At 43.2% G+C, this 72,089-nt stretch overlaps 2 protein-coding genes across 2 annotated transcripts; both read left to right on the top strand.

The window, feature by feature from the left end:
* Positions 1–42,018: 42,018 nt before the first annotated feature.
* LOC109876315 (uncharacterized) lies at positions 42,019–45,179 on the top strand. Its single transcript, XM_020468748.2, has 3 exons — positions 42,019–42,516; positions 43,351–43,653; positions 44,010–45,179. The coding sequence occupies exons 1-3, from the start codon at positions 42,385–42,387 to the stop codon at positions 44,148–44,150; spliced, it is 576 nt and encodes a 191-aa protein (XP_020324337.1). The 5' UTR covers positions 42,019–42,384; the 3' UTR covers positions 44,151–45,179.
* Positions 45,180–45,395: 216 nt separating this feature from the next.
* LOC109876314 (uncharacterized) lies at positions 45,396–70,954 on the top strand. The gene is made up of 8 exons (XM_020468747.2): positions 45,396–45,512; positions 51,429–51,547; positions 58,851–58,935; positions 59,219–59,414; positions 59,735–60,762; positions 61,303–62,132; positions 67,449–67,682; positions 68,177–70,954. The coding sequence occupies exons 1-8, from the start codon at positions 45,418–45,420 to the stop codon at positions 68,422–68,424; spliced, it is 2,835 nt and encodes a 944-aa protein (XP_020324336.1). The 5' UTR covers positions 45,396–45,417; the 3' UTR covers positions 68,425–70,954.
* The last annotated feature ends 1,135 nt before the right edge of the window (positions 70,955–72,089 follow it).

Genomic DNA, 72,089 nt, shown 5'->3' with positions numbered 1-72,089 from the left:
GTCCTTCACAAGCAGACGCAGCTCAGTCACAAACTGTTCAAATGACTTGTTAGCTCCCTGTATTTTCTCATGGAATTTGTACCTAGCGAAAATCGTATTGGTCTTTAGCACAACATACGCTTTAAAATGATCATAGTATGTTTTCAGTACTTTTGATTCAGCCACGGTAAGTGTCCATGTGTTGTAAATGTCTCTCCCTTTTTCACTGATCCACAGATGCAGGTAGCTGCGCTTTTCCTCTTCTCCTCTTTTCTTCAGAGGACCCGTGAACATTAGCTCCACATGTTTGAACTTACACCACGCATCGGGTAAGTTTGTAAACTCCCAGTCCATTTGAGGTGAAGGAACTTCAGCAAAATCCATATTTTAGTCTTTTTACTCTGACACCATGTCTTGTTTTACATGCTTTGCACAAAATAAGAAAATGCAGTACGACAGGATCTTTATAAAAACGTAGCTCTTTATTAGCTAGCTATAATTGGTTTGTTCATGTGTCTCCGGCAGTGATCAACTGAAAATTACATCATGACCTGGGTGGTATTAACCAATCATAATGCGGTATGATATGGTGGTAGAATGGAACCAATTACAATTCACTATGTTGACACATTAATTTTACATTCTCAAATTTAATGATGATGACAATGGTACAACTGAAAAGTTAAACAGAATGAGGGAGAGCTTGGTTTGTTTTTGTTTTGAAAAGTTTGTTGTTTTGAAAGTGTATTGGAAATGTTTTGTAGCTAGCTAACTCTTTTGTTTGGATCCCGCGACGCAGTTTGGCATAAGTTGCTGAGATAGACCACCTCTAGATAGACCACACTACCACCTCTAGATAGACCACCTCTAGATAGACCACCTCTAGATAAACCACCTCTAGATAAATCACCTCTAGATAAACCACCTCTAGATAGACCACCTCTAGATAGACCACACTAACAGACATTTGTTCAGACTGATCTCTCTCCTCTGTTCTCTTGTCTTTCTCCCTCCCTCCTTTACAGTGTGTGGACATGTGGAAGCAGAGCAACTGCCAGCTAGTCTCTACCCAGTGAACATGAGGACCTATTTGGAGTAGCATTTAGCCTAGCTGCAAACTTGCTGCCTTTCAAGCTAGCTGGGATTTCTTGAGGGCTTGAATGCAGCCTGTGACACAGTTAGCCACTGTGGCTGGGACCGCAGATTGTCCCGGGTTTGTGGCTGTCTAGATCCCTGTTGTTCGTTGTTTTCAATCTTTCAATCTTCCCTGTGACCTGCCCTGTCTGGAACTGCAAGGAGTAACAGCGTAACCTACTTTGCTAGCTACCGTTACAAACACCAAAGCCGGTGGGAGTACCATTGAGGACAGTGGAGTCTCTCTATCACATGTGAAGGATCTTTTAAATGAACAGAAATAGTTCAGTTGTTTCAACAACAACAAAAAATCGTTTCAAGTGTTTTGTCCAAATATTGGTGGATTGAACGAATAAAAAAATGGACGACCTGACCAGAGAGGTCCAAAACCTGAAGAACGGTTTGCAATTCTCCCAGGGTCAGCTCAACGAGTTGAAACGGGAGAACGGCAAGATCTGTAATCTGTAAGTCATTGAGAGAGGACATCAGTTCTGTGTGTGAATCCATGATAACAATGACAAATAAATCTCGAGGGATAATCAAGGCGGAACAACATGGTTGTGGACGGAATTGCAGAATCTCCACCGTCCCTAACCTGGACGGAGGCTGAGGAAAAAGTGAGGGAAATGATCTCAGAGAAATTGAAGATGGGCCACAGGAAGATTGAGATGGAGCGCGCCCACAGGACTGGAAAAAACACCACCAGTCCAAGTGACAGGCCCAGACCGATAGTGGTCAAGTTCCTGAGGTTCAAGGATGAGGTAGCTGTTCTTTAAAGAGCCAAGAACCTGAGAGGAACTTATATCTGCCTCAACAAGGACCATCCTGAAGCTGTGCGCCAGAAGAGGAAAGAACTTATCCCAGCCATGAAAGCTGCCAGAGCACATGTGGACATTGCTTACATCTGCTATGACAGGCTCATTGTACACCCTCCTTCCTGGAAGCCTGGAAGGGATGAGAGAGCCAAGCCTATGGGTTTGTAGGTTCAACCCCGCAGCACACACACGCACCAATTAATGAATGGACTGTTGAATGCAGATTTTTTTCCTCTCTAGCTTTGTTTGCTCTCTTCAGTATTATGTCTATCTCTGATAAGCTATCCAGGAAAGGGCTGAAATAGCCCATCTTAATATATATAGCCTTAAAAAGAATGTTCATGATATCACTAACATCAGATAACATCCATATATTAGCTTTTTCTGAGACTCACTTAGATAATTAATTTGATGATACAGCAGTAGCAATACAAGGATGTAACATCAATAGAAGAGACAGAAATGCTTATGGGGGAGGTGTTGCTGTATATATTCAGAGCCATATCCCTGTAATGCTTTGCGAAGATCTGAGGTCAAGTGTTATTGAAGTGTTGTGGTTGCAGTTTCACTTGGTACATCTAAAGCATTTTCTTTTGAGGTGTTGCTGTAAACCGCTAACTGTGAACAATCAGTATCTAAATCATATGTGTGAAATGCTTGATAGTGTATGTGATGTAAATCGAAAGGTCTCCTTTCTTGAGGACCTGAATATTGACTGGTTTTCATTAAGCTGTCCACTCAATAAAAAGCTTCCCACTGTAACTACTGCCTGTAGCCTGGTTCAGGTTATTAATCAACCTACCAGGGTGTTTACAAACACTACAGGGACAAGATCATCCACATGTATTGATCACATGTTTACTAATACTGTAGAACTTTGTTCTGAAGCTGTATCCGTACCCATTGGATACAATGACCATAATATAGTGGCTATATGCAGGAAAGCCAAAGTTGCAACAGCTGTGCCTAAAATAGTGTATAAGAGATCATACAAATGATTTAGCTGTGAATGATGTTAAAAATATTTGTTGGTCTGATGTGATTAATAAGGAATATCCAGACACTGTACTTTATGAATTTGTTATTGATTAACATGCACCTGTTAAAGAAACTGACTGTTAGAACTGCTCAGGCTCCATGGATTGATGAGGAATTGAAAAATTGTATGGTTGAAAGGGATGGGGCAAAAGGAGTGGCTAATAAGTCTGGCTGCACATCTGACTGGCTGACTTAATGTGACTAAACTCAACAAAAGAAGAAGAAACTGAATTATGAAGCCAAGAGCAATGAAGCCAAGAGCAATTATGAAGCCAAGATATAAAGAATGATGGAAAAAAAACATTGGAGTACTTTAAATGAAATTCCGGGCAGAAAGTCAAATTCAACTCCATCTTTCATCGAATCAGATTGCTTATTCATCACAAAACCATTTGATGTTGGCAATTATTTTAATGATGACTTCATTGGCAAAGTGGGCAAATTTAGGCAGGAAATGCCAACAACGAACAGTGAGCCATCGTATTCATGCATAAAAAAAACAAATAATGAAAGAAAAGCAATGCAGGTTTGAATTTTGTAAAGTTAGTGTTGGAGAGGTGGAATAATTATTGTTATCGATCAATAATGACAAACCTCCTGGCATTGACAACTTAGATGGAAAGCGACTGTAGACTCTACAGCCACTCCTATCTGTCATATCTTTAATCTGAGCCTAGAGGAATGTTTCTGTCCTCAGGCCTGGAGGGAAGCAAGAGTAATTCCTCCACCCAAGAGTGGTAAAGCAGCCAATACTGGTTCCAACAGCATACCTAAAATATTTCTGCCAGCTGATAGCAAACTATTGGAAAACATTATTTAACCAAACACATCAAATCAAATCAGATTGTATTCATCACATGCGCCGAATATGCTTACTTACAAGCCCGTAACCAACAATGCAGTTTTAAGAAAAATAGAAATACTGATGTGCAATAGAGCAGAAAAGTAAATAAAAACAATATGGAGATGAGGTAGGTAGATTGGATGGGCTATTTACAGATGGGCTATGTACAGCTGCAGCAATCGGTTAGCTGGTCAGATATCTGCTGTTTAAAGTTAGTGAGGGAAATATACGTCTCCAGCTTCAGCGATTTTTGCAATTCGTTCCAGTTATTGGCAGCAGAGAACTGGAAGGAAAGGCGGCCAAAGGAGGTGTTGGCTTTGGGGACGACCAGTGAGAAATACCTGCTGGAGGGCGTGCTATGGGTGGGTGTTGCTATCGTGACCAGTGAGCTGAGATAAGACGGAGCTTTACCTAGCATAGATTTATAGATGACCTGGAGACAGTGGGTCTGGCGATGAATATGTAGCGAGGGCCAGCCTACTAGGGCATACAGGTCGCAGTGGTGTGTGGTATAAGGGGCTTTGGTGACAAAACGGATGGCACTGTGATAGACTGCATGCAGTTTGCTGAGTATTGGAAGCTATTTTGTAAATGACATCGCCGAAGTCGAGGATCGGTAGGATAGTCAGTTTTACGAGGGTATGTTTGGCGGCGTGAGTGAAGGAGGCTTTGTTGTGAAATAGGAAGCTGATTCTAGATTTAAAACCTTTCTAGGGCAGGCGTTCCACTAGCGGAACCGCTCAACAACATTCTGCTGAAAAGGCAGCTTGCGAACTTCAAAAATATTTTGGGGAAATATGTAACTTTCACACATTAACAAGTCCAATACAGCAAATGAAAGATAAACATCTTGTTAATCTACCCATCGTGTCCGATTTCAAAAATGCTTTACATGTCACGCCCTGGTCTTAGTATTTTGTGTTTATATATTTATTTGGTCAGGCCAGGGTGTGACATGGGGTTATTTTGTGTTGTGTTGTGGTATTGGGGGTTTTAGTAGGTATTGGGATTGTGGCTGAGTAGGGGTGTCTAGCATAGTCTATGGCTGCCTGAGGTTCTCAATCAGAGTCAGGTGATTCTCGTTGTCTCTGATTGGGAACCATATTTAGGTAGCCTGGGTTTGTGGGTTTGTGGGTGATTGTTCCTGTCTCTGTGTTAGTTGTCACCAGACAGGCTGTATAGGTTTTCACATTCCGTTTGTTGTTTTGTATTGTTCGTTTTCATCGTTATTAAAGATGTCTCGATTTAACCACGCTGCATTTTGGTCCGACTCTCCTTCGACGGAAGAAAGCCGTAACATTACAGCGAAAGCACAGCATATGATTATGGTTTCTCTCTTTGTTTACTATGGTGCTATCCTCAGATAATAGCATCGTTAGTTTTTGCCGAAAAGCCTTTTTGAAATCTGGCATGTTGGCTGGATGCACAAGAAGTGTAGCTTTAATTTGCTACCTTGCATGTGTGATTTAATGAAATTTGGATTTTTATAGTAATTCATTTGAATTTCTGCATTTTCCCTGGCTTTTGGCCATATCCCAGAGGTTAACTACACGCAAGTGATCATTGGGTCCAGTGAACAGCAATAGATGGAACAGGGATTTGTATACATGGTTGTGTCTGTTGCCAAATTCCCAGTTGCTGAATTCATTTATGTGTTTTTAGGGACTATCATATCCAACAATTGGGGTGAAAGGAATCCTTCTCTTGTTGTCTGTGTGATAAACGTTGATGACAGTGTTTTGTTTGACTAAGAGATATTTACTGTAACTACCAATGTGGTTTTTTTTTTGCCAAATTGACTGATTTATTTATAGTCATGTTTGCTCCACGTTCTGCTGTATCAGACACATTTGTGTGGGCAGGAGCAGTGACAGGGTTAGAGATTAATGTTGTGTAATGGATACTAAATGCCGGGAAAGTTGCCAACAGCAGCGCTCAGTGTTGTCATTCTACCACCCACTGTCAGTGGCTTGTTTGCCTGTGTAGTGTCTGAGGCATTTACAAGCATTGACACCTCAGTTTTTTTTGTTGTTGTCCAGGCTAAAGGCTTTAGCATATTTTCGTCAGAACTGGGTGTGGGAACCCGAGTTATTGTGGATTTGTGGGCATCTGTAGTTGCCACTGCACAAATCAATCTTTGACTTGGGTGGAGATGGATGCTACCCATAAGATATTGGAAAAGTGGGGTTATGAGAGCTTCTGGTATTGGTGGTAGAGGAGGAGGATGCAGGATGAGTAACATCTTTGGTCTAGTAGTAGTAGTAGTAGTAGTAGTGGTGGTGGTGGTGGTGGTGGAAGAGGATACAGGATGAGTAAAAATTTTAGACACTGTTTCTGAAGTACCGGATGGATGAAATTGGAATATGAGAATCTGTTGTAATGTGAGATGGTTGAATCCTTGTCATAGTGTCGGTCAAGGATTGTGTTTGCATGACATCTGAGAGAAAAGGTGAAAGGGATCATGTGACTAAATACACTGCCTAGGAGTAGAACGTTGTATCAATTCAAAAGGGGAATCACCACCAATGTAACCATAGCAACCTACGATACCCCCTCCATTTTAAAGTAAGGAAATACATTGCCACAGTGTATTGGACCTACTTTGTCTTAATTAAATCACTTCTATGTTGTTTATTACACACAGATGTGCTACGAATAACCTGTTGTAGGTTTCAGGTAAAGCTTTATGACAATATTGGCACACATATTGGGGGACGCAGGTAGCCTCGTGGTTAGATTGTAACCAGTAACTGAAAGATTGCTAGATCAAATCCTGGAGCTGACAAGCTAAACATCTTTCATTCTGCCAATGAACAAGGCTGTTAACCCACTATTCCTAGGCTGTAATTATAAATATGAATATGTTCTTTGAATGACTTGCCAAGTTAAATGAATTGAATAAGAATGGATGACTGACATTAAATCACTGATGAAGGTTGAGAGAGGTTACCTCCCTCCAGTCACTAAAGTGAATTCTACAAATTCTGTGAAAGGTGACTCACCAGCCAAGACAATGAAAATGACAACTGCATATGTCATGGTGGCTTTTCCTGTGGCTTTTGGGGAAGAGACATTTTATATCTCCTTAAAAAATGAGGGGGAAATGTAGTTCATTACTCAGGGCGCTTCTGGCATCATTTAATTTAATTTATAATGAAGATCCACAAATAGGCAAGTGAGATAAACACTTAACACAGCTAATCAGATAAATATTTGTGAGATTAGGGCTGTTAACACCCAAAATATAATACAAAATTATTACTGTAGTAGACATATGACTATGTAAATATATTGTGTATTACTACCTAGAGTGCATTCAGAGAGTATTCAGAACCCTTCACTTTTTCCACATTTTGTTGCGTTAGACTTATTCTAAAATTGATTCAATAATGTTTTCTCCTCATCAATCTACACAAAATACCCCATAATGACAAATAGAAAAAAACATTGTTGTATTTTTAAATCAAAAACTGAAATATCTTATTTACGTAAGTACTCAGACCCTTTGCTATGTAACTCGAAATTGAGCTCATTCTATTGGTCCCTTCCTTGTGTTTGGCATGGAAGGGTAAGGCTCTTCTTTCTAACGTGTGCCCCCCCCCCCCCCCCCCAAAGGTCATTGTGTTATCGTCCACCATAGAAAGGGTGCTGAGGGTGCCGCTAATATGATTCTTAGTACCCCCACCCTAAAAAAAATCCCACGGCTATGTATATACCTTTATTATAATAATCCAGTATTCCATTTACAAATACTAGACAACATCATATCACTACATTGTCAGTGGTATCATGATATTGGCATGTCATATGCCTCATGTTTGAATTAATGTATTATATTCCAAAAATAAAAAAAGTTTATTTGAATGGCTATAGTATTATAGACAGTCTGACTTGCCTGCTCCTAAGGGTGCTGCAATATTGAATAAATATACAGTATTACATTTTTCAAACCTGATAATTATATGACATTAAATCTTGTGAAGCAATGTGTCATTCCTTGTGAAGCAATGTGTCATTCCACCAAGTATAGTCAGGAATGCTGTTAAGGGATTTTTGTCATGTTTAGTTGATGTTCTCCTCCTCTTTAGTCCAACTTGATCTCATACACTTGAATATGCTAAACCTATATATAAATAAAGAATATACCTAAACAAAAACTAAATGCCTTTTCATCAACTGCTTCCTGTAGTTGGTGATCAGTCCACCTTTAGCTGCAATGACTCCAACCAACCGCTTCCTGTAGTTGGTGATCAGTCCACCTTTAGCTGCAATGACTCCAACCAACCGCTTCCTGTAGTTAGTGATCAGTCCACCTTTAGCTGCAATGACTCCAACCAACCACTTCCTGTAGTTGGTGATCAGTCCACCTTTAGCTGCAATGACTCCAACCAACCGCTTCCTGTAGTTAGTGATCAGTCCACCTTTAGCTGCAATGACTCCAACCAACCGCTTCCTGTAGTTAGTGATCAGGCCACCTTCAGCTGCAATGACTCCAACCAACCGCTTCCTGTAGTTAGTGATCAGTCCACCTTTAGCTGCAATGACTCCAACCAACCGCTTCCTGTAGTTAGTGATCAGTCCACCTTTAGCTGCAATGACTCCAACCAACCGCTTCCTGTAGTTAGTGATCAGTCCACCTTTAGCTGCAATGACAAAAACTAAATGCAACCTTTTCATCAACTGCTTAATGTAAATATAAGTCAGTCTTTTTCCTTGAATTTTGTGCTTGTGCTATTTTTATTTGAACAAACATCAGTCTCAGAGAGTGAGTATGAGAGTATAAATAACATACTTCAAAAACACGTTTCAATTACATACCAATCTAAAATAGCACAAACATACACTCTTATGAACACACACAGAGTGACGTGAAGAAGTATTTTCCCCCATTCATCAGTAACTGGTTGTTCCACCTTCAGCTGCAATGACTCCAACCAACCGCTTCCTGTAGTTGGTGATCAGTCCACCTTTAGCTGCAATGACTCCAACCAACCGCTTCCTGTAGTTGGTGATCAGTCCACCTTTAGCTGCAATGACTCCAACCAACCGCTTCCTGTAGTTAGTGATCAGTCCACCTTTAGCTGCAATGACTCCAACCAACCGCTTCCTGTAGTTGGTGATCAGTCCACCTTTAGCTGCAATGACTCCAACCAACCGCTTCCTGTAGTTGGTGATCAGTCCACCTTTAGCTGCAATGACTCCAACCAACCGCTTCCTGTAGTTAGTGATCAGTCCACCTTTAGCTGCAATGACTCCAACCAACCGCTTCCTGTAGTTAGTGATCAGTCCACCTTTAGCTGCAATGACTCCAACCAACCGCTTCCTGTAGTTAGTGATCAGTCCACCTTCAGCTGCAATGACAAAAACTAAATGCAACCTTTTCATCAACTGCTTAATGTAAATATAAGTCAGTCTTTTTCCTTGAATTTTGTGCTTGTGCTATTTTTATTTGAACAAACATCAGTCTCAGAGAGTGAGTATGAGAGTATAAATAACATACTTCAAAAACACGTTTCAATTACATACCAATCTAAAATAGCACAAACATACACTCTTATGAACACACACAGAGTGACGTGAAGAAGTATTTTCCCCCATTCATCAGTAACTGGTTGTTCCACCTTCAGCTGCAATGACTCCAACCAACCGCTTCCTGTAGTTAGTGATCAGTCCACCTTTAGCTGCAATGACTCCAACCAACCGCTTCCTGTAGTTAGTGATCAGTCCACCTTTAGCTGCAATGACTCCAACCAACCGCTTCCTGTAGTTGGTGATCAGTCCACCTTCAGCTGCAATGACTCCAACCAACCGCTTCCTGTAGTTAGTGATCAGTCCACCTTTAGCTGCAATGACTCCAACCAACCGCTTCCTGTAGTTGGTGATCAGTCCACCTTCAGCTGCAATGACTCCAACCAACCGCTTCCTGTAGTTAGTGATCAGTCCACCTTCAGCTGCAATGACTCCAACCAACCGCTTCCTGTAGTTAGTGATCAGTCCACCTTTAGCTGCAATGACTCCAACCAACCGCTTCCTGTAGTTAGTGATCAGTCCACCTTTAGCTGCAATGACTCCAACCAACCGCTTCCTGTAGTTTGTGATCAGTCCACCTTCAGCTGCAATGACTCCAACCAACCGCTTCCTGTAGTTGGTGATCAGTCCACCTTTAGCTGCAATGACTCCAACCAACCGCTTCCTGTAGTTTGTGATCAGTCCACCTTTAGCTGCAATGACTCCAACCAACCACTTCCTGTAGTTGGTGATCAGTCCACCTTTAGCTGCAATGACTCCAACCAACCGCTTCCTGTAGTTAGTGATCAATCCACCTTCAGCTGCAATGACTCCAACCAACCGCTTCCTGTAGTTGGTGATCAGTCCACCTTTAGCTGCAATGACTCCAACCAACCGCTTCCTGTAGTTAGTGATCAGTCCACCTTTAGCTGCAATGACTCCAACCAACCGCTTCCTGTAGTTGGTGATCAGTCCACCTTTAGCTGCAATGACTCCAACCAACCGCTTCCTGTAGTTAGGGATCAGTCCACCTTTAGCTGCAATGACTCCAACCAACCGCTTCCTGTAGTTAGTGATCAGTCGCCCTTTAGCTGCAATGACTCCAACCAACCGCTTCCTGTAGTTGGTGATCAGTCCACCTTTAGCTGCAATGACTCCAACCAACTGCTTCCTGTAGTTGGTGATCAGTCCACCTTTAGCTGCAATGACTCCAACCAACCGCTTCCTGTAGTTGGTGATCAGTCCACCTTTAGCTGCAATGACTCCAACCAACCGCTTCCTGTAGTTGGTGATCAGTCCGCCTTTAGCTGCAATGACTCCAACCAACTGCTTCCTGTAGTTAGTGATCAGTCCACCTTTAGCTGCAATGACTCCAACCAACCGCTTCCTGTAGTTGGTGATCAGTCCACCTTTAGCTGCAATGACTCCAACCAACCACTTCCTGTAGTTGGTGATCAGTCCACCTTTAGCTGCAATGACTCCAACCAACCGCTTCCTGTAGTTAGTGATCAGTCCACCTTTAGCTGCAATGACTGCAACTAGAAGGCATTTTGGCACACTTGTGGATGCAGAGCTGCTTTAAGTCAAGGTGGGTTAAAGGGTTTTGTGGGTTTTCAAGCATGAACTGGTCGTTCAAACATAATCCCAATTGAGATGTTGTGTCAGGACTTGAAATGAGAAGTTCATGTTTGAAAACCAACAAATGTCGCTGAGTTAAAGTAGTTCTGCATGCAAGAGTGGGACAGAATTCCTCCACAGTGATGTCAGACTGAGAAACAACTACAGGAAGCATTTGGTTACGGTAATTGCAGCTAAAGGTGACACAACCAGTTATTGAGTGTAAGGCGGTAAATGCCTTTTCACACAGGGGAATTGGGTGTTGCATAACTGTCTATAAGTGTCACGACCGTGTGTCGAGAAGGACCAAGGCGCAGCGGAGGTTGAGTTCCACATCTTTATTTCTAAGTGAAACTTAAGCAAAACAATAAAGAAAGAACGAAACGTGACTAAGTGGTGCACATGCACCAACACAAAACAACATCCCACAAACACAGGTGGGAAAAACAGCTACTTAAATAGAGACAACGATTACCAGCTGCCTCAAATTGGGAATCATACAAATCACCAACATAGAAAATATACTTAGAACACCACATAGAAATAAATAAACTAGATCACCCCCAGTCACACCCTGACCTACTTCACCATAGAAAAACAATGACAGTGACAGTACCCCCCCCAAAGGTGCGGACTCCGGCCGAAAAACCTGAAACCAAATAGGGAGGGTAAGGGGGGGTGATTAGTGTCGGTGGCGGCTCTGTTGTGGGACAAAATACAATTTGATTTGATTTTGATTTGATATGATCCACTAATATTAGCATCCCTCAGGAACAACTACACAGGCGTGACAGAGAAAAGAAAGCTAAACAGAATGAAAACGATGCAAAATGTAGTCTACAAATTGAAGGAAACTAACATTAGTGACAGTTATGAATGTATTTGTGGGAGTCGAGAAGGTGGTAAGTTAAATATAACAAAGAACATGGAATGCAACATATGAGTAGCGTATTGACATGGAACACAGAAACAATACTGCCTGGGGAAAGAACCTAAGGGAGTGCCAGATAAAGGGGGATTAATGAGTAAGGTAATGGAGTGTCTGCCAGTGTGTTCTGGAGTTTCAGCTGACCTTGGCTCCATGGACTCTGGTTCCGGCACCTCCCAATTTGTGTATGCAGTGCTTTATTATAAAGGTGATTATTTTTTTCTCATGCTTTCCGGTACTTCAGAGCTCCCAAGGTCACTACCCTCTTGCACTCATTTTTTGTTCCGGCACCTCCCAATTTACTAATTAAGCACTGCTCCTATGTGAGAATGCTGTTCATTGACTACAGCTCAGCGTTCAACACCATAGTGCCCTCTAAGATCATCACTAAGCTAAGGACCCTGGGACTGAACCCCTCCCTCTGCAAATGGATCTTGGACTTCCTGACTGAGCGGCCCCAGGTGTTCAGCCTAGGCAACAACACATCCGCCATGCTGACCTTTGAACACAGGGGCCCCTCCTGTACTCCCTGTTCACCCAGGACTGTGGGGCCAAGCACAACTGCAACACCATTATTAAGTTTGCAGACGACATGAATGAAGATGAGACCTCCTATAGAGACGAGACCAGTGACCTGGCAGTGTGGTGCCAGGACAACAACCCCTCCCTCAAAGTCAGCAAGACAAAGGAGCTGATCATGGACTACAGGAAAGGGAGCGCTGTAGTGGAGTGGGACGAGAGCATCAATTATAGCTATTCCCATTCTAATACCCAGAAATCTCAGGAGGTTGAGAATATCGTCAAGAAAAAAATAACACAACCTAATAGTTGAGGCAGTAGCTTCAAGGTTTGTAACCCGGAAAGTAAATTAGGGCTGATGGGAAACATGTGTTGGTAGTGATCTGACAGGGCTGATGAGAAACATGTGGAGGTAGTGATCTGACAGGGCTGATGAGAAACATTTGTTGGTAGTGATCTGGCAGGGCTGATGAGAAACATGTGGAGGTAGTGATCTGACAGGGCTGATGAGAAACATGTGTTGGTAGTGATCTGGCAGGGCTGATGAGAAACATGTGGACATAGTGATCTGACAGGGCTGATGAGAAACATGTGGAGGTAGTGATCTAACAGGGCTGATGAGAAACATGTGGAGGTAGTGCTCTGACAGGGCTGATGACAAACATGTGTTGGTAGTGATCTGGCAGGGCTGATGAGAATCATGTGGAGGTAGTGATCTGACAGGGCTGATGAGAAACATGTGGAGGTAGTGATCTGACAGGGCTGATGAGAAACATGTGGAAGTAGTGATCTGACAGGGCTGATGAGAAACATGTGGAGGTAGTGATCTGACAGGGCTGATGAGAAACATGTGGAGGTAGTGATCTGACAGGGCTGATGAGAAACATGTGGAGGTAGTGATCTGACAGGGCTGATGGGAAATATGTGTTGGTAGTGATCTGGCAGGGCTGATGAGAAACATGTGGAGTTAGTGATCTGGCAGGGCTGATGAGAAACATGTGGAGGTAGTGATCTGACAGGGCTAATGAGAAACATGTGGAGGTAGTGATCTGACAGGGCTGATGAGAAACAAGTGGAGGTAGTGATCTGACAGGGTTGATGAGAAACATGTTGGTAGTGATCTGACAGGGCTGATGAGAAACATGTGGAGGTAGAGATCTGACAGGGCTGATGGGAAATATGTGTTGGTAGTGATCTGGCAGGGCTGATGAGAAACATGTGGAGGTAGTGATCTGGCAGGGCTGATGAGAAACATGTGGAGGTAGTGATCTGACAGGGCTGATGAGAAACATGTGGAGGTAGTGATCTGACAGGGCTGATGAGAAACAAGTGGAGGTAGTGATCTGACAGGGTTGATGAGAAAGATGTTGGTAGTGATCTGACAGGGCTGATGAGAAACATGTGGAGGTAGAGATCTGACAGGGCCGATGAGAAACGTGTTGGTAGTAATCTGAAAATCAGAGGATTGCTGACATCAATATAAGATGAGAGAATGAAGAATTGGAGTGGTCCAGGTTCAAAAGGCATGTAATGAATATGGACAAACTTGCACTCACCGGAATAGTCTTTAATTCTCAATGCATCTTAAGCAGCAGCAGAGGTCAATACAAACAGACGTGTTTCAGCAACAGCCTTCATCAGCGTTTGGAGAACCATAGGCATGCACCCACATGTACAGATGATGTCACATAGTAATTGTCACGCCCTGGCTATAGAGAGGCTTTTATTCTCTATTTTGGTTAGGCCAGGGTGTGACTAGGGTGGGCATTCTATGTTCATTTTCTATGTTTTGTATTTCATTGTTGTTTGGCCGGTGTGGTTCTCAATCAGAGGCAGCTGTCTATCGTTGTCTCTGATTGAGAATCATACTTAGGTAGCTTTTTCCCACATGATTTTTGTGGGTAGTTGTTTTCGGTTTTTGTGTCTGCACCAGACAGAACTGTTTCTGTTTCGGTCGTTCTCTTTGTTGTTTTTGTTATTCAGTGTTCAGTTCAAATAATAAAGATGAACACGTACAATGCTGCACTTTGGTCTACTCCTTCCAACAGCCATTACAGTAATATTGCTTCTTTTCAAATCAAATGTATTTATATAGCCCTTCTTACATCAGCCGATGTCACAAAGTGCTCTACAGAAACCCAGCCTAAAACCCCAAACAGCAAGCAATGCAGGCGTAGAAGCAATGTGTCTAGGAAAATCTCCCTAGAAAGGCCAAAACCTAGGAAGAAACCTATAGAGGAACCAGGCTATGAGGGGTGGCCAGTCCTCTTCTGGCTACCTCGTTGTCAAGAGACTGGACATTGGCGAGTAGTATACTCGGGAGCGGTGGGCGATGTGCACATCTACGGAGCCTGACCAGAAGACCGCTCCGTCTGCCCCTTCTGGGGCACCGTTGTTTTGGGTCGGCTTCTGGGATTAGGTCCATTGACCTGGGTGGTGGTCCAAACAGGGGATCCGTTTCGGGAAAGTCATATTTCTGGTAAGTTGACATCGCTCTTATATCCAATAGTTCTTCCTGGCTGTATGTAATAAGACTTAAGATTTCCTTCAAATACAGCATAGTTTCCTAAGAACATGAAGCGAGGCGACCGTCTCTGTCGGTGTCATCTTCATTTTCACATTCATGAATAACGTTCATTTTCACATTCATTAATAACATTCATTTTCACATTCATTAATCACATTCATTTTCATATTCCTTAATCACATGAATAACTATTTTCTACAGGACCACAATTATTGACAGCAAAAATAAAATAAAAGTGCACCTGTTGCTCACAGGAAGCAACTTAACAGTAGTTCTTCGTTAAGACCTGTGTACACATTGTACACTCTAGTCCCTGGAACCTCAGCTGGTACACATCGTGTCCCAAACTCTAGTCCCTGGAACCTCAGCTGGTACACATCATGTCCCAAACTCTAGTCCCTGGAACCTCAGCTGGTACACATCGTGTCCCAAACTCTAGTTCCTGGAACCTCAGCTGGTACACATCGTGTCCCACCACAAGTGTTTGGCTACATGCGACTTCTCATCACCAGTTCTAATATTGCTCTGTTATATAAACGTCCAATTCTCTCTTTGACTTGCCGATACAACAGTAGCCACACAGACACTTCAGTAAAATACTTCATATTCTACCCCTGACGTACTTGCCTGTACGAGGATGAAGAAAGAAATCCCCCTTAATCATTGCATTACAGTTTTCATAAATATGTGAAGGGTAAATAGGAAACCCTGTGGAGGTACCTGCTTTCCAAGGATGACATCTACATACACTGCACCCTTGAGCAAGGCACTTAACCCCCATACTCCTCCAAGGGTGCAACTATGCGCCTGACCCTGTGGTGCTCTCTGCATGTCATGTTCAAACGGGGTGCGTCTGGTTGGGTATTTCTGACCTGAGAAATAGTAATATCCGTGGAAATGGATAAAGATCTAGCTTAGTGACTTCTGCATTCTTTGACTAAAAGAAGCCAGACCAGACGGATAGCACAAATAAAGTTCATTCTTAGTCTTAATCGTACCTTTGTCAACTTTAATGATCAGATCTGCAACAACTCCTCCCTGCTTTGTGCTTTCCTCTAAATCTCTCTGCTGTCTGGCATAAGGTATCATCCATATGGCATCATCCATATACTGTAGTATCATCCATACAGTATCATTCACACTGTATCATTCACACAATACATCCATACAGTATCATCCATGCGGTATCATCCATATACTGTAGTATCATTCACACGTTATCATCCAGATTCTGTAGTATCATCCACACACTATCATCCTTACAGTATCATCCATATACTGTAGTATCATCCATACAGTATCATCCACACTGTATCATTCACACAATACATCCATACAGTATCATCCATGCGGTATCATCCATATACTGTAGTATCATCCACACGGTATCATCCATATACTGTAGTATCATTCACACGTTATCATCCCGATTCTGTAGTATCATCCACACGGTTTCATCCTTACAGTATCATCCATATACTGTAGTATCATCCATACTGTATCATCCATACTGTATCATCCACACTGTATCATTCACATAATACATCCATACAGTATCATCCATGCGGTATCATCCATATACTGTAGTATCATCCACACGGTATCATCCATATACTGTAGTATCATTCACACGTTATCATCCCGATTCTGTAGTATCATCCACACGGTATCATCCTTACAGTATCATCCATATACTGTAGTATCATCCATACAGTATCATCCACACAGTATCATCCATACGGTATCATCCATACAGTATCATCCATGCAGTATCATCCATATACTGTAGTATCATCCATATACTGTAGTATCATCCACACAGTATCATCCATACGGTATCATCCATACAGTATCATCCATGCGGTATCATCCATATACTGTAGTATCATCCATACAGTATCATCCACACAGTATCATCCATACGGTATCATCCATACAGTACATTCCATACTGTATCATCCATACAGTATCATCCACACAGTATCATCCATACGGTATCATCCATACAGTATCATCCACACAGTATCATCCATACGGTATCATCCATACAGTACATTCCATACAGTATCATCCATACAGTATCATCCACACAGTATCATCCACACAGTATCATCCATACAGTATCATCCACACAGTATCATCCATATACTGTAGTATCATCCATACAGTATCATCCACACAGTATCATCCATACGGTATCATCCACACAGTATCATCCATACGGTATCATCCATACAGTATCATCCACACAGTATCATCCATACGGTATCATCCATACAGTACATTCCATACAGTATCATCCATACAGTATCATCCACACAGTATCATCCATACGGTATCATCCATACAGTACATTCCATACGGTATCATCCATACAGTATCATCCACACAGTATCATCCACAGAGTATCATCCATACAGTATCATCCACACAGTATCATCCATATACTGTAGTATCATCCATACAGTATCATCCATACAGTATCATCCATACGGTATCATCCATACGGTATCATCCATACAAATCAAATGGAATCACATTTTATTTGTCACGTGTGCGGACTACAACAGGTGAAATACTTACCAACAATGCAGTTAAGAAAAATGAGTTATATTATAAAATATTTACTAAATAAACTAAAGATTTAATAAAACAAACCGGTAATAACAATAGCGAGGCTATATACTGAAGGTACTGGTACTGAGTCAATGTGAGGGGTACAGCTTAGTCGAGGTAATGGAGGTCACATGTACATGTAGGTAGGTGTAAAAGTGACTAGGCATAGATAATAAACAGCTAGTAGCAGCAGTGTAAAAATAAATAAAGGGGTGGGGGGGTCAATGCAAGTAGTCTGGGTAGCCATTTCACTTACTGATCAGCAGACTTATGGCTCGGGGATAGAAGCTGTTAAGAAGCCATTTGGGACCTAGACTTGGCGCTCCGCTACCGCTTGCTGTGCAATAGCATAGAGAACAGTCTATGACTTGGTTGGCTGGAGTCTGACAATGTGTAGGGCCTTCCTCTGACATACTGCACCAAATCCCCTAGTTATCCTTACACCACTGAAGATTCTAGCCAGTTCCATGCCAGTCGGAAGAACTAGTCTTCTACCTCGGAACACTCCAAAGCAGGGGTTTATTCATTGCGCCAAGTCTATTGCAAAATGTTTCGGGCACCCCCAAACGGAAAGCATTGTGGAACGCTTTAATTGGACACATTAAAGACTTTTGGATATGTCTTTACATGGTAATACCACTGCCATTTCATTCTGCATCTTATTATTTATTATAAGAATCTCCATCGCATTTTTTTTTTGTGGGGGGGGGGGGGGCATTTAGTTAAACACTCATCAAGAGCCACTCCAATTGAGACATGTGTTTTTCTGTTGTTCATTAGAAAAACAAGATGTTAGTCTTTGGAAGTGTGTTTCCTGACCGATTCTGCGTTTGGTTAATGATGTTTGTCCCCCATGATACACTGTAGACGCGAAAGACTATTTCACTTCGTCAAAATCCCCAGAATTAATCTAAGATAACTCAAGAAATCTGTAATTCATTTTGACATTTTTACCAAGGATGTTTCAGTTGAGCAATTTTACATCTAACTAAGGTGTTTGGTGCAGTATTTCTCAAGTTAAAGTCTCACTGTCTATGCAATTGGATAGAGAGCAATCGCCGCAGTTGTTCGCCCCATGTTAATGAGCAGATGGACATTATCAAATCAAAACACAACCTTCATTTACCCATTGTGATGCATGAATGTTCTGATTTTATGACCAAAATGATCCTATTCACACTTTGCAGTCAATGTTGACAGTAGAATAATAGTTTCTGACTCGAATCGATGCCATATAATCAGTTTTCAAAAGGATTCGTTAATTTTTGAAAGCAGTTGCTCTTTAACACATGTTAAATCAAGTCCTGGACTAATAAGGACTTTAAATGCTTTTTTGTCAAAGACTTAATTTAGAAAAAGTAAGGCAATACCTGGGTCAGATTTGGATATAACCTACGAAATCCAATAGTATATCTAAATATAATATTCTTGACAATGTTGTTGGCAGTTAAGGGGGCGAGGGTTGTGTCACGTGAAAACCGGAGGAACCTCGCAGGGGTCAAATGACTCTCCCTCCAGCACAGCGGGTGCAGGTCGTGTTTTGCCGGACAGTGCCTCTCGGGGTCCTGCGGCCAGGAAACAGATCAGAAAAGAGGCAAAAGATCAGAATCAAACTACAGGGTAAAATCGCCGGAGAAAACCAGAAATCCCTCGCTGTAGGAAAGGGACAATCGAAAGGCAACCCCATCCTAAAGACACTGATATCCGTGGCCAGGCACGGGATTAAGTTTTAGCCTAGCTTCCAGTTTATCTAGCTAGCTAGATAGGGACATGATCATAAGGATTTACAAGAAGTGCTAATGTCAGTTTGTGTTATGTTTGCTAGGTTTTAAGCCTGCTTAACAATCACCTATGATAATAAAGGTTACGTATGTAACCACGGGTATGTGAGCTATATGGATCACTCCAATATATTGCTATCACTCCGCGGCGTCGGGATACATCCGAGGTGAGGATTTACAGATTTACTCCCGTAAATCACCCCTATATATAGACCCCATGGCCACCATACCCGTTCTCTACATCATTTTTGAGGTGCCTCTAGCACCGTAGAGGATTGGAGTGATTCATATAGCTCACATAACCATGGTTACATACATAACCTTTGTTATGTTTCACTATATTGGATCACTCCAATATATTGGTATACCCGTACCAGATTAGTCGGTGCTAGAGGGACCTGGCCAGCCAGTGGCAATGTCCCAGCTCTGGACCAAGACGCAGGGGCCATCAATGTGGAAGGGAGGTCCCGGCACAGTTCCTGGAAGGGAAGGCATCGCCCATGACAGCTGAACCAACCGCAGAGGGAGGTGCCACATTTACCTGATAGTTCCTAGTAAAGGTGCAAGAAGAGGCCCAGCTGGCCGCAGCACAGATATCAGTGAGATGCACTGATCTCAGTAGTGCCCAGGATGCAGCCACACCTCGTGTTGAATGTGCCACTACAGATCCCAGCACTTGCCTCTCAGCCAGGCTGTTGTAGTCATGTCCACGATCCAGTGAGAGAGCCTCTGCTTTTATAACCCAGTCCCCAGGACTCTCTCACCATAGTAGACAAAGAGATGGTTGTTCTCACTGACATTGTCCACTCCACATAGGCAGCCAGTGCCCGCACAGGGCACTGGCCAGCTCCCAGCTGCACATCCTCAGCATCTCAACCTCACCTGAAAGAAAGGAGCAGCCTCACAATGCCCTGAGGCACTGTGCGGTCACCCGCAGCTGGTGATGACGATGACGCTTCGGGTACAGCCGGTGGGAGTTGAACCACCACTGAACAGTCCAGAGACGTTGCAGGCCAAGGGGAATCAGCAACAAGGCCGCAGTCAGCAAGCCCAACAGGCATTGGCAAGTCAGGGGCGGATACCACCCGCCCCTGCCGAAAGTGGTCAATGCAAGACAAAATTGCCTGAACCCTTCTGGTGGGCAGAAAGGTGTGCTCTCATGAGGACTGAGTCTAGTTAGGCTACCCTCTGGGTGGGCATCACATGACTCTTCTTGTCGTTTACAGTAATGCCCACCCTGTCAATGTAGCCAATCATCCAGGTAATTGAGGATCAACAATCCTCGGGACGTGAAAGGCAGGACAGCGTCCATGCACTTTGTGAAAGTGCGGCGTGCCAAGGAGAGGCCGAAGGGAAAAACCATGAATTTGTAAGCCGTCCTTTCGAAAGCAAATCGGAGGTACTGCAAATGAGCTGGGTGAACAGGAACATGGAAGCACGCATCCCTCAGACCCAGCGGCACAAACCACTGGTCCCTGGACATGGCCTGCAACACACAGGCTGGGGACAGCATGTGGAACCTCAGTACCTTCAAGTACTCATTGAGGTTGCAGAGGTCCAGAATCGGTCGAAACCCTTCGTCTCTTTTTGGGACCACAAAATAAGTGAGTAGAACCCACCTAGCTGTTCTGATGTCTCGATCCTGCAGATGGACCCCTTGTCCAGAAGTGAGGAGATCTCCAACTGCAGGGTTTTCTTCAGGGGGTCGGCCTCCGTGGTGACACAAAGGCCCCTGAAGGACGGTGGCCGGCACCGGAATTGGAGTCAGTACCCCTCGAGCACTGTGGACAACACCCAGGGGGACTCCACACCCTTCTCCCTTTGAGACCAGGAGAAGCGGCCGGGGAAGGGTGTGTTATGGGTCCTGCCGGAGCCCGCCTCTCCTCTGGCGCCCCAAGCGCCTGGGTCCCCCAGGCACGTCCCTATGGCGGTGATGGTACTAACGGATACACATGGAGTCGTAGTGTAACGCTAACGGAACTCAAGTACGACAATCCACGAGCGGAAGATAAGATACAGATCATGGGAATTGATGGGAAATGATGTAAATATATCACTAGCCACTTTAAACAATGCTACCTTATATAATGTTACTTACCCTACATTATTCATCTCATATGCATACGTAGATACTGTACTCTATATCATCGACTGCATCCTTATGTAATACATGTATCACTAGCCACTTTAACTACGCCACTTGGTTTACATACTCATCTCATATGTATATACTGTACTCGATATCATCTACTGTATCTTGCCTATGCTGCTCTGTACCATCACTCATTCATATATCCTTATGTACATATTCTTTATCCCCTTACACTGTGTATAAGACAGTAGTTTTTTTGGAATTGTTAGTTAGATTACTTGTTCGTTATTACTGCATTGTCGGAACTAGAAGCACAAGCATTTCGCTACACTCGCATTAACATCTGCTAACCATGTGTATGTGACAAATAAAATTTGATTTGATTTGATTTGAGATCAACCGTGGTGCGCAGCAAGTGGAGCTCTCAAGAGGAGGGGCAGCCTTGTTGTGGCCAGCTGCTCCAGGCTGCAAACAGCCAGTGAGTATACTTTCACGCAAGATATTACACTTACCAGTGACTTACCAAGCTAACGTCAGAACGTTTGTACCTCAAACACAATACGGTGGGATGTCAGCCGAGAAAATTAAATAGAACGTGTGTCGCGGCCATGGGGTCTACATATCGCTCATCCATGTACTTATACAGTATGTACTCATTCCCCCCTTTAGATTTGTGTGTATTAGCTAGTTGTTGGGGAATTGTTAGATTACTTGTTAGATATTACTGCACTGTTGGAACTAGAAGCACAAGCATTTCGCTGCACTCGCATTAACACCTGCTAACCATGTATATGTGACCAATACAATTTGATTTGATTTAATATAGTGGCAGACCACAGCCGTGACACAGGTGTACACGGGAATAAGTCTGTAAATCCTCACCTCGGATGTATCTCTCCGCTGCAGACTGATGCCAATATCTTGGAGTGATCCAATATAGTGAAACATAATCGCTGTTGCTGTGAGGTGCCCGTATGGCTGCTTCCACTGATATCCATCCGTGCATGCTGATTATATTAGACAGTGCCAGAGCATTTTTAGCTACATATCTGTCAATGGGGAGCCTGTTTCGTAAATGATTGTCTAAAGACAAGTGTCTTATAGGCCTCTGTAAGGATAACATTTGTTTATAAAAAAAACTTTAAATAATTAGCTGGGAAAATATTTCACTACCCAAAATTGTGTGCGCCCCTGTTGTGAAGACAAAAACAGTAGGTTGTCACTTAGGTATATTTTGGGTAAAATTAGGGTTTTGCACAAAATGACTAGTCCTGTCCCTATAAACACTTTTATAGATGCATAGTCACTTTACCCCTATCTACTTGTACATATTACCTCAATTGCCTTGACTAACGTGTACCCCAGCATTTTGACTCGGTACCGGTACCCCCTGTATATAGCCTCGTTATTTTAATTTTATTTTTACTCTTAAACATTTTTACTTTAGTTAACTTAGTAAATATTTTGGTTAAGACCTTGTAAGTAAGCCTTTCACAATTCTTTTTTTTTTTAGATAACAGGACATGATTTATAGAGAGTATTTACAGGTGACATATTTTCTCACCCTCAGCACTGAAGATATTCAAACTCCATCTAATCAAGGTAATTGTGAACTCTTGCCAGTGGATGCTAGTTGTTGCATGAAATGAATGAATGGTCGCATGAATAACCCAATTCTTCAAGGGAAATTGACACCCATACACTCAACACCATATGTATTTGGACAGTGAAGCTAAAATGTTGTCTACACTCCAGCATTTTTTATTTGAGATCAAAAGTTTCAAATGAGGCAACAATGCCACCTTTTTATTTGAAGGTATTTTCATACATACAGTATCTGTTTTACCATTTAGAAATGAAAGCACTTTATGTATCTAGTCCCCCCATTTGAAGAAATCATAAGTATTTGCTATTTTGAGAAATTTACATGTAGTGTATTGGAGTAGGGCAGGTTTCCACGGTAATGGAATTACGTTGAGACTTTAAAATGTATGCGAAACAAAAACCATTCATTTCAAAGTTTAACAAACCATACAACTATACCCAAAAGGACTAGGCTACTTTGAACAATTTCCACAGACAATTTTACAAAAACACATTAAAAATGGAAGAACTACAGACTACAGGCAGAATTACGTTTAAATCTCCCTACAGTTTTTTTTGTGGCCAAGTTTTCCTAAAACCCTGTTACATATCTGCTCCGTAATTAAGATTCAACAATGTCTGCAGAAAGAATGGGAATGACACCTTGAGTTTGAAAACATATCTTTGAACTAATATCTTGAACTACATGAAATGACGTGGATTTACTCCCTGATCTGTACTATACAGAAAAGGATATTAATGCCATTTTCTTCACGGTGAAATAGCCTGAGTAGGTTAACAAAGGTAGAAATATGTAATTCATGTTTTCATCAAGCTTATAATGTCTTATTTTAGTGACTTGTATGGAAATAAACTTTGAAAAGGGTAATTGAGAACTCAAAAATGTCTCCTATTTTTCTTCATTACAAGAAAACATTTTGTTTTACACTTTGTGCACAAAAACGAACTAACTAATCGATCTAGGACAGGGGGCAGTAGCAGGTTGTAACACTCATCTGAAGAAGAGGACCAAAGCGCACCGTGGTACGTGTTCATGATTATTTATTCAAACTGAAACACTGAAACAAAATAACAACGTGGAGCAAAAGAAACAGTCTGGTGTCTGGTGCAGAAACACAAAATAGAAAACAACTACCCACAAAACACAGGTGGGAAAAAGCTGCCTTAAGTATGATTCTCATAGACAGTTGCTTCTGATTGAGAACCACACCCGGGCAAACACAAAGAAATAGAATACATAGAAATAAAGAAACTAGAATGCCCACCCTAGTCACACCCTGGCCTAACCAAAATAGAGAATAAAAGCCTCTCTATGGCCAGGGCGTGACACAGGTGCCCCAACTGAGGTTGGGACAACTGTTGTAGACCAGCAGAGTAGATTAAAGTAGATATGTGCAGTTATAGCGTACAATATACAGTACTCTAGTGTGCTCTACTGTACTTTGCTGTACTGTTCTCTACTGTACTGTCCAAACTTGTGAAACATAGACATTTGTTCTATTCACTGCTTTAGCACACTCTGCCAACCCGGATGTTCTAGCTGTGTCTGAATCCTGGCTTAGGAAGACCACCAAAAACTCAGACATTTTAATTCCAAACTACAACATTTTCAGACAAGATAGAACTGCCAAAGGGGGCGGTGTTGCAATCTACTGCAAAGATAGCCTACAGAGTTCTGTCCTACTATCCAGGTCTGTACCCAAACAATTTGAACTTCTACTTTTAAAAATCCACCTCTCTAAAAACAAGTCTCTCACCGTTGCCGCCTGCTATAGACCACCCTCTGCCCCCAGCTGTGCTCTGGACACCATATGTGAACTGATTGCCCCCCATCTATCTTCAGAGTTCGTGCTGCTAGGCGACCTAAACTGGAACATGCTTAACACCCCAGCCATCCTACAATCTAAACTTGATGCCCTCAATCTCACACAAATTATCAATGAACCTACCAGGTACCTCCCCAAAACCTTAAACACGGGCACCCTCATAGATATCATCCTAACCAACTTCCCCTCTAAATACACCTCTGCTGTCTTCAACCAAGATCTCAGCGATCACTGCCTCATTGCCTGCATCCGTAATGGGTCAGCGGTCAAACGACCGCCACTCATCACTGTAAAACGCTCCCTGAAACACTTCTGCGAGCAGGCCTTTCTAATCGACCTGGCCGGGGTATCCTGGAAGGATATTGATCTCATCCCGTCAGTAGAGGATGCCTGGATATTTTTTTTAAATGCCTTCCTAACCATCCTAAATAAACATGCCCCATTCAAGAAATTTAGAACCAGGAACAGATATAGCCCTTGGTTCTCCCCAGACCTGACTGCCCTTAACCAACACAAAAACATCCTATGGCGTTCTGCATTAGCATCGAACAGCCCCCGTGATATGCAGCTGTTCAGGGAAGCTAGAAATCATTATACACAGGCAGTTAGAAAAGCCAAGGCTAGCTTTTTCAAGCAGAAATTTGCTTCCTGCAACACTAACTCAAAAAAGTTCTGGGACACTGTAAAGTCCATGGAGAATAAGAACACCTCCTCCCAGCTGCCCACTGCACTGAAGATAGGAAACACTGTCACCACTGATAAATCCACCATAATTGAGAATTTCAATAAGCATTTTTCTACGGCTGGCCATGCTTTCCATCTGGCTACTCCTACCCCGGACAACAGCACTGCACCCCCAACAGCAACTCGCCCAAGCCTTCCCCATTTCTCCTTCTCCCAAATCCATTCAGCTGATGTTCTGAAAGAGCTGCAAAATCTGGACCCCTACAAATCAGCCGGGCTAGACAATCTGGACCCTTTCTTTCTAATATTATCTGCCGAAATTGTTGCCACCCCTATTACTAGCCTGTTCAACCTCTCTTTCGTGTCGTCTGAGATTCCCAAAGATTGGAAAGCAGCTGCGGTCATCCCCCTCTTCAAAGGGGGGGACACTCTTGACCCAAACTGCTACAGACCTATATCTATCCTACCGTGCCTTTCTAAGGTCTTCGAAAGCCAAGTCAACAAACAGATTACCGACCATTTCGAATCTCACCATACCTTCTCTGCTATGCAATCTGGTTTCAGAGCTGGTCATGGGTGCACCTCAGCCACGCTCAAGGTCCTAAACGATATCTTAACCGCCATCGATAAGAAACATTACTGTGCAGCCGTATTCATTGATCTGGCCAAGGCTTTCGACTCTGTCAATCACCATATCCTCATCGGCAGACTCGACAGCCTTGGTTTCTCAAATGATTGCCTCGCCTGGTTCACCAACTACTTCTCTGATAGAGTTCAGTGTGTCAAATCGGAGGGTCTGCTGTCCGGACCTCTGGCAGTCTCTATGGGGGTGCCACAGGTTACAATTCTTGGACCGACTCTCTTCTCTGTATACATCAATGAGGTCGCTCTTGCTGCTGGTGAGTATCTGATCCACCTCTACGCAGACGACACCATTCTGTATACTTCCGGCCCTTCTTTGGACACTGTGTTAACAACCCTCCAGGCAAGCTTCAATGCCATACAACTCTCCTTCCGTGGCCTCCAATTGCTCTTAAATACAAGTAAAACTAAATGCATGCTCTTCAACCGATCGCTACCTGCACCTACCCGCCTGTCCAACATCACTACTCTGGATGGCTCTGACTTAGAATACGTGGACAACTACAAATACTTAGGTGTCTGGTTAGACTGTAAACTCTCCTTCCAGACCCATATCAAACATCTCCAATCCAAAGTTAAATCTAGAATTGGCTTCCTATTTCGCAACAAAGCATCCTTCACTCATGCTGCCAAACATACCCTTGTAAAACTGACCATCCTACCAATCCTCGACTTTGGCGATGTCATTTACAAAATAGCCTCCAATACCCTACTCAACAAATTGGATGCAGTCTATCACAGTGCAATCCGTTTTGTCACCAAAGCCCCATATACTACCCACCATTGCGACCTGTACGCTCTCGTTGGCTGGCCCTCGCTTCATACTCGTCGCCAAACCCACTGGCTCCATGTCATCTACAAGACCCTGCTAGGTAAAGTCCCCCCTTATCTCAGCTCGCTGGTCACCATAGCATCTCCCACCTGTAGCACACGCTCCAGCAGGTATATCTCTCTAGTCACCCCCAAAACCAATTCTTTCTTTGGCCGCCTCTCCTTCCAGTTCTCTGCTGCCAATGACTGGAACGAACTACAAAAATCTCTGAAACTGGAAACACTTATCTCCCTCACTAGCTTTAAGCACCAACTGTCAGAGCAGCTCACAGATTACTGCACCTGTACATAGCCCACCTATAATTTAGCCCAAACAACTACCTCTTTCCCAACTGTATTTAATTTTAATTTATTTATTTATTTTGCTCCTTTGCACCCCATTATTTTTTATTTGTACTTTGCACATTCTTCCATTGCAAAACTACCATTCCAGTATTTTACTTGCTATATTGTATTTACTTTGCCATCTTGGCCTTTTTTGCCTTTACCTCCCTTCTCACCTCATTTGCTCACATTGTATATAGACTTGTTTATACTGCATTATTGACTGTATGTTTGTTTTTACTCCATGTGTAACTCTGTGTCGTTTTATCTGTCGAACTGCTTTGCTTTATCTTGGCCAGGTCGCAATTGTAAATGAGAACTTGTTCTCAACTTGCCTACCTGGTTAAATAAAGGTAAAATAAAATAAAATAAATAAAAGACAGCTATGATTAGTTTAAATTTGGTCCGGACCAGACCAAATCTGAACCAATTATAGACATCTATGTTTGTGGCAAATCAAGGCCGGACCGGACCAAAAATCTACTTCTGTGGATGTTGAAATCAAGCTTGTTCCGGGCCGGGCCAAATAACGACATCTGTGGATGTTGAAATCAAGGCCAGAGCCAACTGCCAAAATTGAAACTACTTTTCAATGTCAATGGACTTTCGGTGTCAGTCAGTGCTCAACGCTAGAGTAGGTGTTAAGCGTGTTTCCAGTCACTGTTGTAGAAGGCCGCACTCTTTCTGAATGGGGGGGCGATTTGGTTTCATGTCCATGGTACTTAATGACTATCGACTCTTTTGAGAGACACGTTTTGCTAGCTTAACAAAAGGCTGGGTCCTTAGCCTAAGTAGATAACACAACTTCCATTTTATAAGAACAATCTCAGTAACCATAGGGACAATGAACACAAATGAAGACAAGATGAACACACATCCGACTTGCAGCCAGACATCTCCAAACTCATATTCACATAAGTGACAATCTGTGGTCAAAGCAATATAGCCTAAATGCACCTTAAGACACCTGTATTGCATATACTGTGGTCCGCCAGGCTACAAGTCCACCAGGCTAGAGATACACTAGGCTAGAGGTACACCAGGCTAGAGGTACACCAGGCTGGAGGTACACCAGGCTGGAGGTACACCAGGCTAGAGGTACACCAGGCTAGAGGTACACCAGGCTAGAGGTACACCAGGCTAGAGGTACACCAGACTAGAGGTACACCAGACTAGAGGTACACCAGGCTAGAGATACACCAGGCTAGAGGTACACCAGGCTAGAGTCTAGATGAGTCTGGTGACATACACCAGGCTAAAGGCTAATGGTCCCCAGGCTAGCAGCTAGGTTTCCCCCAGGCTAGTGGTCTCCTAGGCTAGAGGCTAGTGGTCCACCAGGCTAGAGGCTAGATGTCCTACAAGGCTAGGTGTCCCCAGGCTAGAGGTCCACCAGGCTAGAGGCTAGTGGTCCACCAGGTTAGCAGCTAGATGTCCCCCAGGCTAGTGGTCCCCTAGGCTAGAGGCTAGTGGTCCACCAGGCTAGAAGCTAGGTGTCCCTCAGGCTAGACGTTCCCCAAGCTAGAGGCTAGATGTCCCACAGGCTAGGTGTCCCCAGGCTAGAGACTAGGTGTCCCGCTGGCTAGAGGCGAGAGTTCCACCAGGCTAGAGGCTAGATGTCCCACAGGCTAGGTGTCCCCAGGCTATAGTCTAAGGGGTCCCGCAGGCTAGAGGCTAGAGTTCCACCAGGCTAGAGGCTAGATGTCCTACAAGGCTAGGTGTCCCCAGGGTAGAGGCTAGGTGTCCCGCAGGCTAGAGGCTAGTGGTCCACCAGGCTACAGGCTAGACTTCCCCCAGGCTGGAGGCTAGACATCCCCCAGGCTAGTTGTCCGCCAGGCTAGGTGTCCCCCAGGCTAGAGACTAGACATCCCCAAGGTTAGATGTCCCTCAGGCTATAGTCTAAACGTCCGCCGGGCTAGAGGCTAGACGTCCCCTAGGCTAGACGTTCCCCCAGGCTAGAGGCTGGACTTCCCCCATGCTAGAGGCTAGATGTCCCCGAGGCTAGACGTTCTCCAGGCTAGAGGCTAGACATCCCCCAGGCTAGAGGTCCCCCTATATAAAAGTAGAACATCATTTTTTGCCCTGGACTGGGCTTAATCTGTGTCCAGGAAACTGGCCCTTAGAATGAGACTATATGTAAGCCATCCTGCTCAATTTTCTCAAAAAATGTCCTATCTTTCCCCCTCACTAGCCTCAAGGCCCTCCATACCTAAACCCCCTCTAGACCCAACGCGGACCCTCAGCCAGAGCTGGTGATGTCGAGGACCTTCCTTTCAGAGATGACCCTAATGACCTCCACTACAAACCTGTTGCAAAGAGGAAGTCAGTTAAATGCCTGTCCAAATTAATGGTGTATGTAATAGTTAATACCAGTACATTAATATGAATTACTACTCTGCAGGTAATATCTACATACTGTTTATATAAGTAACTCAGTGAAAGATCCACTTAAAGGAAATGTATTTTATTTACCTCCATCTCACGTCTACAGAGAGCCTTAGAAAACAAGCCAACGTCCTACGAAGCTAAGGACTATTCTTATGTACGACGGGACGCGGAGTGCCTGAATTACAGCCCTTAGCCGTGGTATATCGGCCATATACCTCTCACAAATACAAGTAGTGATGAAGTCAATCTCTCCTCCACTTTGAGTCAGGTGAGATTGACATGCATATCATTAATGTTGAGACTCTGTGTACATCGAAGGGCCTGCCGTGCTGTCCTGTTCTGAGCCAATTGCAATTTTACTAACTCCCTCTTTGTGCCACCTGACCACACGATTGAACATTAGTCCAGGTGGGACAAAACTAGAGCCTGTAGGACCTGTCTTGTTGATAGGTGCTGTTAAACGACTAGCACACAGCGCAGACAACCATGCATACCCTACAAGACATGTCAGGAGAGGTCTCGTCACTGTCCCCAAGTCCAGAACAGACTATAGGAGGCATACAGTCCTACATAGAGCCATGACAACATGGAGCTCTATTCCACATCAGGTAACGTACAGTGTCTTTACTATCATTAAATGTGAAGACTGTTATTTTATCAAATCAATTCTCTGTGTGTAATTATTATTACGTGACTAATCATTTAAACTTAATTAACTAGAAAGTCAGGGGCACCACGGAAAATGTTGAGATTACAAAGTTATAATTTTACCGAATATAACTCTTCAGATATTTTAATATCTGATCAATTAGTCTTCTATTAATGAGTTATTACCTCATCAGTTCTCATTCCAAATATCGTAAAATTATTGGTTATCTGCACGGACCCTAGTTTAAATTATGAATCAGCGATATGCAAATTGGCTTAATTATATATTTAATAACTAATCATATCACAGAAATACATAATATATATATATACACATGATAGATCATACATCGATTACTAATCATGTCAGGAAAAGTCCCTGGTGGATTATGTGGGCGATCTCTGCTGGAGATGACAACTCGTTACACAAAGGAAGGGGGTTGGGTTTGAATGAAAGAGCGGGAAAACTGAGGGACAAAGGGATTGGGTCTCTATCGGACCTTGAGAAGCTATGCTACCGTAAATACAGAATCATATGCATTCTAATGACCGCCCATTCGGGAAAAGGAAAATGCAAGATATACATTTACACAAAGGAAGGGGGTTGGGTTTGAATGAAAGAGCGGGAAGACTGAGGGACAAAGGGATTGGGTCTCTATCGGACCTTGAGAAGCTATGCTACCGTAAATACAGAATCATATGCATTCTAATGACCGCCCATTCGGGAAAAGGAAAATGCAAGATATACATTTACTCTGAGCTGCGCTTCAATAGATGGGTCGAAGATGGAAGACTGGTTTGTCCAGCAGAGATCGCCCTTGTCCTTTGAATAATCTTTCTAGTCACGTTGAAGTACCTTGTCAATCTGAAGAGATTGTCTCTCCTTTCCTATGTTTACAGCTGCAGCGGATAACACAACGTCTAGGATGTATCACTTCTTCTTTAGTGAATAATAGCTCAAATGTCAAACCATTTTGCCATAATCAGCTCGCACAGCTCACAGGGACTTTTGTACTGGAGAAGAGAAGGGGATTGGTGCATCATTTCCAACCAATGTCTGTGCTCCCGTGGATTACTGATTGAACATAAGTTTACTATAAAACCAATTCTCTCATTTACAAGACTAAAATCACATTTCATCTTCTCACAAATAGTTTCATTTTCAACCATATAAATGTTGCACCATTTATATGTAAATCTGATAACTAGGATGTGTAGACTTTCCAGTATACAATTTACGTTGTCCTGTCATCCGTAATAATGTCCCAAACAACAAATGATCTGACATCATATTCTTTCAGTACCAATGGACACTTTCAACTGGTTGGATTACAGAAATATCGTTCCATTCCCCAACCTTTTGATGTTACGGTATTGCAAAGTCTATCTCTGTGGTAAAGAAAGGATTTTCAAAGTTCATTCTATAGAGTGGATAGAGAGAGATTCGGTATTTATGGAGGGGGTCATAAACCGGTGGGGGAGAAGAGAGAGAGAAAGGGTGTTTTATGACCTCACCCAACAGGCCAAGTCATGACAAACTGACGCAAGCAGTAGAATCTTTTTTTTTTTTTTACTGATAAAAATACACCTTATGGAACAGCAGGATTTTGAAGCAACACAAGCATAGGCACAGACACATGCATAGACACACATGATAACATAGACACAAGTACACATGGATTTTGTGTTGTAGATATGTGGTAGTGGAGTAGGGTCCTGAGGGCACACATTTATTGTGTTGTGAAATATGTTGTGAATATAACTTCCATGAAATTGTAATACCATTTGATGGGAGTTAAGTCACCTGTACTGTAAAAAAAAACCCATGTCAATTAAATTAAAGGCATTTTTTTCTGAAATGTGTAAAACAAGTGTAAATCAATTTAATTCTGAATCCAATATGGCTAACAAGATGACACTAAGACACCTTCACCTGCTTATAAATTGCCCTTATTTATTTGTATTGTGTTATTGTGTCTTTAAAGGTCCAATGCAGCCGTTTTTATCTCAATATCAAATCATACGGCAGCCATATTGGATTTGAGGCAAAACCAGGGTGGTCCCAAAGATAATCTGTGGTGCCCCCCCTGATTAATTAAAAGATGTCATGTTGATGTCTGAGCCCACTTGCTTTCCTTACAATAGTCACAACATTAAAATACATGTGTAACTATATGGATTATTGTCATGCATGACCATACAGCACTGAATGAGAGCAACATTACTTGTAAAATGTCTACTAATCAGTTACAAAAAAGTACGCTTATATTCATCATAAATACTCAGTTGATATCTCTGTGTTTATTGAATCGTCTGCTGCATCTCTATGTTTACAGGTCTATGTTTACAGGTCTATGTTTATAGGTCTATGTTTACAGTTCTATGTTTACAGGTCTATGTTTACAGGTCTATGTTTACAGGTCTATGTTTACAGTTCTATGTTTACAGGTCTATGTTTATAGGTCTATGTTTACAGGTCTATGTTTACAGTTCTATGTTTACAGGTCTATGTTTACAGGTCTATGTTTACAGGTCTATGTTTACAGTTCTATGTTTACAGGTCTATGTTTACAGGTCTATGTTTACAGTTCTATGTTTACAGGTCTATGTTTACAGGTCTATGTTTACAGTTCTATGTTTACAGGTCTATGTTTACAGGTCTATGTTTACAGTTCTATGTTTACAGTTCTATGTTTACAGGTCTATGTTTACAGGTCTATGTTTACAGGTCTATGTTTACAGTTCTATGTTTACAGGTCTATGTTTACAGGTCTATGTTTACAGTTCTATGTTTACAGGTCTATGTTTACAGGTCTATGTTTACAGTTCTATGTTTACAGTTCTATGTTTACAGGTCTATGTTTACAGTTCTATGTTTACAGTTCTATGTTTACAGGTCTAAGTTTACAGGTCTATGTTTACAGGTCTAAGTTTACAGGTCTATGTTTACAGGTCTAAGTTTACAGGTCTAAGTTTACAGGTCTATGTTTACAGTTCTATGTTTACAGGTCTAAGTTTACAGGTCTATGTTTACAGTTCTATGTTTACAGTTCTATGTTTACAGGTCTATGTTTACAGGTCTATGTTTACAGTTCTATGTTTACAGGTCTAAGTTTACAGGTCTATGTTTACAGTTCTATGTTTACAGTTCTATGTTTACAGGTCTAAGTTTACAGGTCTAAGTTTACAGTTCTATGTTTACAGGTCTATGTTTACAGGTCTAAGTTTACAGGTCTAAGTTTACAGGTCTATGTTTACAGTTCTATGTTTACAGGTCTATGTTTACAGGTCTAAGTTTACAGTTCTATGTTTACAGTTCTATGTTTACAGGTCTAAGTTTACAGTTCTATGTTTACAGGTCTATGCTTACAGGTCTAAGTTTACAGGTCTAAGTTTACAGGTCTATGTTTACAGTTCTATGTTTACAGGTCTATGTTTACAGGTCTATGTTTACAGGTCTAAGTTTACAGGTCTAAGTTTACAGGTCTATGTTTACAGGTCTATGTTTACAGTTCTATGTTTACAGGTCTAAGTTTACAGTTCTATGTTTACAGGTCTAAGTTTACAGTTCTATGTTTACAGGTCTAAGTTTACAGTTCTATGTTTACAGGGCTCCATTCACAGCTATATTTACATATGTATTTATTTATTTCTCTATTCCCTAAATGTATTAAGTTCCCCTAATGCTGTTTGTTAGTGTATGTTGGGAAAACAATTGACAGATTTGAACAATATCAGAGCTAAAAATATTTGGTTATGGAAATGCATATAATTGGTACCATTGGAAGGAAAACATCTTTGACGTTTGTAGAAATGTTAAAATAATGTTGGAGAATATAACACAATAGATATGGTAGGAGAAAATCCAAAGAAATACCAAACATCTTTTTTTTTGAGAGACCATCCTCTTAGAAAAGCAAGTAAAAGGTCATATCCAAAATTAGCTCCCTGGATGCAATTCCTATGGCTTCCACAGTGTGTCAGCAGTCAATGTCAAAAACGAATAAGAAATATTAGTTTTAGTACAGAGACACAGTCTTGGAAATTCGTGGCACCATGAAGACAGTACGCACCTGCTAAAATCGGTTTCCTATTGAACATACTTCTTCTGTAAGAAATATTACAGTTTGACTACATTTTAGGGTATCTGAGGAGTAAATGGAAACATATTTTGACTTGTTGAAAGAAAGTTTAGGGGTAGATTTTCGGATTCCTTTCTCTACAAGTTGTACAAGTGGATAACTCAAATCGATGGCGCTAACTGAACGGTAGCGGGACGCTACTTCCCTAAAGAAGTTTTAAGACATGAAGCTTAGTAAATGCGGAAAATGTCAAGAACTTTGAAAGTTTCTTCAAGTGCAACCGTAAAAACCATCAAGCGCTGTGATGAAAATGGCTCTCATTAGGACTGCCACAGGAAAGGAAGACCCAGAGTTAGCCTCAGAAATTGCAACCCAAATGCTTTACAGAGTTCAGGTAACAGACACATTTCAACATTAACCTTTCAGAGGAGACTGTGTGAATCAGGCCTTCATGGTTGAATTGCTCCAAAGAATCCACAACTAAAAGACACCAATAATGAGAAGAGACTTGCTTGGTTCCAACCGCTGTGTCTTTGTTAGAGTAGGTGAACGGATGATCTCTGCATGTGTGGTTCCCACCGTGAAGCATGGAGGAGGAGATGTGATGGTGTGGGGGAGCTTTGCTGGTCACACTGTCTATGATTCATTTAGAATTCAAGGCACACTTAACCAGCATGGCTAGTTTGCTAGCATGACTAGTTTGCACATTGATTTATTGATTGGTTTCTTAGTTGATTTATCAGTGGTTCATCGTGTTTGATTATGGAGTAAATCCAGAGTAAAAAGGGCATCCAGTCGAAGTTCTTCTGTTGAATGAAAGAAAGACCCAAATAAAAAGATTCAGTCAATCGTTTATCACATCAATTCATATGGGTTCATATGTAGACCAGCAGTAGAGTAGACAGGACTCACCGATGGAGGCGGACAGGAAGTGGCAGCAGCCGAGCCAGGCCATCATTACACTGTAGGGGCTGAGGTAGGTTACAGTCAGAGGGTGTGTCCCCATAGTCTACAGTGTCTTCCTCTCTACTATCTCCATAGTCTACAGTGTCTTCCTCTCTACTCTCTCCATAGTCTACAGTGTCTTCCTCTCTACTCTCTCCATAGTCTACAGTGGCTTCATCTCCTCCTCCATCTCCTCCTACATTTCAATCACCTACAAAGGCTTCCTCCTCTCCACCCTCTCTTTCATCTCCCCTATCCTCTTCTTCCTCTCCTCCATCCTCTTCTCCTTCATCTCCTCCTCTGCATCATGTAAACAGTACAATAGCTTAGTTCACAGTAGTGTCATGTAAACAGTACAATAGCTTAGTTCACAGTAGTGTCGTGACGTTGTATTAGTTAATGTGACGACTGTTGTTCATCGAATGATTAAAAGTTTCTAATTGCGTGATTAACTGAATCAAGCAATTATTAACTCATTAACCTGGGGCACCATGGGAAAACTAGTTTTTATTGAGTTTCTATTTCCCAAATGAACTCAAAGAATATCAGAATATCGATTTTTACAACAGCCGCGAATTAACCAGTTTCCTCTAAAATCTCTCTCTCTCTCTCTCTCTCTCTCTCTCTCTCTCTCTCTCTCTCTCTCTCTCTCTCTCTCTCTCTCTCTCTCTCTCTCTCTCTCTCTCTCTCTCTCTCTCTCTCTCTCTCTCTCTCTCTCTCTCTCTCTCTCTCTCTCTCTCTCTCTCTCTCTCTCTCTCTCTCTCTCTCTCTCTCTCTCTCTCTCCACCAACCACTTAAAGTATCAGCACTTGTTGCAGAAGAAGTACAGGTACTTCAATAGGAGTTTTGGTGGCGGGGCGGCACACACTTCAGCTATCATTTGAGTTCAGTTAGATTTTAAGGGAATTTCCAGCCATGCAATGGCTGTTTCTTTCAACTCGCTGGTGGCTGGTGGGTGGAGATATAGGAGGACAGGCTCACTGAAATGTCTTGTAAACCATGTGATTGATACTGCTCCATTAATTCCATTACAATGAGCATGTCCTTCCACCAGCCTCCTCTCCTTTAAATACATGCTTTAAAAGTAATCTCATGCTTTTGAGGCTCTTAGTGACAGATCTCTATTGACATCCATTTTGTTCTATAAATCCCTCTCTTTTGTGCTTGTCGTCTGTATTTCAGACGAGAGGGAATATATCTGTGAGTACTGTTCATCGTGTGATCCACACAGCAGAGAAGCCAATCCAGTGAGTGTCCCTGACTCCCCTGAGCCAAAACATCAGTTTAGCCCCAAAATACTTTAATACTCACAATACAACGGCAATGATCTTGTAATTCTATTTCGATGTCCGTGTTTCACTTGCATTGCATTTTTCTGGATATTGTAGCAAAAAAAGTTAAACAATTATGGTTTCAGCAATATTGTCAGTACTACAGTGTTTTAAGTACAAATCGGTGCATTAAAAATGGAGCCCAATACATTTTTTAGATTGAGATTTACCTCAGATTTGGCCCGTCCCAAACTTAACCATGTCTTTGTCTCCCCCCTGTGGCATGTGTGAGATCTGCGGCTTCACCTGCCCCCAGAAGGCCTCTCTCAACTGACACATGAAGAAGCACGACTCCGACGCCACCTCTCCTGCTCCATCTGCGACAATAAATTTGAGAAGGACAGCGTGATGGCCCACAAGAGCTGAGGCTGAACCATCTGAACTTAATGATCAGCTTGGGCTCACCGACCCAAAGGAGTCAAGACAGAGCTGGCTCCGGACATAGCTAAGGTTGCCGCCTCCCTGGGCACATGTTCATTCAACACCTAGGCGCATATGCTGATTTCTCATATAAATGCACCCATTCATTCAGGTTCCAGACCAGTTAACTAGGCCCAAGACGTCATAACGTAAGACCCCTAGACATAACAAGTCCGGTCACAGGCCAGTTAGCTAGGCCTAAGACCCCTAGACATAATGAGTGCAACAAAATCAGTAGGCTTGTTATGGGTTTTGTAACATAGGAGCATGTCTGGCGTAAATGTTAACACATGTTAGCATTAGTGGTTGTAGTCCAGATGGTGTGGTTCAGTAGTGTGGTTGTGCATTTGTTGAGATGTTTTGTAGCAGGTCTTTGTGTCGAGCTAGCATGCTAGGTGAGGTTAGCGGCAGGCTAAAGTTAATCTGATTTAATCAGGCTGTAATACATAATTCATTGGTATATACAGCCTGAAGCTGTCTGTAAAATCTTGTAAATGTTCCGTACAAGCCAGAAAGTTAAACAATTACATTAAATGTGTAGTTAGTGGTTAGTGTTGGACTAGTAACCAAAAGGTTCCAAGATCAAATCCCTGAGCTGACAAAAGTAAAACACCTGTTGTTCTGCCCCTGAACAAGGCAGTTAACCCACTGTTCCTAGGCCTAGAATTTGTTCTTAACTGACTTGCCTAGTAAAATAAAGTATACCGATTGTCTTGTGCAGTCTGTTCTTCAGCTGCTTGAAATTTGAGACAAAATATCCACAGGAATGAACTGTTTACCTGACTTTTTAGAGGGTAAGTGGCTGGTTCGGCACCGAGGTAAAATTAGTTTTGTATTGGATATTCGGTTTTCTTTTGTCAATAACTAGGGGGAAAAAAACATCCTCAAGCCTAATTTGTGTAGATTTGTAAAAAGAATAAAAATAATTATACAGTTCGGATTTCCATAGAAATAAAAATAACGAGGTGTGGATAATTCTTTGGTTAAATCCCATTATCTGGTGTACGATAAGCAGGCGAACACTGCACCGGTGTTGTATCGAGGTGCCTGCCGATCACTGAGGTATATACTGTATGGTGCAGAACTGAGGTGCTTCCCACCGCTAACCCACTGGCTCCAGGTCATCTACAAGTCCATGCTAGGTAAAGCTCCGCCTTATCTCAGTTCACTGGTCACGATGGCAACACCCACCCGTAGCACGCGCTCCAGCAGGTGTATCTCACTGATCATCCCTAAAGCCAACACCTCATTTGGCCGCCTTTCGTTCCAGTTCTCTGCTACCTGTGACTGGAAAGAATTGCAAAAATCGCTGAAGTTGGAGACTTTTATCTCCCTCACCAACTTCAAACATCTGCTATCTTAGCAGCTAATCGATCGCTGCAGCTGTACATAGTCTATCAGTAAATAGCCCACCCATTTTTACCTACCTCATCCACATACTGTTTTTATTTATTTACTTTTCTGCTCTTTTGCACACCAATATCTCTACCTGTACATCACTCCAGTGTTAATCTGCAAAATTGTAATTATTCGCCTACCTCCTCATGCCTTTTGCACAGATTGTATATAGACTCCCCCTTTTTTTTCTACTGTGTTATTGACTTGTTAATTGTTTACTCCATGTGTAACTCTGTGTTGTCTGTTCACACTGCTATGCTTTATCTTGGCCAGGTCGCAGTTGCAAATGAGAACTTGTTCTCAACTAGCCTACCTGGTTAAATAAAGGTGTTCTCAACTAGCCTACCTGGTTAAATAAACGGGTTCTCAACTAGCCTACCTGGTTAAATAAAGGTGTTCTCAACTAGCCTACCTGGTTAAATAAAGGTGTTCTCAACTAGCCTACCTGGTTAAATAAAGGTGAAATAAAACATTTTTTAAAATTGTGTCACCGGATGTCACTTTATACAACGCACTCTAAATAATGACACTTTAATCATGTTTACACATCTGACACTACTCATATCCTATGTATATACTGTATTTTTATACCATCTATTGCACCCTGCCGTAGCCACTCGGCCATCGCTCATCCATATACCTGCATGTACATATTCTCATTCACCCCTTTAGATTTGTGTGTATTAGGTAGTTGTTGGGGAATTGTTAGATTACCTGTTAGATATTACTGCATTGTCGGAACTAGAAGCACAAGCATTTCGCTGCTCTCGCATTAACATCTGCTAACCATGTGTATGTGACATAAAATTTGGTTTGCTTGATACATGTACAGTCTAAAATAAACAGTAATCTGTTTTTAAACTGAAAATTAAGCATTTGTGTAAAACTAACAATGAAATAGGACTCTTCCTCTGGCTTTAAAAGTGTAGTTGCGTGGTAAGAAACTAAAAACACAAGTTAAATCAAAACCTTCTAACCTAGCGGAGCGCTTTTCGACACACCCAATCCTTTCCGCACATCTACTACTTGCCTTTCGACACACTCACTTGCCCATACACCGGTCGCCATAGAGCCCCACAGTGGACGCATCATAATACCCATAAAACCTAACGTCCAAACACGGAAATGATTCCAATCGGGTTTTTTTCACCATACATTTTTCCAATAGGGTATTTTATAACCACTTCAAACAAGGTCTGTGTTTCATGTAGGCGTTCCCTGGCCTGACGCTTTGATAATCATGTAAATCTCTATCGGACAAGGTAACTTTTATTAATATATTCGGCTCTATTTACTCTCAGATTTCGAAAATGCTAATTAGCATCAAAGTAGACATGGAAGATTAAAATCCCTGCAAGCTCCTGCACGTCATCTGTAGATGACATCTTTGGTGTCAGCTAATAGCTACACATTCCAAAATCGTGGGCATTAATATGGTGTTGGTCCCCCTTTTGCTGCTATAACAGACTCCACTCTTCTGGGAAGGCTTTCCACTAGATGTTGGAATATTGCTGACGGGACTTGCTTCCATTCTTCCATTTAGCCACGAGCATTAGTGAGGTCAGGCACTGATGTCGGCATTCCAATTCATCCCAAAGGTGTGCGACGGGGTTGAGGTCAGGGCTCTATGCAGGCCAGACAAGTTCTTCCACACTGATCTCGACAAAACATTTCTGTATGGACAGAATTGTCTAGAATGTCATTGTATGCTGTAGAGTTAAGTTTCCCTTCACTGGAATTTAGAGCCCAGACAGAACCATGAAAAACATAAAAAACATGTACTGATCTCGCTTTCTGGATTATAGCGGGGTGAACAGGCAGTGGCTCGGGTGGTTGTTGTCCTTGATGATCATTTTGGCCAGGGAACATGCCTACCATACCTGTATTTGGCCTCTCCAAATACAGGTATGCAAAGCTTGTAACATCATGCCCAAGAAGACTCTAGGCTGTAATCACTGCCAAAGGTGCTTCGACAAAGTACTGAGTAAAGGGTCTGAATAGTTTTTTTCATTTAACCTTTATTTAACTAGGCAAGTCAGTTAAGAACAAATTCTTATTTACAATGACGGCTTAGGAACAGTGGGTTAACGGCCTTGTTCAGGGGCAGAACGACAGATTTTTACCTTGTCAGCTCAGGGAATCAAACTAGCAACCTTTCGGTTACTGGCCCAATGCTCTAACCACTAGGCTACCTGCCGCCCATTTACTTGTGTAAATGGGATATTTAAGATTTTTATTGTTAATACATATTGTGTGTGTATATTGATGGGGGGGACAATTTTATCAATTTTAGAATAAGGCTGTAAAGTAACAAAATGTGGAAAAGCCAAGGAGGCTGAATACTTTCCGAATGCACTGTATGTACACAGTCTTTTAACCTTAACCTTTTTAAACTGACTATCATACTTGTTGATTAAATCTGACTATTAATATAATGAGTAATTCAGGAATGTCACGAGTTAACTACACACACAAAAATATAGAGTGCAAGGACTATAATGAATGGTTAAATTACTTCCTGACACGAAGGGTCTCCACCTCATCACCCTATCGTGCTGCAGCTACCCCTTTCTCAGTTGAGAAGGGCTCATCAGGATGACTGACTGAACCTATACCTCAGTGGACTGAACCCATACCTCAGTGGACTGAACCTATACCTCAGTGGACTGAACCTATACCTCAGTGGACTGAAGCCAATACCTCAGTGGACTGAACCCATACCTCAGTGGACTGAACCAATGGCCGTGTTCGAGAGCACCAAAACCGTTATGTATTGTGGGTAAATTGTGACTGACTGAATCACTGATCTACAAATAATACAAATAGTAATGAGTCGTTATTTATGATGGAAGGTGATTTGTCGATCAATATGTCGGCAGTCGCCTGGACTGTCGGCTGTAATCAATGATTTATATATTCACTAGATTACAGCTAGGAGGCACTGTGTTGAAGCCACCGCGCCTCCATCTTGGCATTAATTTACCATGGTAAAAAAAAAAAGATAGATTTTTAGATTGTTAGATTTTTTACAATTGATTTGACCTTTATTTAACTAGGCATGCAAGTTATGAACAAATTATTATTTACAAAGACGGCCTACCCAAGCCAAACCCTAACAACGCTGGGCCAATTGTGCGCCGCCCTATGTGACTCCCAATCACAGCCAGTTGTGATACAGCCTGGAATCAAACCAGGATCTGCAGTGAAGCCTCTAGCACTGAGATGCAGTGCCTTTGACCGTTGCACCATATGTATTAATGTCTACATCAATTTCTGCCAAGTTTATTATATTACAGACATCTGGAATGCATTTTATTATTATTGTGTGAGCTAGACATACAAATAAAAAATATCTAAACATTTTCCCTAAAGTATCATTTTTAGAGGCTCTTACTGGTGAGTGCCAATATGGCCGACCGTGGCTTCAAAGCCTCTCAATGGTCAATACATAGCATTAGCAAAACAGGGTTTATATAAATGACTGGCTGCAATGTCAAACAAGCCCACAGACTGGACTGAGCTGAACCGAATCATTTCGTCTGCGTGTCCGTACCTCTCCGGGTTTGGGTGTAAACATCTGTGCGTCCCTGAAAAACGCCCCTGTCGCTTCCGGAACCAATTACATTCCATTACCCCTGTACGTCGCGTTCATATGAACAACTAAATAAAACAAATGGTGAAATTACTGCGACGACGAAATGGACCTCTAGCTCAATCGGCACGTTTTCAAAATATCGAGGTTGGTAGCTTTAGATAATTTATTTATCTAAGTCTCCATTTCTGTAGTAGGAGAAAACACTCCGGCTGCTTTCTGCCTGTTACCACCATTGGTTACCACCGACTCACCGCAAACCACCTCGAGTAAATGGCTGATCAGGAGCACATTGAGATAGACACGCTCCTAGACATGCCTGCGCCGGGGCGATCTAGAACCGGGAGAGCAGCGGCTCTGGCTCGGCTACTGCACCAGGACTGCACTTATCTTCTGGAGCTATATGTGAGTAGTTATTGAGCGAATTTGTCGATATTTGTATTTTTTTTTTTTAAGGCAGCTTTCTGGGTATAAACAACACCACATAGCATACCTACCACGTCATTCACGATCCGTTAGACCTCAGGCCTATTTCGCTGCACCTGTAAGGCACCATTTAAGATACTTGTAACTTTCTTATTTTCATTTCCCTTCGATTAGTCTCATTAGATAAAATTATATTTTTAAGATGTTGTTTCTGTAGCCCGATGGTAAATTCCAACATTGGTCGTTATAAATAATTAACTGTCTACTGTAACTGTGCACTTGCCTTGCAAAATATGTAATGCTGCTGCAGTTCCTAATTGAATCATCCTTTAAAAACCATCCCTCCCTCTCCTCCATGTTCCCAACCCAATCCATTAAACTGTGACCCAGGGGAACCCACCCTAGTCGATGGAGTCACTCAAATTTGGCTGCTGGCTCCCATAGACAAAAAAAATACATCTACAAAAATAGCCAATATATGTAAATTCATTGTATAGAGTGAATTAATTGTATAGATATTATTATAAATATACGATTGTTTAAAAATTTATATTTTATTGGGTTTGAATAAAGATGATGCTTATCATGGAATAGCCAACACTTTTTTTCCCCACTGTAAACAAAGTAGATTTCTCAAAAATCAGTGGCAGGTTGGTGTGCACTGTTGGTGCACATCTTAATTTGTAGCAGCGTATGTTACTCATTAGTACTTTAAAAAAAAAAGTCATTCTGTATTCATGCTTATATTATCTTTTCATTTTCTCCACTCCCTGACCCTCCCCACCCACCTTTTCTCCTCCTATATCCTCTCAGAGGGAGAGGGAGAGCCTCTTGTCAGACCACACCCCAGCGGGGGACCGCATCGTGTCCCTCTCTCTGTCCTCGCCTGACCTCAGCTCTGATGAGCAGGTTCAGCTTCTACACTCAGCCCTGCGCAAATGCTTGGGACTACTGGAGTGTCTCATCCTACGAGAGGAGGAGGAGATGGGTGAGCTAGAGGGCGAGTATGAGACAGTGAGAAAGGGCGTCCGGGATCGACTGGGACATCTGCTTCACAGCACCAAGGTCCTACTGGAAACCGAGGAGGACGTCACCCCAGACCATCAGTGCAATGAGGTTAAAAATTACAATTTTTAATTACCATTATCATGGGTTATCTTCCATTTAGTGAGGCCAAAATAATAAGCAAAAACATTGTCCTAATCAGTCTAAAGCACAAAATTATATTTTGGTGTAGCAGTTAGCCTAGTGGTTAGAGCATTGGGCCAGTAACCAAAAGGTTGCTAGATCAAATCCCTGAGCCAACGAGGTAGGAATCTGTCTTTCTGCCCCTGAACAAGGCCGTCATTGTAAATAAGAATTTGTTCTTAACTGACTTGCCTTGTTAAACAAAGGTAAAAAATAATTGTTGTGTTGAGTGCTTGTGGGAACCTTGATGATTTTGTAACTACGGACTTTACTTTCTCTTTTAGGAGGTTGATGGAGTTGTGGGTACTTTTGGGGCGAAAATGTGGACCTATCGGGTCCTGCTAGAGCTGATCCATTGGGCCAACTCTGCCTCGCAGACCCTTCACGTCCTCCACTCCGAGAGGGAAGGGAGAGAAGAAATCTAGTTCCTCTCTGTCTAAGATCAGTCAGCTTTCAATAGCAGACATGTTATTAATGAAAATCCTAAGGTATTATGACATATAGTCCCCAATGCGGGGAAGCTTTACTAAAATCACAACTAACCTCCTTTTATGAAATGCTTTAAAAATGACTTTCATCAGACGATTGTATTCACTATGTTGAGGTGCACCAGCAAGACTTGATGCAGTAACATTCCTTTGTCAGAAAGGATGGTCATGACATGGATGATGTGTTAAGTTCCCAGGACAGTTTTTGTTATTGTTGTACAGTCTATTTATTGAAGCGGAACATCTTACTGGTGAGAAATGTTAAATGTATTCTTCCTACTTTTGAGGTAGAATTTGAAGGGGCTTTCTTTTTAGTAGAAACATTCTAACACTGTTTGAATCATGTCGTAACTAACACTTAAGACTAACGCTAACTATTAGAATGTAACCAAAAAAAAAATGACTCATAAACTGTTACTGTGAAAATGCAGCTTACTGATCAATGAAGATAGCTGGTGGTTGACTTGTATCACATGATGCCAACATATCTCCAGATTCCATTTGTTTAATATAGGCGGAAAGTGATTCCAACGAATATAAGGATATGATCATGTAACTGACATACCGATGTTGTGCTCATCTGTTTTTTTGGTCAGGCAAGTTCAGAAAATAAACTGTGATGGATCACGTTGCTGCATGTTACTGTAATGTCAATGTGGCTATTCACTTACAGTAGGCTAATTGTATGTTCTACATACTTGAAAATGCTGCTAAATTGTTTAAACTTGTTGACGTGTACCTTTTTAGCCTATATTGCTCAGTAGCAAACTGAATGTGTGTGTAGCCAAAACTGTCACACCCTCTTCACAGTCTGACACAGCTTCCAAACTCTGACTGAATATTATGATAATGGAAATAACCTCGAATTAATTTTTTTTGTTATTGTGAGCTTTTCTACTTTGTCAAACATTATCTGTAAATTATTTGGATTTGCACTGAATATTAAACTGAAGTGGGTCTAGAGTGTTTTGTTGTAGTTTTTCATGAATAGTATTCAGTACATTTATAAATGTAATAACATGTTATAGACTACTTTATTCTAACGCAATAATAATGAAAAGGAAGGATTGTAAGAGACAGATCTATTGCTTTCTTGCCTCCTTGTCCTGCTATTTCAACCCCCCATTTTACCATATAAATCTCTGCATACTCGCGCATGCGCGTTACGCAATCTACCGGATAGCGAGGTAGGGGAGCTGTACTAATGGCGGAGAACGTACGGTCGCCTTTTGAGTACCGGGAGCCACCGACCCTCGACAGCGACGGGGATGGGAGCAAACCGCCTTTGCCGCCCCGGGGGTGAGATAAATAACGTATTGGGGATTTTTTTGGATCACTTGTTAGCTACTTGTTTAAAAGTGAAGTCGATTGCAAGCCCTGCCTGAGCGGGTGTGTTTGTTTAGTATCCATCCTTGTGTTGATTCTGCTGAGGAAAAAAAATTAAAACGGCGAAAGTGTTTTTTCGCTTCAGGATCAATAGCTACCTAGTTACTGTTAATTTTTATTATTATTTTTTATTTACACCCTGTCACTGTTGATTATCCGTATGTTTTTGAGCTTTCGTTTGAGAGCTGGCCAGCTGTAATGTCCTGTCTGTTATTTAATTAGCCAGCTAGCGAACTATTAGCCATCTGTTAGTTAGCTAGCTGGCTAGTTACATCTGCACACGGTAGTCATAGCTAGCTAGCTAGCTAAACAGATTAAATTGCATTATGGCTAGCTTTGCTTGATTTTGATAGCTAGCTAACTCGAAAGCGATATGGCTCGTTATTTTAGGAATATAGGCATTACAATCATATGTTTTCCAGATATTCTGGTACTGTAGTTAGCTATGTGCTACTAGCATCTTCATTCAAACTGATGTTGTTGGGTGGAAATCCGTCAGTTACATTAGGCATCACTTTCACTGTGTAGATCTGACTGACTTGTGGTCTACTGTATAATGAGGGATGCAAAGGCGTACTGTCTCTCAAGTGTGTGTGTGTGTGTGTGTGCGTGCGTGTGTGTGGGGGGGGGGCGGCATTTTAAATATGCCTGGTTATTGAGGTTTGTCAAATGGCTACAATTATTGAAAAGTATAATATTTCACCAGCTATTATATATACATTTTGTTTCCAATATATTATATGATTGTCTCATACTTTATGGATTTTATTCCATTTTGTTTGTACAATTGTAATCAATAAATATAAATGGCCCAATTTCCCCAAGAGCATCTAAAAGGCTACGTTCATCATTAGAATCATTATTAAATCGCCAAGTTGTTTCCAAAAAGCATCATTATTGAAGTTGCACTTGAAAACAAATATTCAGATGATATTTTTCACATGCGCTAGATTATTAAAAAAATATTATTTAACTGGACAAGTCCGTTAAGAATACATTCTTATTTACAGTGACGGCCAAACCCGGACGACACAGGCAAATTGTGTGCCGCCCTATGGGACTCCCAATCATGGTCGGTTGTGATACAGCCTGGAAATACAACAGGTGTAGACTTTAATGTGAAATGCCTAGTTTCCCAACAATGCAGATTTAAAAAGTAAGAAAATTGAGCCAAAAAAAGGACTTAGTAACACAATAAAATGACAATAACAAGACTATTTACAAGGAGCACTAGTATGGTGTGTGTGTCGGTGTAGTATGTGTGGATAGAGTCCAGTGAGTGTGCATAGAGCCAATGCAAAAGCAAAAGGGGGTCAATGCAAATTGTCCAGGTAGCCATTTTATTGGCTGTTCAGCATTATTATGGCATGGGGGTAGAAGCTGTTCAGGAACCTTTTGGGTCAATACTGGGTGCTCTGGTACCGCTTGCTGTGCGGTAATGGAGAGAACAGTCTATGACTAGGGTGGCTGGAGTCTTTGACCATTTTTAGGGCCTTCCTCTGACACCGCCTGGTATAGAGGCCCTGGATCGAAGGGAGCTCGGCCCCAGTGATGTACTGGGCTATACGGTCTACCCACTGTAGCGCCTTGTGGTTGGACGCCACGCATTTGTCATACCAAGCGGTATTGCAGCCAGTCACTCCATTACAGCCCCATCTACAGTGCCTTCAGGAAGTATTCACACCCCTTGACTTTTTACAACATTTGTTAGGTTACAGCCATATTCTAAAATGGATTTAAACAATAACAATTCCTCAGCAATCTACACACAATACCCCATAATGACAAAGCGAAAAACATGTGTTTTGAAATTTTAGCAAATGTATAGAAATAAAAACAGATGCCTTATTTACATATGTATTCAGACTCTTTGCAATGAGACTCAAAATTGAGCTGTGTGAGCAGGAGTCCACCTGTGATAAATTCAATTGGTTGCACATAATTTGGAAAGGCACACAACCATCTATATAAGGACCCACAGTTGACAGTGCATGTCACAGCAAAAACCAAGCCATGAAGTCGATGGAATTGTTCGTAGAGCTCCGAGACAGAATTGTGTCAAGGCACAGATCTGACGAATGGTATCAAAAAAATGTCTGCAGCATTGAAGGTCCCCAAGAACAAAAGTGCACTTCCATCATTCTTAAATGGAATACGTTTGAAACCACCAAGACTCTTTGTAGAGCTGGCCGCCTGGCCAAACTGAGCAATCGGGGGAGAAGGCCCTTGGTCAGGGAGGTGACCAAAAATCTGATGGTTACTCAGACAGACCTCCAGGGTTCCTCTATGGAGATGGGAGAACCTTCCAGAAGGACAACCATCTCTGCAGCACTCCACCAATCAGGCCTTTTATGGTCAAGGGGCCAGACGGAATCCACTCGTCAGCAAAAGGCACATGACAGACTGCTTGGAGTCATCTAAAGACCCCCAGACCATGAGAAACAAGATTCTCTGGTCTGATGAAACCAAGATTGAACTCCTATGCCTGAATGCCAAGCTGGGGGAAACCTGGCACCATCCCTACGGTGAATCATGGTGGTGGCAGCATTATGCTGTGGGGATGTTTTTCACCGGCACGGACTGGGAGGATCGAGGCAAAGAGATCCTTGATGAAAACCTTCTACAGAGTGCTCGGGACCTCAGACTGGGGCAAAGGTTCACCTTCCAACACTAAAATTAACCTAAGCACACAGTCAAGACAGTGCAGGAGTGGCTTCGGGACAAGTCTCTGAATGTACTTGAGTGGCACAGCCAGAGCCTGGACTTGAACTCGATCTAACATCTCTGGAGAAACCTGAAAATAGCTGTGCATCAATGCTCTCCATTCAACCTGACAGAGCTTGAGAGGATCTGCAGAGAAGAATGGGAGAAATTCCCCAAATACAGATGTGCCAAGCCTGTAGCGTCATACCCAAGTAACACTGGAGGCTGTAGTCGCTGCCAAAGGTGCTACAACAAAGCACTGAGTAAAAGGTCTGACTACTTATGGAAATGTAATATTTCTTTGTTTTTTTTAGTGTATACATTTGCAAAGAAAATAAAACCTGTCTGTTTGTCTCTCTGTCTGTGTGTCTGTCTGTCTGTGTGTCTGTCTGTGTGTCTCTGTGTCCTGTCTGTCTGTCTGTCTCTCTGTCTGTCTCTCTGTCTGTGTGTCTGTCTGTCTGTCTGTGTGTCTCTGTGTCCTGTCTGTCTGTCTGTCTGTGTCTCTGTCTGTCTCTCTGTCTGTCTCTCTGTCTGTGTGTTCTGTCTGTCTGTCTGTCTGTCTGTCTGTCTGTCTGTCTGTCTGTCTGTCTGTCTGTCTGTCTGTCTGTCTGTCTGTCTGTCTGTCTGTCTGTCTGTCTGTCTGTCTGTCTGTCTGTCTGTCTGTCTCTCTGTCTGTCTCTCTGTCTGTGTGTCCTGTCTGTCTGTCTGTCTGTCTTCGGAAAGTGTTCAGACCCCCTTGACTTTTTCCACATTTTGTTAAGTTACAGCCTTATTCTAAAATTGATTTTTTTTTTAAAGAGAATAATCCTCAGCAATCTACACACAGGGCAAAGGGATTTCTGTTTTTATTTTTAATACATTTGCAAACATTTCTAAACTTTTTTATTTGCTTTGTCATTATGGGGTATTGTGTGTAGATTAATGAGAAAATCTATTTAATCCGTTTTAGAATAAGGCCGGAACGTAACAAAATGTGGACAAAGAAAAGGGGTCTGAATGCACTGTGCACGTGTTTTTAATTTGACCTTTTATTTAACTAGGCATGTCGGTTAAGAACAAATTCTTATTTTCAATGACGGCCGAGGAACAGTGGGTTGACGGCCTAGGAACAGTGGGTTAACTGCCTAGGAACAGTGGGGTTAACTGCCTAGGAACAGTGGGGTTAACGGCCTTGTTCAGGAGCAGAACGACAGAGTGTTTTACCTTGTCAGCTCAGGGAATCAAACTAGCAACCTTTCGGTTACTGGCCCAATGCTCTAACCACTAGGCTACCTGCCGCCCAATTACTTATGTAAATGGGATATTTTAAGATTTTTTTATTGTTAATACATATTGTGTGTGTATATTGATGGGGGCCAGCTCGGGGATTCAATCTTGCAACCTTCCAACACTCTAACCACTAGGCTCCCTGCCAGGGGCAGAACGACAGATTTTTACCTTGTCAGCTCAGGGAATCAAACTAGCAACCTTTCGGTTACTGGCCCAACACTCTAACCACTAGGCTCCCTGCCAACCCAAATGTAACGTAGGATTCCCGGAATATTATCTATATAATTATTATAATTTAATTATCAGTAGTTTAACTACAATAAAACAAAAATACACAGGCTAATTTCATTGTGAAAATACAGTTGATCGTTGGTAATGCCACATTGAATGATTTAAGGAAATTAGCCAATTTGTATTTAATTTTTTATTTATTTGCATCTGAAATAACAAAATGTTTATAGCTTATTCTTTTAACATCGAATAGGTTATAAATAAATTATTATTGTTATTAGCTGATCAAACTTTTATTTCTCACCAGAATGAGGGTGTGATTTGGGAGATTCGGCTCCGTCTGGGCCTTCACCAGGTCCATAGGGCGGCAGGGTAGCCTAGTGGTTAGAGCGTTGGACTAGTAACCGGAAGGTTGTGAGTTCAAAACCCCCGAGCTGACAAGGTACAAATCTGTCGTTCTGCCCCTGAACAGGCAGTTAAACACACTGTTCCTAGACCAGTTAACCCACTGTTCCTAGATCAGTTAACCCACTGTTCCTAGGCCGTCATTGAAAATAAGAATATGTTCTTAACTCACTTGCCTGGTAAAATAGACCTAAGATACTGGCCTGTGTGTGTGCTGTCGCTGTTCACGCCATTGGTGAGATACAGATTGTGGCCAAACAATTTAGCCAAGGCCAGTTCAGTTGCCTCACTGCAACCACAATGTCTGCCCCGTTGTCTGTGGTGATACAGTAGACTTTATTTTCGTCAAGGGGCCAGTCAAGCTATCCCCAACGCGGGACTTCGGCCAGGGTGTCAGCTGTGTGGGAATGTTTTCGAGAGAGTCTTGGGACAGTCTTTCGAGAGAGAGTGCACTCTCAGACTCATGTAAGGAGTCATATTTACACTTTAGTGCAGAACAAAAATAATTACACTTTCTTTTTTTTTTGCTTGCTAGGCGAGACATCTTTTTCACCTCACTCCTCCGATCTACTGTAACAATGGAAAAAGGTCAGAGGTGAAGAGCAGAGGCTATCCACCCACCCCCAGCCTGTAGGCTATAGGCTCTATAGTTGACCTCAGTCCCCACTTTCCACTCCACCCCTCGTCTTTTGGAATGGACTGATTTGACCTTCAGAGATTCTCTCCTGTCCGTGATAGAGCGGCTTTGCTGATTGCGCCACGTTTTAAAAGATGGTTAGACAGAGGAGGTGACGACGAATACAATTTTAACAGACGGTCTAAGTTAACAAAAGCAATACCATACAAATCAATAGTTAAACACTCCTGCTATGAGTGAAGGAGATATACGTTTAAAAAAAGTTGACGAAACATTTTATGGAAGAAAAAAAAAAAGATGGTTGACGGCTATTTTATTTTCCTGATGGTCAACATCCAAAACCGACAATGTCACAGTTATCCAATTACCGTCACAGCCCTAGCTGTAGGCTTACTTGGGGTTATTTTGATGGTAAAAAAAAATGGCCTATTCATAAGGTTGCAGATGTAAATGAAATTTATCTAGAAATGTCATTCTTGTCATGTACAAAATAAATCTGTCAGTTCTATTCAGAAAAACGTGTATTTTCTTATTTAATTTGAAATGTTCTAAATCTGAAGGAACCCCTGGGGTGTGTTTTGTAGGAGGGGGTGTGTCAGGAAAAGGAAGGGTACCCCTGTGAAAGTGTGTGACCGGGCCTACGTGACAGAGGATGAAGAGGAGGAGGAAGAGGAGAGTCTGTCTGAACACAGCTACAGTCCAGGTAAACACACACACACACACACACACACACACACACACACACACGTGTTGCATGGTATACCGGTACTACGATAATGTCACCAGAACGTTATGAGACTACCATTTTAGAAAACTGTAGAACCGTTGCGTAGGTAGTACTGGCCCCGCCGATCTGTTTATAAAATTACATTTCAGTAATATTTTTTTTTTAAACATTTGCAACAGCAGCTAGTTTCTTATATGCGCCGGTCCAATAATGGCCACTTCACATGCATTCACACACCCTCGGTGCAGACCCCAATAATCATTCTGCTGTTACCTTTGTACATTGGGACAGCGCAAGCAAAGTTGATGCGTTGTATCGGGGATGCAAACCCGTCACTTTTCAGAGATTTTTATTTATTTATTTTATTTTTTTTACATTTATTTGCATTTTGATTTCATTAGGTCATCCACGTGAATTGTGTACTAGAATAAAACACGCAATTTTTTTTGGGGGGGGGGGGGGGGGGTTGCACAGACAGTGTATCACCATTGAGCCGTAAGAGAGGCTGATCTTCTCCCTGTGCGATCACTACCGTCGCTCTTGAAATGAATGACTGAGTGCATCCTGAATGACTGAATGCATCCTGAATGACTGAATGCATCCTGAATGACTGAATGCATCCTGAATGACTGAATGCATCCTGAATGACTGAATGCATCCTGAATGACCGAGTGCATCCTGAATGACCGAGTGCATCCTGAATGACCGAATGCATCCTGAATGACCGAATGCATCCTGAATGACTGAATGCATCCTGAATGACTGAATGCATCCTGAATGACTGAATGCATCCTGAATGACTGAATGCATCCTACAAATAGAATATCAGAGAGTTCAGATGTCATCTTTTCTTTTTTCTTTCTTGTAAATGTTATAATTGTATAACTAAGCACAAAGGTTTAAGAAAATGAACCAATACTACCAATTTCCCGGGTATAGGTAGTAATATACTTGTTTTCAAAAGTGGCCATGAAAATATTACTCTCAATGCATTCAATGAAGGTAGATCTTAGTTCATTCCAAAATAAAATTGGATGTTAGGTCGTCACAGTCAGGCAATTTATTTAAGGCTGGTTCCTTTGCAGCTGTAGCCAATTCCTCTATTTTAAGCTCTGCCTCGCAAAACTCATTCAATCCTTGTCTATTGTAGGAATATGCCTTTTTGAGTTTTCTCAAAAAAGTAATTGCCCTTATTAGGGAAGTAGGATGAAGAAGAAAAAAAATGTCTGTAGCAATCAACTTTGGTTCTGTTTTTTTTTTTCAATCCCATTGAACATACAAAATAATTAATAGCATTCCTTTCCTGACACCACCTTTTTTCAAGGCTGCTAAAGTAAGAGGTGATTTATTCTCGTTTTATCCACTTTGCCGTTGATCATACGTCATACGTGATACATCATACATCATACGTCATACGACATCATACGTCATACATCATACGACGTAATACGATGTCATACGTCATACGACATCATACATCATACGTGATCGGGCGGCAGATATGTCATATCAGAATGAGTACTTCGTCATACATCACGCGTGTGAAGCCTAGTTCACGCTACCCATAAGCACTCCGTTACGTTGCGCCAGATGTCGTGCATTTCAATGGGGACGTCCACAACGGAGTGGAATCGCAACGCCATCCTTGCAGTTGGAGGCTCTGTTACGAGACGGACAACGCATACTCCAGCCGGAGTCGGTCGAAGAACAGGAAGTTGCCAAACTACAGAAGAAGATAACAATTTGCTTTTCTGTGATGGCTTTATGGGATAGCTAGCAACAATTATACATTACTGTAAGTGTGTACAATGTTTTTTAAATATTTATAGTAATGTTAAATAATACACATTACAGTGTATTCAGAAGTATTCAGACACCTTCACCTCTTCCACATTTTGTTACGTTACAGCCTTATTCTAAAAATGTATTTTATTTGATTTCTCATCAATCTACACACAATACCCTATAATGACAAAGCAAACACACAGGTTTTTAGAAATTGTTGCTAATTTATTCGAACCAAACTGAAATGTCACATTTCCATACAGTTGAAGTTGGAAGTTTACGTACATTTTTTTCAACCACTCCACAAATTTCTTGTTAACAAACTATAGTTTTGGCAAGTCGGTTAGGACATCTACTTTGTGCGTGACACAAGTAATTTTTCCAACAATTGTTTACAGACAGACTATTTCAATTTTAAGCTTCATGAGGCAGGGAAATTATGTGGATATATTGAAGCAACAGCTCAAGACATCATCAGTCAGGAAGTTAAAGCTTGGTCACAAATGGGTCTTCCAAATGGACAATGACGCCAAGCATGCTTCCAAACTTGTGGCAAAATTAAGGACAACAAAGTCAAGGTATTGGACGTGGCCATCACAAATCCCTGACCTCAATCCTATAGAAAATATGTGGGCAGAACTGAAAAAGCACGTGCGAGCAAGGAGGCCCTACAAACCTGACTAACAAATGTAAAACATACAGGGTTTGTAAAATGTATAAAAGTTCAGAAATGTTGTGAAACAGCACAGTTATCAATAGAAATCAACCTGGACGGACATCAGAAATAGAGGAAGGACTAAGAACAAACACAATATAACTATTGTAAAATAAATGTGTATAATATGTATAAACTGAAGGTAGAAGCCTGCGTGTTATAGTTCATTAGTTTACTCCAATTGGGGGAGGGGCGGTAGGGTTTGGGGAATAATAAAGGTATTTTCTTTTTTTAAGTGTATTTACACCAAAAATATATGGATGGGGTGACTGGGAATGATGCAGACAATTACATTGAAGGAAGCAATGTAAAGCTGATCAACCCTTTTAAGAGGAAAAAATAATTAGATATAAATATATCTATCTCTTGTGAATTAGCACACATTTTCATGAATTTTATAATCCAAATTGTAGTCGATTTTAAATGAATCCCGGGCTGCTAATTATTGGTTTGATTACAAACAACGGTGTTCAGTCATATTACCCAGCAAGCTAATAACCTGGTTACTTGACCAGTAGGTCTTGTCTATTGAGTACCCCAGTATGAGTCATAATACCCACAAAACCTAGCGGTAAAACCCAGAAATGGTTCCAATTGTTTTTTCACCATTCATTTTTTTTCCGTTGGGGATTTTTAGAACTATGTCATAAAAGGTGAGGTTTTGAGAACCGTATAAATCTCTCTAGGACAAGGGTATTTCTTTGAATCCATATATTTGTCTGTAATTGCCACCCCAAAAAGTCTATGCTAATTAGCCGCCAATGTGGCTATCATACAGAACTACACATCCTGTCACAAGCTTTGAGGTAATCACTCAAGTTGCTGGGTGGGGTTGAAACCTCCACATTTCTCCATGCAAACTCTCATCGACAATAGCAACTAACCTAGCAAGTAGATATCATAGCCTTTTTTTAGTTTCTTGTGTAAATAATTGATATTGTATATTTCTCGTGTGTATTCTTGTTTTTCTACATTTTTAACTTACCTAGCTAGCTACCTTAGCATTTTTTTTGTATTACTAGAATTGAATTTACCCTGGCTCTTGTAGCCAACTAGCTAACCTTAGGTCTCTCCATCAAGCAGAAGCAAGGATGGTTCTGTGCTATGTACCGGACTGTAACTACTACTCCGATAGGCACTGGAAGTGATGTACTCTCTCACTCACTCACTCACTCACTCTGGGGGTAAGACGTAATTTAAACATCACAGATATAAATTCCTGCTGTATCCATGATAAAATGCAACGTGAACTGTTGTACTACTGAATGAGACTGTTCCTTTGTGATTGAACTTATGTTTACTACATTACTTTAGTTAGCAGCTTTGAGCTACAGTTGTGTGTTATATAGCCTATTTTGGCAGCCTAGTGTGTGTGTGTGTACACTATATGGAATATTTTTGGAGCAGTGGCTTCCCTGAAAACAGGTACTGACAGGAGGAGCGATATGAGTCTGTCAGAGGTCGTCACGCTGGATGGGGATGGAGGCTTTGGTGTCCCCTTCTGGTAATGTGGATCTGACCTTGGACCTGGTGCCAGTAAGGATGGTCTTCACGGAGGTGGTAAGAACCTCCCATCCTTGATGTAAAAAAAAAAATCCTTTAACTTCACTGCCTCTTCAATGATAAGGTCCCTGGCACCATAGGGACACTTGACTTCCAGACCGTCCAATGAGGCACCCAGGATCCAGGACCATGTGACTCAAAGCCCTAACTCCTTCAAACCCCCCATTTTGAATGCCTTGATTCCCTCCTCTTTATCTCTGCCCCACTTTACAGACAACACCCCATCCAACAACTGATCTGAGGACCCCTTTCAGCAGTGATGGAGTAACGAGCTTGGCCCTAACCACTGCTCCATCATTGCTGTCTGTCAACCTCCCTCTCCTCAATGTGTGCCAGTTGGGGTTGGTGCACTGCCTTATAGCCTCCTGCTGCTCCAATGACTGCGCCATGCTAGCCAGGATGCCTGCATGCCCCAGACGGGGATGACAGACGGGGATGACAGGGAGGGTAGCCGTTGTTCTGGCTCAGGTTTAAGGAGACATGGCATTCCACTGAACCTGCCCCGGAGATGGTTCCTTAGACACTGAAGATCCTCCTCTGGGGGCTGTAGGGACAGAGGGTTGTAGTAGACTTCAGCCGGGTACATGTACTCCAGTTGACTGCACCTCGTTGGGCACGGCTGGCTTCCTCCACTCGCATTCCACAACCGCCAAAATAGGCTGCAGGCTACACTGATGAGCTCCACGGAGGCTTTTACATGTTGGAGAGAGAATCCCCTGGTCACCTATAGAAACATGCCAACAGGAAGTGGTCACCTATAGAATCCTACCAACAGGAAGGAGGTTAAATGCACCTTGAAATGCCTTTGTTGTAAAAAAAAAAAGTGCAATATAAGTAAAGTTTGATTTGATGACATTACAGCGTTAGAATATTTTATACAATTCCATTAACCTTTTTTTTAATTGATAACTTGGGAATTTATCACTTGACAATGTCAATCCTATAGTGTGACGGATTCTATAAATCCAGACAGTGAATGCATGTACCACTCTGAATTAATAAATACTGTGCCTGTTGAAGAAGTGTCTCTGGTCATGAAACTACATTACGGACTGAATGTCTAAACTAAGTACATTCTGAATATCTATGCGTTTAGATTCATTCTCATCAATGACAACATTCTAGAACTGAGTTATCACGTATCTAAGTTTGGTATCCGGGTTAATCTGGTTAATGATTAAGTGGCTCTTTCCTTGGAGAATGCTGACAGCTGGATAGAACACAGTGTATTGCTAAGATGCACAAACTTAACGTAATAGCTACAGTCACCGACACAGGATGTCCTTTTTCCCCTCACGCTGGCCCTGAGCAAACTGCTAGGTCCCTCACTATAGCTGCACTTCTCCACGTGGCCAGACTGATGATGGTTTTCTCCACATGGCCAGACTGATGCTGGTCTCCTCCACGTGGCCAGACTGATGCTGGTCTTCTCCACTTGGCCAGACTGATGCTGGTCTTCTCCACATGGCCAGACTGATGCTGGTCTTCTCCACATGGCCAGACTGATATTGGTCTTCTCCACGTGGCCAGACTAATGCTGGTCTTCACATGGCCAGACTGATGCTGGTCTCCTCCACATGGCCAGACTAATGCTGGTCTCCTCCACTTGGCCAGACTGATGGTGGTCATCCTTGGAAAAAGCCATGTGTGTGTGAAATAGACACCAATGTCGACATACTGTACAAACAATTATCAAGTCTAAGTCATCCAAAATATGTGTAACTAGCTAGCTAAAGTTTTGTCGGTCGCTAGTTTAAGACCGAGACATGGGACAGGAGAAGTTCAACACTTTTTAGTCAATTCATTTCAATACAGCACGTGTGTTCATCGTGGGATTGGGCACCGATCTCTGATCGAGTAGCTGACCGTGTCGGCTAGAGGTGACGTGCGGGAGCTTCCTGCAGGAATTTGTGGTGTTTCTGAGGTATTCTCCGTTTGCTAATTAGCATTTCACTTTCTTAAAAAAATATATATATTGATGACTCAAATTGTCAGAGGAGAGAGATTTCCACGGTTATCAAACAGCAACGCCAAGCCTAAACAGGACACATACTTGGTGGGAAAATGATTGGAACAATTCATGTGTTTGACTGCAAGGTTTTATGGGTATTATGAAGCGTCCGACTGTGGTGGAGTATATAGGAACACATTTGGGATGGTATTGGCACAGGAAGAAAGGGGAAAAGGGGTCTGCTACTCGAGATGTATATCAAAGGTAGAATTCATATAGGCCTTAATGGTAGAATTCACATAGGCCTTAATGGTAGAATTCACATAGGCCTTAATGGTAGAATTCACATAGGCCTTAATGGTAGAATTCATATAGGCCTTAATGGTAGAATTCACATAGGCCTTAATGGTAGAATTCACATAGGCCTTAATGGTAGAATTCACATAGGCCTTAATGGTAGAATTCACATAGGCCTTAATGGTAGAATTCACATAGGCCTTAATGGTAGAATTCACATAGGCCTTAATGGTAGAATTCATATAGGCCTTAATGGTAGAATTCACATAGGCCTTCATGGTAGAATTCACATAGGCCTTAATGGTAGAATTCATATAGGCCTTAATGGTAGAATTCACATAGGCCTTCATGGTAGAATTCACATAGGCCTTCGTGGTAGAATTCACATAGGCCTTAATGGTAGAATTCACATAGGCCTTAATGGTAGAATTCATATAGGCCTTAATGGTAGAATTCACATAGGCCTTCATGGTAGAATTCACATAGGCCTTCATGGTAGAATTCATATAGGCCTTAATGGTAGAATTCACATAGGCCTTAATGGTAGAATTCACATAGGCCTTAATGGTAGAATTCACATAGGCCTTAATGGTAGAATTCACATAGGCCTTCATGGTAGAATTCACATAGGCCTTCATGGAAGCCTAAGCTTTGTTAAATGAATCTCCTGCTCCTTATTAAATGCTGTTTAACCGGGAGAAGACGTAGGGGCTGTGGGGGCCGACGCCCACTTTCTTAAAAGTTGGGAGCCGTGTGTGTGTGGTGGAGCGAGAGGGATACTGGTGTTTGTTTGTGTGTGAGAGAGAGAGAAATGAGTAAAGATGGTGTTATGCAGTGTTCTCCCCCTCACTGCCAAAAATGACATGCAGATCATTATACGGTTATCTATTCCGTCCTACAGCCCTATCATGTGTCAAGTAGTGTGTTGAAAGTGTTCTGCTGTTCTTACTTGTTTCTGACTCTCCCAGGTGATGGACAGTACCCGGACGGAGCGGAGGACAGACTGCCTCCAACCGGAAGCCCTTATTACCTCGCCGACCCCTCCCAGCTCTGGTGAGCGAGAGACCGTAGGATCATGGAATAGACAACCAATGACAGACATGTCTTAGAGAAATCAATCAAATGTCTGTAGTTGCATTGAGACTGCAGTGTATGGGTCAACCTTACCTATTGCAGTGGTCACCAAGTCTTGGGAGGGCAGGCTTTTGTTCAAGCCCGGTGCTAACACACCTCACCAAGACCCTTGGTCGGTGAAATCGGGTGTGGTAGCTAGGCTGGAGCAAAAGGCTGTGTCTCCAGTGGATGGTGTGTGACTTTACTTTGTTCCTCCGTCCAGTGTGTCGGAGCTGGGCGAGGAGGGGGCGAGTGGGGTCCGGGGGCCAGTGCTCTTCCACCCCCCGCCCAACTGTAGGATCCGAGAGGTGCACTGCGGGAGTCAGGTGCGGCTGGTCGTCATAGCGATTCGAGACATCGCCAAAGGGGAGGAGATCACAGTGGACTACAGCCTGATGGACTGGGGAGAGAACGCCATGGTAACTAATGACTCTGATTACGTCGCCAGCTTGCCTCGTTGCAAACCCATTTCGGCTATTCTTACATTTCCTCCGTGAATGAGTGTTGTCAGAGGTCATGACGTCTGACCAACAGAAACCTCATACACAGCAAAATTGCCGTTGTTCTGGCATTACTACTAGTTGCTAGTTGTGTTCTTTCCTTGTTCTGTCCAAGTAACGATTGTGATTGGTTGGGCTCCATATTTGATTGTGACCTCAGCTTCATGTTTTTCTATTGGTTACTGTGCGGATTTATAAAGTTGCTCATTTGTTATGTTTTGGGATTTGTCTCCGAACAGGATGAAGAGCCTGGCCCCCACCCGCTGTCTCTCTCCGACTACCTCACCCCCTCCTGGTCCCTCTCCCCCTCCTCCTCCCCGCTAACCCACACTGAGCCCAGCGATTCGGACCGAGAGGAGGAGGAGGAAGACGACGATGACGACGAAGAAGAAGAGATGGAGGAGTTGAGGGGCCGCATGCTCCGCCGCCGAAAGAAGCGCAAAATAGCCACCCCCCCCGTCACCGCCAAGAAGAAGAGTGTCGCCACCCCCAGGGCCGGACCCGGGCGCCCCTGCTCATCCTCCTTCTCCCGGCTGGCTGCCTCCTCGACCTCGACCCCAACCGTGGCCCAGACCCCGTCTCAGCCCGTCACCCCACTGGCGCCCCCCACCACCAACATCAACAACAACATCAACATAAACATTGGCAGCTCCAGTGGGGCCACTGTCAGCCGACGGCAGCACTGCCCCTACTGCGGCCGCCACTACCGCTCTCTGGCACGCCACCTGGAGAAACACCATGCCAACCAGCCGGAGGTCAGGGCTGCCATGGAGCTATCCGCACTCCACACACACCCTTCCTCCTCTACCTCCTCCTCGCACGGCCACATCTTCGCCTCCCCCCAGCCCTCCTCTTCCTCTACTCCCGCCCCTCCCCCTCTTTTCTCCAGGGAGAGAGAGAGGGATGCGGTGGCCGCTCGAAGTTCCTCGGGGGCGGTCTCCTTTTCACTCTCGCTCTCCCCACCCTCGGCCTCTCAGTCGGCCGCGGCCAAAAAAGCCTCCAACGTATCGGTTCAGACGCCCAAGCCAGGCTCCGCCCCTGCAGTGGCCCCGGTGAAAAGTCCTCCCACATCCACGCCACCCAGGAGGGGCCGCAAGCCGAAGAGAGAGAAGGAGGAGCAGCAGAAAGCGGAGGAGTCCATCAGGAGCAAAGAGGAAGAGATACCTCCACCTCCTACCCCCAAGCCGGAGGAAGAAGAGCTGGATGAGGAGCTGAGTGGAGCGGGGACCGTAGAGAGTCCTGGGGACTGGAGTACACAGCTGGCTAGGTATGATGGTTAATATGGTTCTGCTACATTGGAAAGAGATGTTGGGCCTAAATTAAATGTTACATGTGAAGTTCTGAATTGAAATGCATATTTTGCCGTTCTATCAATATTATAATGGAGATGTGTGATGAAGAAATGTTCAGCGGTCTTCTTTTCAGCTTCTTCATCACCTGATTTACTTAATAAAAGGCACATGTCAATGGGTGGTCCAGGTATCCTCATGACATGGCACAAGTGGGTGGGGCTTCCTCTTATGTACTCTACTTCTCCTCTATTGTTCTCAACCGGGGGGGGCGATGACATCAGACCAACTACTTGAATGGCCTAATCAATGAAGTTTGCAGTTGTCAAAATAGTTTGATTCTGCAAAAAAAAAAAATTGGTCCTTAAGTGTATACGTGGGATATTGATTTTCAACAGGAAACGAAAAAAGATTGCTTTCAAATATTACATTTTGACATTTATTTTTTATTTTTTACTCTCTCCCTCCCTCCCTCTCTTCCTCTGTGTCGCTCTCTCTCTTTCTCTCTCTTTTTCTAGCTCCCACAGACACCACATGCCCCCTCTCCTCTCTTCCCTCTCCTGCCTGGTGCTCTACCTGAGCCGGCAGCAGCACTCTTCCTTCTTGTCTCTCACTCGCTCTCCCAGTTCGGCTGAGGCCTGGCGCCTCCTCTGCCATTCCAGCCTGGCGCTGCTCATCCTCTACAACCGCCACCGAGAGTGTGAAGTGGCCAAGCTCACCACCCAGGACTACCACAACCGCACCACCCCCCCAAGCCCCACTCTGACCCAGGCTAACACGGCCAACACCCCCCCGACAGGCATGGAGGCCATCCTCTCCCCCTTCGAGCATCAGGTGCTCTGCCACCTCCCCCGGGCAGGTGTGCTGGGCAAGAGGGGGCGCATCCAGCCCCTCATCCTGCCCCCGCACTGCGAGTCCTGCCTGGAGCTGCTCCTTCAGACCTCCTCCAACGTGGGCGTCGACCCCCACAGCCCCTACGTCTTCTCCCGGCCCTTCCATTCGCCCGCCACGCCGCTCCGGGGCACCGACCTACTGCGCAACCTGGCGCGGGCCAGCGGCGCCAAGAACCCCCGGGCGTTGACCCAGACACGGGCGCGCCAGCAGGTAGCCATTCTCACCCAGCTACTGCTCCTGGAGGAAGGCGAGGGGCAGGGCCAGCCGGGCGGGGCTGCCGCCAAGCGCCTGGAAGAATTCCTGCAGAGGGAGTACCACGTGACCCAGAGCTGCGCCACAATAGGCCGAGACCCGGCGCTGATGGGCCGTGTGGGCAGGGTGGTGATCTATGGGGAAAAGGAGGGGGTCCTCTTCAGAGGGATGAGTCTGCAGCACATCTGTCTAGAGCTGGATGGTAAGAGGAAACTACAGGGAACTGGGCTCTGGCGGGACCAAACTACCACACACTGCAAATCCATGGCACAGGGAATAAATCCATGGCTGAAGGGAATAAAGAAGAGTAGTTGCATTACATTTACATGTGAATTAGTAATCTCCCCATCTCATTGGGATGGAGGAATGATGGCTTTGTTACCAGGGAGGCATGGCAAGTATGCTGGTCATGCTCAGTAGGAATATGTTTACTAACTAGTATGCTGGTCATGCTCACTAGGGATATGTTTACTAACTAGTATGCTGGTCATGCTCACTAGGAATATGTTTACTAACTAGTATGCTGCTCACTAGGAATATGTTTACTAACTAGTATGCTGCTCAGTAGGGATATGTTTACTAACTAGTATGCTGCTCAGTAGGGAATTGTTTACTAACTAGTATGCTGCTCAGTAGGGATATGTTTACTAACTAGTATGCTGGTCATGCTCACTAGGAATATGTTTACTAACTAGTATGCTGCTCAGTAGGGATATGTTTACTAACTAGTATGCTGCTCAGTAGGGATATGTTTACTAACTAGTATGCTGCTCAGTAGGGAATTGTTTACTAACTAGTATGCTGCTCAGTAGGGATATGTTTACTAACTAGTATGCTGCTCAGTAGGGATATGTTTACTAACTAGTATGCTGGTCATGCTCACTAGGAATATGTTTACTAGTTGTAAGTTGGTAATAAAGCTGTGGTAAGGGATGTTTAGAGCTTTACACATGAAGGATGATTCTCCTCTCACTCGGACACAGCTGGGAACAAACATATTTGTCATTTTTTATTTTTTTATTTTGGGAAGCCAGCTGGGAGCAAACTTACCAGAACATTTTAAATAGATGGGAACTCTGAACAGGGTACCATTTTGTAATTGCATTGCCCTCCGTACAACGATCTGTCCTTCTCACAGACATTGTTACCAGACATCACGTCTTGGTGTTATATGATATGGTTTGCTCATTGTGTAGAGGAAAGAGGAAAAAATTGACCACAGTCTCCAAGCCTTTTACATTGTATAAGGCAGGTTATAGTGAATGAACAAAGCATGTTGTTCATGCTTTGTTCTTTCACTTTCTGTCTTCTATCCCTCCCAATGCTCTCTCTCTGTCTTCTATCCCTTCCCAATGCTCTCTCTGTCTTCTATCCCTTCCCAATGCTCTCTCTGTCTTCTATCCCTTCCCAATGCTCTCTCTCTGTCTTCTATCCCTTCCCAATGCTCTCTCTGTCTTCTATCCCTTCCCAATGCTCTCTCTCTGTCTTCTATCCCTTCCCAATGCTCTCTCTGTCTTCTATCCCTTCCCAACCCTCCTCTGTCTTCTATCCCTCCCAATGCTCTCTCTCTGTCTTCGATCCCTCCCAACGCTCTCTCTGTCTTCGATCCCTTCCCAACGCTCTCTCTGTCTTCTATCCCTTCCCAATGCTCTCTCTCTGTCTTCTATCCCTCCCAATGCTCTCTCTGTCTTCTATCCCTTCCCAACGCTCTCTCTCTGTCTTCTATCCCTTCCCAACGCTCTCTCTCTGTCTTCTATCCCTCCCAATGCTCTCTCTCTGTCTTCTATCCCTTCCCAATGCTCTCTCTGTCTTCTATCCCTTCCCAACGCTCTCTCTGTCTTCGATCCCTTCCCAACGCTCTCTCTCTGTCTTCTATCCCTTCCCAATGCTCTCTCTCTGTCTTCTATCCCTCCCAATGCTCTCTCTGTCTTCTATCCCTTCCCAACGCTCTCTCTCTGTCTTCTATCCCTTCCCAACGCTCTCTCTCTGTCTTCTATCCCTCCCAATGCTCTCTCTCTGTCTTCGATCCCTTCCCAATGCTCTCTCTGTCTTCTATCCCTTCCCAATGCTCTCTCTGTCTTCTATCCCTTCCCAACGCTCTCTCTGTCTTCGATCCCTTCCCAACGCTCTCTCTGTCTTCTATCCCTTCCCAATGCTCTCTCTCCGTCTTCTATCCCTTCCCAACGCTCTCTCTGTCTTCTATCCCTCCCAATGCTCTCTCTCTGTCTTCTATCCCTTCCCAATGCTCTCTCTCTGTCTTCTATCCCTTCCCAACGCTCTCTCTCTGTCTTCTATCCCTCCCAATGCTCTCTCTCTGTCTTCTATCCCTTCCCAACGCTCTCTCTGTCTTCTATCCCTCCCAATGCTCTCTCTGTCTTCTATCCCTTCCCAACGCTCTCTCTGTCTTCTATCCCTTCCCAATGCTCTCTCTCTGTCTTCTATCCCTTCCCAATGCTCTCTCTGTCTTCTATCCCTTCCCAACGCTCTCTCTGTCTTCTATCCCTTCCCAACGCTCTCTCTGTCTTCTATCCCTTCCCAACGCTCTCTCTGTCTTCTATCCCTTCCCAACGCTCTCTCTGTCTTCTATCCCTTCCCAACGCTCTCTCTGTCTTCTATCCCTTCCCAACGCTCTCTCTGTCTTCTATCCCTTCCCAACGCTCTCTCTGTCTTCTATCCCTTCCCAACGCTCTCTCTGTCTTCTATCCCTTCCCAATGCTCTCTCTGTCTTCTATCCCTTCCCAACGCTCTCTCTCTGTCTTCTATCCCTTCCCAATGCTCTCTCTCTGTCTTCTATCCCTCCCAATGCTCTCTCTGTCTTCTATCCCTTCCCAATGCTCTCTCTGTCTTCTATCCCTTCCCAATGCTCTCTCTCTGTCTTCTATCCCTTCCCAACGCTCTCTCTCTGTCTTCTATCCCTCCCAATGCTCTCTCTCTGTCTTCTATCCCTCCCAATGCTCTCTCTCTGTCTTCTATCCCTCCCAATGCTCTCTCTGTCTTCTATCCCTTCCCAACGCTCTCTCTGTCTTCTATCCCTTCCCAATGTTCTCTCTCTGTCTTCTATCCCTCCCAATGCTCTCTGTCTTCTATCCCTTCCCAATGCTCTCTCTCTGTCTTCTATCCCTTCCCAACGCTCTCCCTCCGTCTTCTATCCCTTCCCAATGCTCTCTCTCTGTCTTCGATCCCTTCCCAATGCTCTCTCTCTGTCTTCTATCCCTTCCCAATGCTCTCTCTCTGTCTTCTATCCCTTCCCAATGCTCTCTCTGTCTTCTATCCCTCCCAATGCTCTCTCTGTCTTCTATCCCTCCCAATGCTCTCTCTGTCTTCTATCCCTTCCCAACGCTCTCTCTCCGTCTTCTATCCCTTCCCAATGCTCTCTCTCCGTCTTCTATCCCTTCCCAATGCTCTCTCTGTCTTCTATCCCTCCCAATGCTCTCTCTCTGTCTTCTATCCCTTCCCAATGCTCTCTCTGTCTTCTATCCCTCCCAATGCTCTCTCTGTCTTCTATCCCTCCCAATGCTCTCTCTGTCTTCTATCCCTTCCCAACGCTCTCTCTCCGTCTTCTATCCCTTCCCAATGCTCTCTCTCCGTCTTCTATCCCTTCCCAATGCTCTCTCTGTCTTCTATCCCTCCCAATGCTCTCTCTGTCTTCTATCCCTTCCCAACGCTCTCTCTCCGTCTTCTATCCCTTCCCAATGCTCTCTCTCTGTCTTCGATCCCTTCCCAATGCTCTCTCTCTGTCTTCGATCCCTTCCCAATGCTCTCTCTCTGTCTTCTATCCCTTCCCAACGCTCTCTCTCCGTCTTCTATCCCTTCCCAATGCTCTCTCTCTGTCTTCGATCCCTTCCCAATGCTCTCTCTGTCTTCTATACCTTCCCAACCCTCCTCTGTCTTCTATCCCTCCCAATGCTCTCTCTCTGTCTTCTATCCCTTCCCAACGCTCTCGCTCCGTCTTCTATCCCTTCCCAACCCTCCTCTGTCTTCTATCCCTTCCCAATGCTCTCTCTCTCTGTCTTCTATCCCTTCCCAACGCTCTCTCTGTCTTCTATCCCTCCCAATGCTCTCTCTCTGTCTTCTATCCCTCCCAATGCTCTCTCTGTCTTCTATCCCTTCCCAACGCTCTCTCTGTCTTCTATCCCTCCCAATGCTCTCTCTCTGTCTTCTATCCCTTCCCAACGCTCTCTCTCCGTCTTCTATCCCTTCCCAATGCTCTCTCTGTCTTCTATCCCTCCCAATGCTCTCTCTGTCTTCTATCCCTTCCCAACGCTCTCTCTGTCTTCTATCCCTCCCAATGCTCTCTCTCCGTCTTCTATCCCTTCCCAACCCTCCTCTGTTTTCTATCCCTTCCCAATGCTCTCTCTCTGTCTTCTATCCCTTCCCAATGCTCTCTCTCTGTCTTCGATCCCTCCCAATGCTCTCTCTCTGTCTTCTATCGCTTCCCAACCCTCCTCTGTCTTCTATCCCTCCCAATGCTCTCTCTCTGTCTTCTATCCCTTCCCAACGCTCTCTCTGTCTTCTATCCCTCCCAATGCTCTCTCTGTCTTCTATCCCTTCCCAACGCTCCCTCTGTCTTCTATCCCTTCCCAACGCTCTCTCTGTCTTCTATCCCTCCCAATGCTCTCTCTGTCTTCTATCCCTTCCCAACGCTCTCTCTGTCTTCTATCCCTCCCAATGCTCTCTCTCTGTCTTCTATCCCTTCCCAACGCTCTCTTTCCGTCTTCTATCCCTTCCCAATGCTCTCTCTGTCTTCTATCCCTTCCCAATGCTCTCTCTCTGTCTTCTATCCCTCCCAATGCTCTCTCTCTGTCTTCTATCCCTCCCAATGCTCTCTCTGTCTTCTATCCCTTCCCAACGCTCTCTCTGTCTTCTATCCCTCCCAATGCTCTCTCTCTGTCTTCTATCCCTTCCCAACGCTCTCTCTCCGTCTTCTATCCCTTCCCAACCCTCCTCTGTTTTCTATCCCTTCCCAATGCTCTCTCTCTGTCTTCTATCCCTTCCCAATGCTCTCTCTCTGTCTTCGATCCCTCCCAATGCTCTCTCTCTGTCTTCTATCCCTTCCCAACCCTCCTCTGTTTTCTATCCCTTCCCAATGCTCTCTCTCTGTCTTCTATCCCTTCCCAATGCTCTCTCTCTGTCTTCTATCCCTCCCAATGCTCTCTCTCCGTCTTCTATCCCTTCCCAACGCTCTCTCTGTCTTCTATCCCTCCCAATGCTCTCTCTCCGTCTTCTATCCCTTCCCAATGCTCTCTCTCCGTCTTCTATCCCTCCCCAACGCTCTCTCCATCTTCTATCCCTACCCAACGTGCTCTCTCCGTCTTCTATCCCTACCCAACGTGCTCTCTCCGTCTTCTATCCCTACCCAACGTGCTCTCTCCGTCTTCTATCCCTACCCAACATGCTCTCTCCATCTTCTATCCCTCCCCAACGCTCTCATTCCGTCTTCTATCCCTACCCAACATGCTCTCTCCATCTTCTATCCCTCCCCAACGCTCTCTCTCCGTCTTCTATCCCTATCCAACAGTGATGTCAGGAAACTCTGCGGACTCCTTCTCAGACGACTCGGACGTGGAGGCAGAGAAGGTTAAGGAGAAGGTTAAAGAGAAGGTTAAGGAGAAGGTGGAGGAGAAGGAGAAGGTGGGGGAGGTGAAGAAGCAACCAGGTCAACCCCCCAGCAAGAATAAAGCCCCCGCTCCCTCCCCGGTCAACCCCTCGCTCCCTGGTGCCCACAAGAGGAGGATCATTCAGCCCAAATCCGGTATGTACAGTCTTATTTCAGTCTTATTTCTTCTACCAAATGTATCACCTATTCATACCTATCTGGGTGAATGTGTTTCGAACAATAGCCTCTTTAATACCCAATATTGCGCTACATCCATGCCAAGCCAGTGCGAGGCCAGCGTCAGACATGTTGGAAAATTGAGGGATTCAAACAAGCCAATCGATAACTTCCTCGCAGTTATCGAGTCCTTTCAGATCTACTCAAGTGTGCCGGACACATGGCTCCTCAGGCCACTGGGGTTCGAGCCCCGGGTCAGGTGACTCTGCCTACTTTTTGTGCTCCTCTCTCTATATCCCAAACCTGTACTTGTATAAACAAAACTATACAAAAATATGTAAGGGGATCAAAACGAGGTTTCATGAATATACTGTATATACAGTATATACAAGTGTTTTAGGGGTTAGGTACTCAGTGGGTATGGATTTGGAATTGGGGAAATTGATGTTCATGACTCTGTCCTGTGTTCCCAGGGAAGCGTGGGGTGCTGAAACGGCCCTGGTCGGAGGCGGAGCGCATCGCCGTGGAGACGCACCTGAAGAGGAACATCATGGAGCAGCGCGTGCCAGCCAAGGCGGACTGCGAGCGCTGCCTGCAGCTCTGTCCCCTGCTGGTCAGCAACCAGCGTGACTGGAGAGCCATCAAGTTCTACTGCCACAACCGTATCCAGCTACTGAAGAAGCAAGGCAGGAGGGAGAGGGCAGGGAACTCTGTTAGATAGAGATGGGAGAGAGCGAGAGAACTGACTTCAACCATCTGGAGTGGCCCTATTCTAGTCCTGGAGAAGTGCAGTCTGCTTGTTTTTCGTCCGAATTTACCTGACCTCTGACCTGACCTTAGAGGTCGTTCCTGGGACTAGGTGTGCACTATCAGTCCTAGCCCTGTAGCCCAGTAATGCAGTGTTGTCTTCATCAAGAATCAAGGAGAGAATTAACTGGGATTAGTTGAAATATCTCCTCTGATCAGGGGACATATCGACATAGTGTCTCAAAAGGGGTCTAGGAATCCTGTTTAAAACCGGGTTTTTAAAGACAACAAAAAAACTCCCAGCTCACAGTAGGTTTTAGCTTGGTAAGATACTGACCAGATAAACTCTGAACCAGGAGTAACATCAACTCCTAAAAAGGTTCATCTCAGCTGGTCGTCACGACAGTTTGAAGTACCGCAAAGGAAAGATGGTGATGAGTCTCATCGTTGTAAATTATGGGAAATAACCAATCACGAAGAGGCATGGCCAGCTGTGAACTGTATAGCACGTTTTCAGACACCCAGATGAACGTGACCGTACATCAAATGTTGCAATGATAAAACACTTGATATAATTTGTCTGACACGATCACTTTGCCTAACTCCTAATTATTGCCTAATATGTTGGCATGCATAACCTTCTTTTTTTTTTACCAATTCTGATGTTGTTGTTTTTTTAAAGCGGAAGTTTTATAATATGGTCGCTACTGTACGGTACTGTAGGCATCACGTCTCTTACTGATAATGTTGCATTAAAACCTATCATTTTCAACACCCAATCAAAGTTAACATAGGCCCGAAATACCTTCAGTGGCCCAATATTACTTAGGCATATTATTTAACAGTGTTGCAGGCCTTTAAATGATAACTGGTGAGGTCAGATCATGAGGTCTCTTAAATATCTGTCAACTAGTTTAGGTTTAATGCCTAGCTTTAATTTTTTTTATTTTACCCGTAAGAGTAGGAGTAAAATGTCTCTATTCTCAGCACTTACGACACATTTTCTACTCCTGAGACGCTTTGTGGATACGGGCCCTGGATTACGAAACAACAGTCCTAGAAGTTCCTGGAGAATCCCGAGTTTAAAACCCTTTTATTTCAATCTGTTGGAACAGTATACAGGGAAATGACTGAGAAAGTGAGGGAGTTCAGAGGAGTGGACCCCCACCTCCACTGAAAGCTGAAGACCAAATGTGAATATTACGTTGTCTTTACAAAGATGTAGGAAGAAACACATGGATTAAACCAATACGACCCCCCCACCACCACCACCCTAGAATGAGCATACATGTCATGTGGGAGGAGCTGTTTGATACATGTCATGTGGGAGGAGCTGTTTGATACATGTCATGTGGAAGGAGCTGTTTGATACATGTCATGTGGGAGGAGCTGTTTGATACTTGTCATGTGGGAGGAGCTGTTTGATACATGTCATGTGGGAGGAGCTGTTTGATACTTGTCATGTGGGAGGAGCTGTTTGATACATGTCATGTGGGAGGAGCTGTTTGATACTTGTCATGTGGGAGGAGCTGTTTGATACATGTCATGTGGGAGGAGCTGTTTGATACTTGTCATGTGGGAGGAGCTGTTTGATACATGTCATGTGGGAGGAGCTGTTTGATACTTGTCATGTGGGAGGAGCTGTTTGATACATGTCATGTGGGAGGAGCTGTTTGATACATGTCATGTGGGAGGAGCTGTTTGATACATGTCATGTGGGAGGAGCTGTTTGATACTTGTCATGTGGGAGGAGCTGTTTGATACATGTCATGTGGGAGGAGCTGTTTGATACTTGTCATGTGGGAGGAGCTGTTTGATACTTGTCATGTGGGAGGAGCTGTTTGATACATGTCATATGGGAGGAGCTGTTTGATACGTGTCATATGGGAGGAGCTGTTTGATACTTGTCATGTGGGAGGAGCTGTTTGATACATGTCATGTGGGAGGAGCTGTTTGATACATGTCATGTGGGAGGAGCTGTTTGATACATGTCATGTGGGAGGAGCTGTTTGATACATGTCATATGGGAGGAGCTATGGATAACTGACTGGCGTGAACTCTAACCATTACTATCACGGCCAGCTGTGTTTTTAACAGTGTCGATCAAAGTATTGGACCATGATGCACCAGTGAACTTGTTCACGCATAACTCTGTACCACGGTTTCAGTTAAACGAATATGAAACAAGGCACGCATACTTTAAATTGTGTATCATGTCTGGTTTTTTAGTTTTTTTTATATATTTTGTAGTCATTTTACTCGACAATATAATATGGTCTTGTTAGTAACAAATGTAAATACGTGTTAATCAAGAATGAAATTTGATGTAGTAGTGGTTATAAAGTTGGTCGTATTGTGCTAAGGTGTACATATTGTAAATACCACATTTTGAAGTGTTTTCTGAACCACAAATTGTAACGTGATATTTTGCACTATGGTAACAGAAGTAACAGAAACAGGTTATCTGCAGTACTGCAAAAACAAAATAAACAAAAAAATCTGAATAGTCTCGTGAAAATGAACATGTTGTCAGAACAATATTCCAAATGTGTTTTCTTGAAACAAATGTATCTATATCTAATACTGTTATGAGAATATCTCAGGTTGGGGCTCTAGTAAATGGTTTAATTGTTGAACAGGTGATACAGTATACAGTCACTACTACAGATAGATGGGATATAGTATACAGTCACTACTACAGATAGAGGGGATACAGTATACAGTCACTATTACAGATAGATGGGATACAGTATACAGTCACTATTACAGATAGATGTGATACAGTATACAGTCACTATTACAGATAGATGGGATACAGTATACAGTCACTACTACAGATAGAGGGGATACAGTATACAGTCACTACTACAGATAGAGGGGATACAGTATACAGTCACTATTACAGATAGATGGGATACAGTATACAGTCACTACTACATATATAGGGGATACAGTATACAGTCACCACTACAGATAGATGGGATACAGTATACAGTCACTACTACAGATAGAGGGGATACAGTATACAGTCACTACACAGATAGAGGGGATACAGTATACAGTCACTACTACAGATAGATGGGATACAGTATACAGTCACCACTACAGATAGATGGGATACAGTATACAGTCACTACTACAGATAGAGGGGATACAGTATACAGTCACTACTACAGATAGATAGTATATAGTCACTACTACAGATAGAGGGGATACAGTATACAGTCACTACTACAGATAGATGGGATACAGTCACTACTACAGATAGATGGGATACAGTATACAGTCACTACTACATATATAGAGGATACAGTATACAGTCACTATTACAGATAGATGGGATACAGTATACAGTCACTATTACAGATAGATGGGATACAGTATACAGTCACCACTACAGATAGATGGGATACAGTATACAGTCACTACTACAGATAGATGGGATACAGTATACAGTCACTACTACAGATAGATGGGATACAGTATACAGTCACTACTACAGATAGATGGGATACAGTATACAGTCACTACTACAGATAGATAGTATATAGTCACTACTACAGATAGATAGTATACAGTCACTACTGGAGATAGATAGTACACAGTCACTCACTACTACATATATAGGGGATACAGTAT

Source organism: Oncorhynchus kisutch, linkage group LG9 (assembly GCF_002021735.2).
Source record: "Oncorhynchus kisutch isolate 150728-3 linkage group LG9, Okis_V2, whole genome shotgun sequence".
NCBI lineage: Eukaryota > Metazoa > Chordata > Actinopteri > Salmoniformes > Salmonidae > Oncorhynchus > Oncorhynchus kisutch.
Note: the sequence above shows the minus strand (reverse complement) of the source record. Positions and strands in the feature narration are given on the sequence as shown.

What these genes read in the sequence shown, in the direction of transcription:
- LOC109876315 (XM_020468748.2), top strand. Translation starts at nt 42,385, where the DNA reads ATGGCTGATCAGGAGCACATTGAGATAGACACGCTCCTAGACATGCCT. An exon ending in CTTATCTTCTGGAGCTATAT is followed by an intron (nt 42,517 to 43,350) that starts GTGAGTAGTTAT and finishes ATATCCTCTCAG; the next exon opens with AGGGAGAGGGAGAGCCTCTT. An exon ending in CAGACCATCAGTGCAATGAG is followed by an intron (nt 43,654 to 44,009) that starts GTTAAAAATTAC and finishes TTTCTCTTTTAG; the next exon opens with GAGGTTGATGGAGTTGTGGG.
- LOC109876314 (XM_020468747.2), top strand. Translation starts at nt 45,418, where the DNA reads ATGGCGGAGAACGTACGGTCGCCTTTTGAGTACCGGGAGCCACCGACC. An exon ending in GCCGACCCCTCCCAGCTCTG is followed by an intron (nt 58,936 to 59,218) that starts GTGAGCGAGAGA and finishes TCCTCCGTCCAG; the next exon opens with TGTGTCGGAGCTGGGCGAGG. An exon ending in ACTGGGGAGAGAACGCCATG is followed by an intron (nt 59,415 to 59,734) that starts GTAACTAATGAC and finishes GTCTCCGAACAG; the next exon opens with GATGAAGAGCCTGGCCCCCA.